The following is a 72,089-nucleotide window of genomic DNA, read 5'->3' as shown; positions in this document are numbered from 1 at the left end:
ATATATTTTTAAAAATTATTTTAAAAAAAGGTAAAAAACGGCTATATTTTTTGGAAACTGAAAATATTTTTTTTTTCTTTTTTTCTGGATTATTTTCGATTTTTTATGAATTGTTTTGAAAAAAATAAATATAACAGAATAAAAACAAGTCAATCAGGAGGCGCCACGTAGGCCTGCTCTTCGGCACGGCACGGCCCTGCTCGATGCATCAAGCACCGATGCAGGTGCTCTGATAGTCAAAATTAGTCATTCTATAAATTTTTTCTCTCTCTATCTTTATTCTATTTTATCAATTTTATATTATTAAAACTCACATCATATATTACCAAAATTATTAAATTTTATCAATTTTATATTATTAAGACTCACATCATATATTACCAAAATTATTAATATTGAATAGATGTAATGTAATATTATTCTAAATAAATATAATTTTACAATTTCATGAAAATAATTTAACTACAGAGATTATAATCTACGAGAACTTAGTTGAGATTACTGATTTTAATGATTATTTAACTTATGAATATAAACAATTAACGAGGTTGCACACTTGCGTGATGAATATTGCATGGAAGCGGTGTTAGATATTATCAAGGACATGCTTAGAGTATAAAACACCATAAAAAAAGTTAAATTACCAACGAAATTAATTATGGTTGTAAATCCCTTGATATATACCGACAGATTACTGATGGAAAACAATGTTACCAACAGATTACCAACCAAATTTCCGTAGTCCGTAGCTAAAAAAATTTACCAACATATAAATTAATGACAGAAAATGTTGGTAACACTATCCACCGACAGAAAAATTAAAATTACCGAAAGAACTTTGTTGTTTTTTTTGTAAATGGGATATATTTTGGAAATTTGGTTATGCATACTTGAAGCTTATTTTGAATATAATTAGGAAATTGTTAAGAGTATTTATACGTTGCTTTGTATTGTAAACACTATTACCATTTTCAGAATATAAAAAGTCATTTCATAACTCTTAGCACTCCTTGAAAAAATTACTAGTTAATTAAAATTGAGTTAGCAACAAACACGATTAATTAATGAACATATAAACTCTTAAACAAAGGAATTAAATTAAATTGATAACGAGTCCAAATTATGTAATCTGAAATTGGATTGTAAAAATCAATATTAATCACGATAGTGATAGTGATACTGATATTAAGGATTTTATTTTAATTGAGCTAATTTAGTCAAACAAAAATCTATCACGTCTCTCTTCTTCGATAAATTATTTGCAATTTATATAGATTTAAACGGAAGTCAATACAATACCAGTATTAGTTTTAATATTGTAAAAAATTAATACTTCTATTTGACTTGGGCATGATGGGTTTTGATGTTCCATATTTTAAATACAAATGGGAATTGGCCAATTGGGCATGAGGCATGCACCAAGTCGCTCGAATTTAATGTTGGTTCATGGATTTCACTCTCTGCATTTATTCTTTCAGTAAATACTTTAATCCAAACTACGATGGTGCGTGAAAATGCTAGTTACTACATGCATCACCTCTGTCATTGTCAATCAAATCTTATTCTATTTTATTTTTAATTGGAAAAAAGGATTGACAATCTCAACTTACAAGTCCATCCTTATAAACAAGGGAAATAATATTAATCTACAAAACTCGGATAATTTTAATTAAATTCTGAAGCGTATTCTCTGTTTACAACTTTGTTTTCATAGTTTGCTATTGATGGCATTTTGTCATATATACTTTGTTATTTTTATTAATTAGTTTTATGTTAGTTATCAACTACTATAATTCTACATTCGTTAATTGATTGTCTAACATAAACATCATTAGAAATAATAAATGTACTAGAAGATGGATCATGGAAGGACATATTGTTTTTTGATATCCCAAAATTTATTTATTTCTAGTTTCAATCATTCAAATTCTAAATTATTGGTTGGCCTATCTTTTCAGCTCGCCTGAACTCATTATCTGCTGACTATCTAGTTAACTGAGCTAGACGAGAATGCTAAATATCTTTATAATTAAAATGCATGTGAAGTTAGTCGCTAAACTAGTGAAAATATGGGGTGTAATAAACATACTCCTTCGCCATTATATATCATAATTTTCCATTTTAGTTCGTCTCATATTAATTATTCCACTTCACATTTACAATTTTTAGTAACGGTCTTCACATTCCTCTAACTCATTTCCCCTCATACTTTATTATAAAACTTATATATAAAAATATGACCCATATGCATTGGCATACACAAGTACGGCTAACAAGAGACTTAAGACCTTAAAATCATTTTTTTTGAGATTTTCTTTTATAAAAATTTTATATTTGTCCAAATTTAATACTCCATAAATTACTATGTAAAGCCCCCATTAATAATATGAAAATATATTTTAAGCATAATGTTGTAAACATAGCCCCTATCAATATGATTTTCTGCATCCGTCATTGCTCATATATCACTAATTTTTTATCCACTTTCTTTTATATTTCTTAAAATTAATGTGGATCAAAATTGGAAACATATTGGAGGATAGAGGGAGCACTACCTAATATTTAATTATTCAAATGTGTTAATATATGGAGAGTGGACCTGCATGTTTGTGGCATGTTTTGTGGAACGTGATTACAAATGTTTAGTCTTTGCAAATCTCGGAGGATTTTTATCGTGAGATGTCAGAGCGATTAATCCAATGAATCTAATCAATTAATGCGTAGATTGATTTCATAATCATATCCAGTCTTTCCCCCCGATTTGTGTAGGTGCAGTCGTACATGAATGTACTAAGTTACTAGTACTATATTTTTGGAGAAAATCGGGTTTATAGGCTACTTTACCTTTAAAATAACGAAAATATACCCATTTTATTATCTCTTCCATAAATAGGAAAAACGTCACCCGCATTGGCGTGTCTATAAGTAAAGACGCCAGCCTAGTTGGCGTTTTATAATGTCGTCGTATTTTACTCGTATTTTCTCCAAATACAGTTAAGTTAAAACACACCAACTTGGTTGGCGTGTATAAGTAAAAAACGTCAACTCTGATGGCGTGTTTAGTAGATATAGACGCCTATGACTTTGGCGTATTTAAGTTAAAAAATGCTAAGGTCATTGGCGTGTTCAACATAAACACGCCAACCTGGTCAGCGTGTTTCTGTTGAAACATATTTCCCTCAGATCTCCCCCAAAATCGCGAACCCTAAACACTTTCCCTCCCCAAAAACGCGAAAACCCTTCCCAAGGCGGAAAAACCTTAAGTAATTGCTCTGGTCGACCCGGTGGTGGATTTAAGCGTGGAGATTTCGATTTTGGCTCATTCTTCCAAATATTAGTCCTCCTAATCGGTTAGTATATCTAATTTTTGACTAATTCTTCCAAACATTAGTCTTCCAATATTTGATGGATTGTTATGATAGTATATATTGTAGTGTATTTAATAGAAATATTTTGACCAATTTTTTGGCTCACTCTACATAATGATGAATGTAAAAATAATACATATTTTATTTGTGTTTTACATTATTGCAGATAGCATGACGTGGTGTGTCAATTTATATTGGGGTGGAATGATAATTCCTGGAGCAGTTTGAATGAAACTATTTCGTACGATGAGCTTGTGGAAAAAATTTGTGAAAGGATGGGGATAAGCATATACGAAAATAAAATTCAAATAATATGGAAACATACTATATGCTTTGGAACCGGAGTCACGTTTATAGGTGCTGTACTAGAAGAAGTATTCATGCAACTAATGTTTAGTGAGAGTATGGTTATCGGAGGTCAAATTGAATTATATGTTGAGTATTTGGCAATTACTCAACAAAATAGTCATCGTGTCATAAGTTATGATACGTCTACGAGAGGCCAAGAACCATGTTTCACTGCAACACAAGATTTTGATGTTGGAGGCGTGCATTTAGGGGACAGTGACAATTGTGATGTGGTTGAGGACATAATAGGTCCTGATAAAGCCGACTTTCTTGATCCACAATCACCTTATGATTCTGAAGATGTCGACCCGGATAGTACAGACTCAGATGGTGATCCGTCGAATGATGAACAATTTGTTGCTTCAAGACCATCCATTCCAGTTAGAGAAACAGCAGTTGAAGAAATAGTGGTTGGAGAAACAACGGTTGGAGGAAGAGCAGTACGAGGAAGAGTAGTTCCACAGTTCCCACAGCCTGGTATGAACTATTTTCGCACCTTACCAGGTCCATGTGATAGTTTTGATCCAAAGAACTTTGAGTCTGCTGATCCCAATGTGCATTATTGGAGTGAAAAAGATTCTAGCAATGTCGGTTTGCATACTAAATTTAGAACGAAGTTGGAATTGAAGGCAGCTGTGACTTTTTGGCATTTGGAAACAATCCGACAATATACAGTTACTGAAAGTAAAGGAAAGAGATGGCATGCAGTTTGTAAGTGGCCACAAGAAAATCCAAAGGATACCTCATTACCGAAATGTTTGTGGGACTGTCAAGCAACATTGAGAAAGCATGATGAACACTGACAAATTAGAGTGTTTAGCACTGCTCATACTTGCATGGGGGATCGTAATTATAATGGGCACGCTAATCTTTCGTCGGGTATGATAGCGTTGAGTGTTCGACATCAGATAGAAAACGATCCTTGCTACAAGGTAAAAGCAATTGTGGCGGATATTGAAAATAGATTTCATGTGAAAGTTAGTTACAAGAAAGGATGGTATGCTCGGAGGACAGCTATTGAGCTTGTATATGGTTCGTGGGAGTGGTCATTCAAAGTTTTACCAGCTTATTTGAATGAGTTGCAAAGACAAAATCCTGGCACAATTGTCGAATGGTTGCATGATGACAGATTAAGCAACGGTATGAACAAGGTTTTCAAGTACGTATTTTGGGCTTTTGGTCTAGCTCTGGAGGCTTTTCAACTATGCAAACCAGTTTTAACGGTTGATGGAACTCATCTACGTGGACGATGTAGAGGTAAAATTCTTATTGCCGTTGGATTTGATGCTAATAAGAAATGTTTGCCTATTGCATATGCCATTGTTGATGAGGAAACCAAAGAAAGTAGGATTTGGTTTATGGAACGTATTAGACTTCATGTAGCCAAGCATGAAATATGTGTAATATCTGATAGGCATGTGGGAATCATAGATGGAATGATTTCTCCCATATGGAAAGAAGAACCCAATGTCGGTCATCACAGATTTTGCTTGGTACATGTTAGAAAGAATGTGCTGCAGAATCACAAATGTATCATGGTCAAAAGACTTGTTTGGAAAATGGGTATTGCTACCAAAAAGCGCAAGTTTAAGAACAAACGTCGTTTACTTCGAGACGTCAACAACGAGGCTTTGCAGTACCTTGATGCCGTGGAGTTAGAAAAATGGAATTTGGCGTATGACAAACACAAAAGATGGGGTGAGGTGACCATTAATATGGTGGAATCTTACAACAAAGTGTTGAGAGGAGCAAGACAACTCATAATTAAAGCTTGCATTGATATGATATTTTGGAGGACAATAGAATGGTTCAATGAGCGGTCAATTGCATCAACACAGTGTGCCACACCACTTACCCCGTGGTCGCATGAAAAGGTGTGCAAAAATGATGTAAAAGGTCAATTACATAATGTGAGAGCATCAAACACAATTGCAGGGCTTTATGTGGTTCGAACAAAACGTCGAATTGGTGGAAAGGGTAGTAATAAGTGGAAGGTAAAGTACTTGGAGTCGAACTGCAAATGTCATAAGTGGCAGATGTGGAGACTTCCATGTTCACATGCAGAGGCAGTTGCGCGGTTTAGAAACGACAACATGTTGTCGCTTGTTAACCCCGTATATCACACAAGTGTTTGGGTACACCAATACTCTACGGTGTTCGATCCACTCAGATACCAAGATTATTGGGATGTGCCTGAATGGACTTTGCAGTGTTCACGAACTCAGTTAATGCCTCGAAGTAGCGGTCGATACCGTACAACTAGGATTCCTAATCAGATGGATGTCCGTGAAGCTAACCAGCCACGAGCCCGACGCCGTTGTAAACATTGCCGTCAACCTGGTCACGACAGGCGCAACTGTCCGACTTCTTGATTGCTTGGACTTATGTATCGATTACTTATTTGGACTTCTGTAGTATTCAATATGTTACTTCTGTGGACTTATGTATTGATTATTGTGTGGATTTGAGTAGTATTCAATATGTTACCTGAAAAAATTGAAAAATTAGAGAATGTTTCTGCATAGAAACGCCAGGCGCATTGGCGTTTTTCTGTAAACACGCCAACCTATATGGTGTTTTTTGTTAAACACGCCAGCCTAAATGGCTTTTTTTCAAAACACGCTAACCAGAAGGGCGAGTCAATACAGAATGAGTGTTTTCCTTGGCTAAAATCTTGAACGGAAACGTCAAGTATAAAACGCCAACCCAGTTGGCTTTTTTCCAAAAACACGCCAATTATGTTGGCGTTTTTCCTTAAAATGCCAACAAGGTTGGCGTTTTAAGAACACGCCAACCAGAATGGCGAGTCAATACAGAATGGGTGTTTTCCTTGGCTAAAATCTCGAACGGAAACGTCAAGTATAAAATGCTAACACAGTTGGCGTTTTTCCAAAAACACGTCAATTTTGTTGACATTTTTCCTTAAAACGTCAACCTTGTTGGCGTTTTAAGAACACGCCAACCAGAAGGGCGAGTCAATACAGAATGGGTGTTTTCCGTGGCTAAAATCCCGAACAGAAACGTCAAGTATAAAACGCCAACCGTGTTGGCGTTTTTACAGAAACACGCCAATTTTGTTGGCGTTTTTGCGTAGAATGTTTGCCATCTTACCCGTTTCTACCCGAGCTTGCTTATTATTATTACAATGATCAACTCAAAAGACAAACAAAAGTTTAAACATAAGAAATGTTCAATTCAATAAACAAGCAAAAATAGTTGTTGAAACGTTACAATGTTCAACTCAATAAACAAGCAAAACTATAAACATTACAACGTTCAACATAATAAATAAACAAAAATAGTTCGTGAAACGTTCACTCATCTCGCCTTTTCCACATAAACAGACCACAGTTCCCTTCCCGATTCTAGAGGTATGGAGTCTAGACGGAGGAGTATCTTGAACTACGGCATTCTCTAAATCAATACCAAAATAGTCCTCTCTCACAGAAGATCGTGGTGGAGATTGGTGGACATCACTGAGACCGATATCTTCACCTGTACCACCAGTGTGGCTGACAGAGTGACGACTCCGAGCAGATCTTGGTGGAGGTGGAGCCATAAAATCGTCATCGGAATCATCAACCAACTGAGTATCCATCCTTGGAGATGACGACTCTCCACCAGCTTTCTTCTTTCCACGCCGCTTCTCTTTTTGCCGCACGGGCATATCAATGTCCAGCTCAGAGCGCTGGGAAGGACGGTAGTCCATCGTCTCAGCTTCCCCAGATATCTAGAGGCCATCTTCAACCATCCTCGAAATGGTGAACAAATCCGGCCGTCCTGTCATGTCTTGCTCCCTAAGAAAGTGTCGTATTTTGTGAAGCGTCTCCACCTACAATTCTCAATGTTAATTACATTTCATCATATGAATTTAAATAATGATTAGTTGTTTCAATTTACCGCATAGTTATGAGAGGCCGCCGTTTCATGGAAGCCCTCCTGAGCATGCACGCCAGGTTTTGTTAGGTACACAACGGTTATCCGGCGAAACCAATCCATGTACTCATCAGTTGCAATAGGCTCCATCCAGTACTCCGAATCAGTCCACACCATGTTGTGCCTATTATCCCAATCCTGTATATGATTGGCGTGCCACTCAACCCAATTCCGGCCAGCTTTGCCACCGGTCGACAAGCGGGATATACGGTTGGACAATCCCAAATTGTCGCAACACTCGCTGTGGCAAGTGTGGCTCAACCATATTCCAGCAAATAAGTGTTGTGATCGACGTCCATATAGGACGACCGGCAACACAAACATCCGGCAGAGTTCGCATGACATACGGCCTCCAAATAAACTAAATATGAAACAAATTTAGTCAAAACAAGTTCAATCAAAACAGCAAACAAACAACAATTTAGGTTACGTAAATTACTTGGTTGGCGTGCATTCTAGAGAATTGATCTCTGAAAGTTTCAATGAAATGTCCGATTGCTTTTACATAAGAGGCCGGACCATTCCATCTACAAAAATTAAATTATATGCTAATAACACGGAAATTAATAAAAATAATGCTTAAAAAAAGTAATTAGTGAACAACTTATGCGAGTGCACATGGTACGTAGTCTATGGGCACGGGATTTAGCATCGTCGGTCTAATAATTGGGATTCTCTCCCAAGCACACAACTGTAACAGAGTAAGAGCTCCCCCGACATCAGTCCTCTTTGCAAGTGCAGCTTCACAAAGATTGTGGTACAAGCAGGCAAGATTCGCACCACCCCAGCTATAGCTAGCACAACATTCTACATCCATGAAAAATTGAAGGTAGAAGAATGGAATTTTATTACCGGAGGCGTTCGGGATTAACAGACCACCAAGTAATAGCAGACAATAAACACGGGCACGTTGAACGTATACGTACTGGTCGTGGTCATCACTCAACTCAACCCTCACTTGTTTTGATAAGCTCGTCTGCTTCCAAACAAGTTCTTTCAGCTCAACAATATCTGGTATAAATCCAAGAAAATCCAGACACGCATGCGTCCAATAGCCGGCATCCTTACTGGGGATATAACCCGTCACAGCTTCCCCGTCAACTTTGAGGCCCCATAAGACCTCCACGTCTTCCAAAGTCACTGTCGCTTCACCGACTGGAAAGTGAAACGTGTGAGTCTTTGGCCTCCATCGTTCAATCAATGCGGTGATAAGATGGTGGTCAATGTCTTTCGGTTGACCACACCTCCACATCCCGCCAAACCTCATCTCGCCAATTACTGTCAAAACACGAGGATGCATGGGAACATCCCAAATGATTCCTTCGTATCTTTTGAAGTGTACATCTTCTGATGGCACTCCTGCCCATATGTTATTAGAGATGTGTTGTCTCTGCAGATATAATACGGAGGGGTCCTCAGGACCACATAAGAGTCTTCGGCGAGCACTTGAAGATGATGTCATAGTTCACCTACACAACATTCACAATTCAAAACATTAACAATTTTAACTACAACAATTTTAACTAAACAATATACATCAATTCACCTACGTCAATTCATCAATTAACTAAACAACATACATCAATTCACCTACGTCAATTCATCAATTTAACTACATCAATTTAACTACAAAACATTAACAATTTTAACTAAACAACATACATCAACCTAAACAATTTCAATAATTTGTCAATATTGAACCCAACATAAAAAAATGTAGCACCTAAACCAAATTATGCAACACCACTTTAAAACCCATATAAACCAAATCAAATTGCCCAAATTTTAAGCTAGAACAACACTAGGGTTTAGGTTTTAAATCAAATTTATACACTAACAAAACACCAACATCTCAACTATTAATCCACAATAATGCTATTCAAACACGCCAATATGCTAAATAATAATTAAACACAATATTTCATCTCAATTCACAACTCATTTCAAACCTTAACTAACTATCCAACAATTTCTCTAATAATGTAAAAGATAAGCATACTAACCAAAAAGTATACGAAAATGGGGAAGAATTACACCGATTGATGGACGGAGGGCGAAATCACGGCGAAGAGGGCGAAATCGCGATGAAGAGGCGCTGCGCTTGGGAGTAAAACGCGAGGTGTGTTGTGTGGTGTGATTTCGCGATTTGGGGGAGGAGAGGCTGAAATATTGGTCTGTGTAAACCCGTCTCTCGGGTTGGCGTTTTTATATAGAAACACGCCAACTACGTTGGCGTTTAAATTTAAAACACGCCAATTCCCTTGGCGTTTCTTCTTTAGTAAACACGCGCACAACATTGGCGTGTTTATATAATATCGTATTTTAAAAAAAAACCCAAATTAAGTCGAAATCGCCATCACGGTTGGCGTGTTTACTAAATGAAACGCCAACTCGATAGGCGTTTTTCCCATATATGGAAGCGATAACAAAGTGGGTACATTTTCGTTATTATAGTTGTAAACTCCCCCAAACCCGATTTTCTCATATTTTTGGAAGTAAGAAAAATAAAAGGAAGAAAATTGAGAATATTCTTCGATTGATTCTTATGTTTAAACTATCACTTTAAAAAATAATAAAAATATCCGAAACCGTTAATTAATTACAATGGGGTTGGTGATCTACTTAAAATTAACAATACTAAGTCTAAAACAAAATTAGGTTGTGGTAATATACATATTACATATGGATATCAATTGGGTCAGCCCATTCAAGTTCAGGCTAATTAGCTCGGATTGTCATGCTATTTGGATGCAAATCATTCGAGTATATTTTTTTCTAAATTCTGAAAGTACTAAAGAACCCAAGTGTGTACATTTGATGAGACGACCACCTACCAAAGTGCATTCTACAATGCATTGGCTTTTCTGTTTTTCTCGAGAAGTCATATTTTTTTGATGGAATTCCTCGCGTACTTCAAGGAGGAAGTACATACTGTCAAGTTTCACTATCAATGTGTTTTCTTCTTCCGGAGATTCTGTATCAATCGTGTCACCTAAGATCTCGTCTGAGGAAGATCAGGAGGCGATGGATGAGATGACTTTTGTGGTGGGATCTGCTCGGTGGAAGTGACAACTAGATATTTTGAGTCTCAAATAGAGGGACTTTAATGTGAATCTTAGGGATTCAAGACACATATGTTTTCCCCGGACTTGCTCTTATAAATATTTCAATAACCCAAACAAACCCAACAAGAAATGAAACAATAAAAATGGTGGAAAAGGGAGAAGGTGAAGATGTTATGATTTAGATAGATGCTTGGAACCTATGGACCTTCTACAAAACAATGAAGACAACCCAAGACAACTTTCACCAAAGCAAGAATCTAATGGCTCCACAAAACTAGCAACACAAAAACTAGAATTGCATACCTTAACATTCAATCTAAGCCCGACAATAGATTAAAATGCAACCAGAAGAGATTTTGACAAATCTTCAAAGATGAAGATGAATGCTCACAATGGAGTCTTTGGTAGGTTTACAAAATGTTCAAAGCTGCCATAGAAAAACACTAACATGGGTATTTATACAAGAGAATAAAAATTGAGCAAATAAAACAATTCTTGGTCAAAAAGACACATCCCGGACAAAACGCTCGACCGGGCGTTTCCCTAGGCTCATTTCGCCCGACCGCGTGAAGTTTCTCGACAAAAATTGATCTTTCGACAAAAAAGCCCGACCGGGCGTTTTGCATGAGGGGAAACGCTCGCCCGCGCGTTTCGTTCTGCATTGCGCGACTTTAGTCAAACGGACATATCTCTCTCATCCGAACTCCGTTTAGGGCGTGTGAGGTACCCACGCAAAGGTATTTCGACGATGAAGACGATGGTGGTCTTGAATCAGCATTTGGACACCGTCTCAGTAGGCATATTGACGTTTGAACAGACCTCCACAATCGGCTTGACTCCTTGTTATGTCTCCACCCTCTTCTCGGACCTCAATCAACCCATGGCCCTCGACATTGTTGTATCTTATGATTGTGAATACATGGATTCAAATCATCGCATTGACAAAACCCAACTTAGATAGTCCTTAGGGATACCTATAGCCCACGAAGACACACTTGGTCGCAGAAGGTGATAGCCTGGTTCTCTCGTGTTTTGGGACGTGGACATATACTGTACGTCCGAAAACTTTGGGTAAAAGATTTAGATGTTCATACCAACTCGACTTGAAACTAACTTGAAACTATAGTATTTTTATCTACTCCGGCTAATAAAGACATTCACATGATAAATGCTTGACACCAACTCACTAATTGTGCATGTTTGTATCAAATTTTCGTATCGACTAAAAAAATTGTCAGCCTAAAATCAACAAACTCGATAAAAAAATGCACCGACTCTAATTCATTTTTGTGCATGTTCGTATCGTATTTTTGTATTGTCTCTAAAATTATAAGCATAGTAAACCATAAGGTTCTTCCTAGTTTCCATAATATTAGAAGTAAACAACTAAATTTCTACATTTTATATAAAATTTATGACAATGGAATGCATCTTCATGAAATAGTAGACTTGGATAATATTTAATATTCCTTTTGTCCCAATAAGATGACATACTTTCTTTATTATTTCATCTCATATAAAACGATACTATATTTCTATTTTTAAAAACTTTTACTCTCGAATTAATATATTCGACCTTTTTTTTCTTTCTCTTGCTAAAATTTAATTCTCTTTTCCTCTCTATTTAATGCTTGTACCAACATTTTCTCTTCAATTAAGTTGACTAATAATTTTTCCCTTTCATTTTATACTTACACCAATTAAATCCATTAATCAAAAACTCCTAAAATCGATAAAAAAAATGTATCTGAAATTGAGGGTAGAAAGAACATAGTGGTGACTGGGACATGCCTTGACATCCCCAACCACATCAACAGTTCAACACCGACCCCGCTGCTCTGGTGTCGAATGCACGCAAAGCATCATCATTCTACAAAATATCCATGCTGCCACTTACACGTGTCATTACCACGTAGTTGACTTTACATTTACAAACAAAAATATATTTTTATATTTTTTTATAACGGTGGCTTTACAATACAATAGGAATTATATTTTTATATTATTACTTTTTATTTTTAATTATTTTTATAAGTTGCTATCATATTACCCTCGATCTATTACTCCCTATATCCCGGTCTCAGTTACATTTGAGCACTCGTTTTGTAAAAATGGTAATAAATAGTTAAAACGGAGAAATGATAAAGTAAGAGAGAGAATAGTGTAAATAAGACTCTTCTCTACACTATTATCTCTATTACTTTACCATTTCTCATCTTTAACTATTTATTATCATTTTTACAAAACGAGTGCTAAAAAACAACTTGGGACTGCCAAAGTGGGATAGAAAGTAAGATTACATAATGTAATCCACACTACTGTATTAAAAAATTGTATCTGATTTATTCAAAATAAAATAAAAAATACTACATATCATGTATAAAAACATTATTGAGATTAAGTATTCCTCTTATTGTTACAACTTACTACAATCTAATCACTATATCTTTATTTTAGAAGCCAGAGCTTATTTATGTAATTATTCTTTATTTAAAATCTATATTAATTGATTATTTTTATGATATTATGTGGAACACATAAAAATTGTACAAACTCATAAAATATTAACATGTGTTTTTTACCAATTGTGTTAACCACGGGAGAAAGGTTGGTAAGAATCAATGTTGAACGGTAACAAATCCTTCAAAATATATCCAAAACTTCCCTAGAAATTTATACTATAAAGAAAAAGAGTCATTATCTAGAAATTTATATAAACAAAAAGAGTCATTATCCAAAAATAAGTAGTATATTATTGAAATCATAAAAATATAATTATGAACATAAATTTATTATGGCATAGAGATATTTTCTCAATAAATCATCATCTTTTTATACCACTATTGTCTTTATTTCAATTAAATAAAATAACATAAATGGCTGCATTAATAAAATTCCAAAACAAAAAACGGTGTATAAATATTCTTCTCCCCTCAATTGGGAGGGAGACCAAAGTAAAAGGCATGCGCAGTGTCTCGTGTCAATGTTTTAGAGAGAGAATCCAAAACGCGCTCCCGCCCTTCTAGAGAGAGAAACATCACGCCAGATTTTCCCACTGCTACAGTCGCTTTTCTTTTCAGAGAAAATATGGAGTGGCCGCCGTATTTAGATGAATATGAAAAGCTTCTCATTCGAATGTCTACGCCGAGGTCAGTTCTCCTTCGTTCTGAAATTTTCTCATTTCTGCAATTTTTACAATTTCAAACTCAATTTGGAGATAGAAACACAAAATTTGGGAGAAAATTTCTTCATGAAGCTGTTAATTTCTCTGTTCTATATGTTTCTTCGGAATGAAACAATAGAAGGAAATCTGGAGAAAACTCTGATACGGAAATATCTCCGCCGAATTCAATTCACTTTTCCTGCTAATTTTGTGCGTGGATCTGAATTAGTGGACGGTTTCACGCATTTATTAGCCCTAAATGAAAATTCAGTTAACTTAATTATCCTCCGATTTCTTTCCTTTCAAGTTACTCCGTCAAATTACACACAGAGCTGAGAAATCACTTGTGAATTTCCAATAATGCCCCTCAACTGACTTCTTCACCGTCGACTTTTTCCAGGGTCATGATCGACAATGCGGGCTGCTCCAACGCGACGCGTCTCACGGTAATGAACCCCTTCCCCGATCGAATTCTCAATTTCTATTAATTTCAATTTGATTAATTTTTTTTTAATTCTCACAGATCGATAGTGCTAGAAAGCACGGGATTCTTCTGGAAGCTATTCAGGTTTTGACGGATTTGAATTTATCGATTAAGAAGGCTTACATTTGCTCCGACGGTCGGTGGTTCATGGACGGTGGGTGAAAGGCTATTTTTGCATTTTTTTTTGGTGCCGTTTCGTTTCATTTGCTAGGCAGACATTGAATTTATTTCCTTTCTAACGCATTGCAGTTTTTCACGTTACCGATCTGAACGGAAACAAATTAACTGATGAAAGCGTTTTGGGCTGCATTGAGGAGGTGACAGTTACTACTAGTATTAATTACTGCTTTTCCTTTCACTTATGAAATTCTTGCTATAATTAATTACGGTTGGTGCAGTCACTTGAGACGGTTCATTATGGTAGATCAAAGAGTATTGATGGCCTAACTGCTTTGGAGCTAACCGGCACGGATCGGGTCGGGCTGCTGTCCGAGGTTTTTGCGGTGCTGTCGAATCTGCATTGCAATGTGGTTGATGCCAAGGTGTGGACGCACAACGGCCGTATTGCGTCGCTGATCTATTTGACGGATGATGATTCAGGCTGCTCGGTTGAGGACTCGGAGAAGCTGGAGAAGATGGAGGGGATGCTGCGGAATGTGTTGAGGGGGGATAATGACATCCGGAGTGCTAGGACCTCGGTGTCTCTGGCTGTTACTCACATGGAGAGACGGCTTCACCAAATGATGTTCGCGGATAGGGACTACGATGGTAACGTTTGTGGCGATGTGCCCTTGGTGTTGGTGCAGAACTACTTGGAGAAGGATTACTCTGTTGTGAGTATTCACTGCAAGGATAGGAACAAGCTTCTGTTCGATGTGGTTTGCACGTTGACGGACATGGGGTACGTCGTTTTCCACGCTACCGTCGACACATCAGGCGACAGAGCATCCTTGGTATAATATTGAGCCATACCTCTGTTTTGTTGAGTTGTTTACCTGTTTACAATGTTTTTTCTTACAAGTTGGGTTATGTTTTTTGATCAGGAATTCTTCATCAGACACATGGACGGCACCCCGATAAACTCGGAGGCCGAAAAGCAGCGCGTTATCCTCTGCATTGTGGCAGCGATTAAAAGGAGAGCATCTCAGGTGCTGTCTTTGTTCCTTTACACAAGTGAAAAAGACTACTTTATTGTGGTGTTTGAACAAATTGTGAAAGGGAATGTTGTCTTGATCAATTCACAGGGTGTAAGGCTTGAGCTCTGCACAGTCGATAAGAAGGGTCTCCTGGCCAACGTGACGCGGACATTCCGCGAGAACGGGCTCAACGTCGTGAGGGCAGAGATCTCGACATCGATGGGGACGGCCAGGAACGTGTTCTACGTGACGGATGCCATGGGAAACGCTGCCGATGAGAAGCTCATCGACTCGGTCCGGCATAAGATTGGGGTGAGTAGCTTGAAAGTTAAGGAGCTGCCGTCGATCTATCACGACAAAGGGGAGAGGGAGGAGGCGCCGGCCATGACTTGGTCAATTGGTAACATGGTGAGGAGGAATCTATACAACTTGGGATTGATCAAATCTTGCTATTGATTATGACACGGGTCGGTTTTGTTTTGTTTGATGGCATATTTACTTGCTTGGATGCTCTGAGGATTGGTTTGGCTGGTCTGGATTTGAGAAATAGCACAACAAACACATACTACTAGGTGGATGACATGGGGCCCACCTCCCCAACGACCTTTTCTTTTTTAATGAGAGAGTGAAATTATGGTTGGAGAATTTAGATGAGCGAGGATAGTTTGGTGGAGTAGTTAGTAGGGGATCTTGGTTTCTTTCTCATAGCCTCATAGGATATGTCTTCTGTAAATAGTTAAGCTTTTCTTTTTTGAATTATATTCTAGTCTATAAATTTGGTGATGGAATGGACAGCTTAACCATACATGTGGATTTCTCATATTTTATGTTGAATTTTGTAATGTTTCTTGGTTAGGCTTCATTGACCAGATTGAAAGCAACATTGGTAGATAGGCTGAGCTGTGTTTATTCTGACTTTTCGGTAAAGCTCTTTAACCGATTTTGAAATAAATAAGCGGCAAAGCCATTCACACACATTAAAAAAACAAAATCTTTATTACTGGAATTCATTTCATCATACGGAATATAATCAAGTATAGAGTTTTTTTAGTAATATGAGTATTTCGTTGTAAATATTGGTACGCAAAAGGAAGGTGAAAAAGAATGATGTTTTCTCTTTGAGATATAAAGTCTAATAAGTGGATGATAAATATATTCCTACAAAAATGGATGTGTGGATAGGGGCCTATACGTGGCCCTCACCAAATTTGCAGAAAAGCTCTTCTTCAATTCCTCACTTATAAATAATAAATATAATGAAATGTCAAATGAAGGAGAGACAAAGTTGTAGCTTGGTCTACTGCGTTAATTTTTAAGATTTTTTTTGTCTCGTCGAATGAGTTGAATTACATGTTCATACTATGGCCAACTAGCTTTTGTATTCATGTTTCAAAATTCTTATTAACGGCTTTTCCTTTGCAATCGTTCGTTTTATTCCTCACAAACTTGGGATTTAACGTTGATTAAGAGTACTAGAATTTCCTTCCTCGGTCTCCACAGAGCATAATTTATTTTATTATTTTAGTCCATCTATACCATTTTTTTTCTCTTTCTGATATTTAATTATTTTTTCATTTTTACTAATTTTATAATATTAAAATTCCTATCATCTATTATAACTCCCTTCATCTAGTTGAGTAGGGCTATTTCATTTTATTTATTTTTTAGCAAAAAATATGATAAAGCATCTCATGATATTTCACTTGCTTTATTTTTTTTAGTCTTTCTACTTTATTTTCTCTTAATTTAATTTGCGGTAACATAATTTCCTTATTTATATTCCTACTAATTTATGTTGAGGATCGGAATATTTTATAATGAACGAGAATAGATAGGTAGACCATTTCCAATGATACACTAAAATCTAAAATAGGGTAGACAATTAGCTCCAATGATACTCTAAAATCAATTCCATTTTCTGTTTTGAGTAAAAAAATTCCTATTTCTAGGTTCACACAAAAACAAAATCAATTTTTTAAAAATATTAGGAATAAAAAATGAATAATATTATGATTTTTTTTTTTTTAAATTTAAATTTAATATAAGTGGTTGAAGTAAAATATATTTAAATTTAATATAAATGGTTGAGCCTATAGAAAATAGAAGTTCGATTGAAATTAGATGGCCACTTGTTTTAGGAATGCTATTGTTATATTGGAAAACACCAACGCTTGAGTCAAGCCGACCAAAAAAAGGATATAAATAAATTAATTAAATCATCGATTCTTCCTCATCGATTCCCCCAAACACCTTTTTTGTCATAAGTTCCTCTGTTTCTTTTGCTTTATTACTTGTTATAATCTATTCAATACGATTTTAAAGTATAAAAATTACATCTCGCATTAAAAGACTCGTGAATATGTAGTACTTTACAATGCCTGTTAATTATTCCCAACTAAATCAAAAATCGATTTCTTTATGGTAATTTTAATTGGTGAATCATCATATTTGTTATTACCCACACCGCAGTATTTTTTTATATAATGGGATATTGCAAAATGTGGGAAGATTTAAATTTTGAGTTCCCGTAGGAAAAAAGCTCCGTAATTCGTTTCATCTTAGGCCCAAAATAATATAGCATGTTTAAATATATTATCGGCCCAAAATAAATTTGATGGGTTTTCTCTTAATCCATATATAGTTTGGCCCAATTATTTTTATGTGGGCTTAATATTGTGATTCTTCATTGTAAAAAATAAAGTTTACTGGCCCAATAATTAAAGTTTGTAATGCCCATCTGTTGTCACCCGAATTTTATATTATATTTGTTAATTTGTTAATTTTGTTATTTATAATATTTTTATTTTCCCATTTCTAGCCGTTAGATCAGGAGTTTTATTTTATTAATACTCATTCTTAGTAAAGACTACAAAAAGTATTCTTTGGAGAGCAACAAAAAGTATTCATCGGTGGGAACAAACGTAGTGATGGGCCTCTTTGTCGACATCTTAAGAGATTATTAACAACTAAAAAAAAAGTTAAAATTTTATAGGAGAAGATCACAGAACACTACAGCAACAAAAAATTATACATGTCATTCCATTAACGAATACACATGATGCATTAACGAAGTGAGGCAATAAAGATTAACGTTTACTAGAAAGAGTTTTTTAAAGACACGTCGAGGATGATCGAGGTCCATGACAAACGCACGAAACCTTTATAAACTAACTTAGATGCAAATTAGGAATTATATGATTATCATAAATTTTTTTAACGTTAAATCAATTTTTTTCCCAATTAATTTGAAAAAATTACCATTTACTACTATTTTATTTTAGATATATCAAAAAAACAAATAAATACGTGTGAAATTAGAGATTGATAAAAATGATGAAGTAACAAAAAAAAGTAAATGATGGGATTAAAAAGAAGTGAATGGTGGGAACATAAGTCTATCTACATTTTGTGTTTTGTGATTGTTGGTGTTTGTACCAAGATTTGAGATGATGCCATGACACGAGACAAATAGAGCTCCCGTTTGATTTTATGCCTAAATTATGGATTGCCTTAGAATAAATCATCAACGTAGAGACACACTATAAAGTATCCATTATCAGTGTTCTTAATGTAGACACATTTGTCACATTCGTTGATTTTAAATTCATTTGATAATATCACACTATCAAATTTCAAGCAACGATGCTCGTTTCAATCCATAGAAGGACTTAACCAGTTTGCAAACCCTTCTCCCTTGTTCAGGTACTACAAAACCTTCATGTTGTTCTATATAGATTTCATCTTAAGTCACCATTTATACTTATCACCTGTTCCAACGACCTTAAACTTGCTTTTAAGGACTCATTTGCATCCTAAAGGTTTAGCACCTTCAGGTAGATCAACCAACACCTAAGTGTGGTTGAGCAAAATTGGATCAATTTCGCTTTGAACAGTTTCTCTTTAATGCAGCCCGTCTGGGCCAGCAAAGGCTACTTTTATCGATGTTAGTTCTTCATTCAACATAAAAGCAATATAGTAAGGACCAACTGTCTTTGGTGTACTGACCCTACTACCACGTCGTAGTATTGTATCGTTTGGATAGGGCCTTGTTCGCTTGGGCGATTCTGGCTCTTCATCCGCTGATTCAGAACTAGTGGCTTCATCCTCAATTCTCATCTCAGAATTGGATGCAACATTTTCCTTGTCTTTGCGAGGAAATATATTTTTCAAGAAATACTACATTTCTTGACTCGATTGTTATTCCTACGGTCACAGTCGGTATTTCAGACTTGTAAACAACAAATCGATAAGCACTCCTATTAAGTGCATACCCAATAAATATGCAATCAACCGTGTTAGGACCGATTGTAACTTCTTTCGGCAGATGAACCATCACCATTTTCAAACACCCCCACACTTTGAGGTATTTGTTGGATGACTTCCTTCTCTTCCATGACTCATAAGGAGTAACATCTTTACTTTTAAGTGGGATTTTGTTTAGGATGTAGTTGGCTGTCAAAACAGTTTCCCCCACATGTTCTGGGGCATCCATAAACTAATCAGTAACACATTTATCATCTCTTTAAGAGTTCAGTTTCTTGCGTTTTGTAGCACCAATAGATTGTGGTGAATATGGTGCAACCGTCTGAAGAATTATACCACTTGTGTTGCATAATTCCTCAAACGAGGCTACGTATTCGCCTCCTCTATCACTTTGAATCATTTTGATTTACAATCCAAGTTGATTCCCGACTTCGTTCTTATAATTTTTGAACACTTCAATTGCTTCATCTTTATTTCTTAAAAAATAAAGATAGCAACATCTTGTGCAATCATCTATGAACGTGATAAAATATTACTTACCACTTCTAGTTTGCACGAATTTTAAATCACATACGCCAATATGAATTTTCAAGGGGTTTCATGTTTCGTTCAATAGAATGAAACGATAATCTAGTCATTTTCGCCTCAAGACAAGTCTCACATTTGTTTTGGGTATTGACTTCTTTTGTCTTTAGTAAATCCAAGTTTACTAAACTTTTATAGCAATATGATTCACATGTCCTAATCTATAATGCCACAAATAGAAGGAAGTATTTGCATTTTCATTATTAGCCAATGGCTTTTCAACGCGGCGAATAGCCGATACACTTAGTTTAAAAAGAACCCTCGGTTACATAACATTTTTCGATGAGTTTTCAAAACTTATACACAAAGAACTTATCAGACTCAAATACAAGTTTAAACCCATATTTACAAGTATTGATCCAGAAACTATGTTCTTGCGTATGTCCGGGACATGTAGCATTTTCTTAGAGTGATTGTCACGTCGGACGTCATCTTGAGGACCACATCTCCAATTTTGACACATTTGGACGAGGCTTGGTTCCCCATGTTGAGCTTCCTTCACTCAACAGTCTTGTAAGTGTAGAACTTACTTCTATCGGCACACACGTGGGCAGTGACGCCTGTGTCGATATACCAACCACTTTGTTCTCGACGTGGTTGACTTCTTCAGTTACCACAACGGCTATGTTGCCTTTGGCATGTTTGATAAATTTGGCTCCACCAAGCTTCTTGGTTGGTGGCTTCATCTTTCTCCCGACATCTGAACGAGAGCCAAATGTCTCCCCATGTCTCCCGACGAGCGGGAGACCGATGGGTGCAAAATTTGCTCCCGACATCTCCTAAGAGACAGACGTGTGCAAAATTTCTCCCGATATCTCACATGGGATGTAAGGATGCAAAACGTCTACTGACATTTCCTAAGGCACGGATGGGAGCCCATGTCTCCCGACGAACAGGAGACCAACAGCATTAACTCTCTCGTTGGACCCGGCCACTCAATCCATTAGAGGATTCCATGGAGCCACTAAAAGTGGAACCCCGGTTCTCGTGTTGGCCCCTAAGGTCCCAACACACGTGTTGATCCCGAAGGCCTCAACACTTGATCCGTTAGATGATCTCAAGGAACCACTAATAGTGGAACCGTCAATTTGCGTGTTGGTCCCGAAGGCCCCAACACTCGTGTTGATCCCAAAGGACTCAACACACGATCCATTGGAGGATCTCGCGGAACCACAAAAAGTGGAACCATCATTCTTCGTGTTGGTCCCGAAGGCCCCAACACCCATGTTGACCTCGAAAGGTCCAACAATATCAAGGATCCCACAGAACCACTTATTGTGGAACCATCGGTGCCACCAAAGGTGAATGCACCAATCAACCCAAATGGGTTAGTAATTTCTCATGGCGTTATGGGTAGTCATAGGTAATGATGTGGACTCACGGTAGTCGTGATCATGGCGGGGACCCGACGAGGACCCAGCGGGGAATAGTTGGCACGTCGGTATTGGAGTCGGGGAAAGTGGCAACGGCAAACGTAGCAACGGGGTCCATCTCCATGCTAAGGTATTAGTTTCGAAAGTTTTAGATCCAATTTAAAGTCCAAACTCCTTCTTCAACGGCAAGTATATCTCGTCTTGCGATTGATGGTTATAGAATGACTGTGATACAAAGATACACTAACCGGGCGTAATACAACCCAATGAAGAATGGAGAAATTAAACGGAAATAAACTGAATTGAAATTACAAAGAAGAATTCGAAACAATAAACCGTAAAGATGTAAGCCGAGTCGAGTAGTCCTCTTTCCGCAAGATGAGATACACTCCGGTAGTGCTCTCGGTTTGGCGTATCGTCCCCAAAGATAAAACGGCTTTGTCTCTAAAGTAGCAGCACCGCTAGCAGCAGAGCTCCGGCGAACAGGAGTAAGGCGGTGGCAGAGCTTCGATGGGAAGATTATGCAGAGAGAGAGAGCGTGTATGCAAGAATGCTTGAGTTTGTTGTCTGTTCAATCGTATGCAATGCATGGAGTGACTGCCTAATTATAGGCCAAGTCCACCCATTGGGCATTGATGGAGTCAACAGTCATTATGTGTGCCATGATGGCTTGACTGTAACCGCTGGGGGTTACTGACTGGTACACACTGCAGGACGGGATACACCATGGACCGTCGGGGTCCGTCGGGGTCCATCGGGGGCCTTTTGTCTCCCGTTATGCGTCGGGGTCCAGCGGGGACATGACGTGGACCAGGACCACCATGAGTCGGGGTCCGTCGGGGATAACGTGGAGTTTGAGGTGGTCTAAAGAGCAGCCCAAAGACCACCCAAAGACCAATTGCCAAGATCCAAGATCCAAGGCACACGATGCACGGGGCACGGGGCATGGGTCACGGTGTGAGGTGCGCGGCTCGCGGGTGGGCGTCGGCGCGCGCCCGTGTGTGCGCCTATGGGCTCTGTCACCCATCTTATTACACGACAATTATTACACATAATAATTCATCTTATTAAATACATCATCAAAGAAGTTTATCATCCCTGATGTGAGATAATTAACACTTAGTTAATTAATCCCTTAGTTTTTCTTATAGCTCATTTCTAGTTTTATTGTGATCAACTTTAATATATTATTTATCACTCACCGGAAATCGGATTTGAGAAAATGAATATACTACGGTCATCTACTCGGAACGTAGATCGACGCTATTGCATTTAATTTCACAAAATTAAATGTGTTATTAGTCAAAGTAGTTTTACCAAGCACGATTCTAACAAACACCACCCCCAACGGCAGCCCTATCACATAGAACCCACACACATTTGCATACATCGCCACCCACGGCCTCGTCGTTCCCCTCACCACCCCCCCCCCCCACACACCGCCAACGGAAAATTCACCACCTCCACCGCCGCCATCACCACCATCATCCTCCCCACCCCCCTCACCATCCCCCTCTCCCCGCTAAACAGCCTCCCCCCGCCCCGGACACCCCCGCCCCCGCGCACAGGCGGCGGCCCGCCCCCAGCTCAGCAAGTAGTCGAAATTTAGCACTATGGCTAAAACGGCGTCCCGCGAGGAGGACCACAATCTCGTAGCACCACCACTCGAGGGAGGTGGTTAAGCAGCAGGGCCCACTGAGTTTCAGCAGCCTTAACCACACTGCCCCACTCTGCTCCAACCACCCCCCTTCCCTCCAATTCCCCTCTTTTCGCCTTTCCCACAAAATAAGGTATATCATGAGTAAAGTCGTTATCACCAGATCGCTGATCCACACTGCCATTGCGATCCCCTCCAGCCCCCTCGTCCGGGCCAAGACCAGGGTGGCCGGGATGTGGATCCCGGCCGCGATGGCAGAGCTCAGCATGAGCGGGACGGTCACGTTCCGAGTGCTGAGGTAGGCCTTGAGGGGGCAGAGGAAGGAGAGGACGGCCAAATCAGGGATGAGGAAAAAGAGGTAGCGGCCGGAGATAACTGCGAGGTCTCTCTGCTGACCGAAATTGATCAGGACGCGGTCGACTTGGAGCCAGAGGAAGGCGACGGAGAGGAGGAGGGTGGGTCTTGTGGAGGAGGCGGGAGTTGCGGGCGCCGAAGGCTTGGCCGTAGATGGGCTCCATGGCGCCGTAGAGGCCGTTGAGGAGGGAGAAGCCGGTGACGTTGCCGAAGGTGAAGCCGAGGGTGGCGCCGGCGAGGGGGAGCTCGCCGAGGCGCCCGAGGAAGGCGGTGGTGATGGCGGTTTTGGCGAACCATGTGAAGTTCATCGCCGCCAAGGGGATGGTGATCCGCCATTGCGTTCGCAGCTCCTTCTCCAGATTGGGGGTTCCGGCGAGAGCTGTTTTTGCTCCACCATTGATCGATTAGGAGAGTGATTATGGTGGGGTTTCTCTCACTAATGTATTTTAACTTGCGATGTTTTCTTAATTGGGAAGTGCCAACCTCCTACTATGATTTAGAGAGGGGGTTTTTTTTTCAAAACATAATTAATAATGGTTCGGTACAATAAAAACATTTGCTGCAATAAAAAGATGTAAGGACAATTTTAATGCTATTTAGGACGCATAATTTGTGTCTCCACTCTTTAATTATCCACTAACGTTTCATAAAGAGTTCTTATTGTTGGTATATCAAAATAAGTTTATGTCTCAATTTTTGTGTCTTTAGAAAATTAAGTTTTTTGTAATTTAGTATATCAAAATTTTGGTAAACTGAATATGACAGTAAGATAAATGTATGATTTTATACTAATATCAATTTTTCATCACTAAGATATACAGTATGACGGCTTTGATAACATATACCATATCAAATCCATCCATATTCATCTCCTTTATAATATTGATAAAGGAACTGTATTTGATGTTGATACTAAATATTATTGATATAAGATAAAATGAATTATATATGTGAAAGTTTTTTTTTAGTTCGACAGTCAATAAATGTCATATTTCACTTTACTATATTTAGTAAGTGGACTCCACAGTCTACTAAATCTTTGCACTCACATTTTATTATAAATCAATATAAAAATATAACTCACAATTCATTAATTTTTTTTATCATTTTCTCTTATAAACTTAACAATTTCTTAAAATTTGAGCTGTTAAAAAATGAGACATTTATTCATTAAGAGATGGAAGTAATACATAAATCAATTTGGTATATGCTTGATTGCGTTGAGTCATGCATACGGTATGTTAAGTCGTTATGCATGTTTTCGTATATTAAGACACCACATAAAACGCAATATAGAGTGAAAATGAAAACGGTTAGTTGAGATGTGGAGTATTTAGCGTGAGGATAAGCGATGAACACATAAATAGTGTAACAAAACATAGCTGACGTGGAAAAAGGGATTCCTGTCTTCATTTCTATAGGCCACACTTCCACTATACAAGATTCCCCCTTTTATTTTTACAAATATTTTTATATTTTCTTTTTTAATCACGTAGTTTAGTTAACGATACACATACCTGGTATCTCCGGTGCTAGTAATTTTGAACATAATATACTGATAAAATAGAAATACAAAATAATTCAAGTTAAAAATGGGAAGAGAATAAATCTTTTAAAATTCCAATATCTGTTGATCATGATTGGTGGGACACGAAAAAAGGGGTAGTGAATGAAGAAATTAATTATTAGTAAAATGATTTCCTACTAAAAGCTAACTAGAAAAAACAATATGAAAAGAATTGGTGGATACATATCCGATCTTTAATTCAATATTCTTATAGATAATCCTCGTTTGCAATATAAAAGAGGGTGTGGTCTAGCAAATGAATCTTATTGATAATACTCGTTTGCAATTTTATCCCATATAATTTTGTAGTTAGTTACCAATTTAATTCAATAGTTTTAGCTAATTTTTGCATTAATTTCCCTAAGAGATTATTTGATTTGGTACAACATCGCTATTGAAATTGGATATATAGTGGTGCCAGTATTGCATTAAATCATGTCTTAACAAAAACCGGATTGATAATATCCCGAAGAGATTATTTGAGAAAAGTATATTGATGCATCTGAATTTTGTGAGAACACATAAAGCATATATGCTCATAACTCATGAGATTTAAATCGGTATTTGGAATAAGATTTGTAAGTTTATATCTCAAAGATTTGTAAATTTATACGTTTATATATAATGAAAATTGGTATTTGGAATAAGATTCAAATGTTAGGTTGGTATGCATGAATATGAACCAGCGTCGGAATAATCTTACCCTGATCATAAGTTTGTTATCCGTCATTGTTTTTACCAGAAAAAACTAAGCATATACTATATGCATACTCAAATATATCGAGTAGTAGTATAGTAATTTCTTTGTTAAGATATTTTTTTGGACATCCGATTTGAAAAAAAAAACTGATTTTCTAATGATTAAAGTGAATAGAGAATAAAATTTTCTGGTAAATAGAGTATAAAATAAGTGAGATAATAAAGTTTTTTATCAAATAAATACTCGCTCTATTTTAGAATGATCTAAAAAGAAATAGGACTCAATTACGTTAGGACAGGTAAAATAGTAGATTATAAGTAAATAAGCACTTTCTTGAATAAATTTATGGTTTAAGATTCGAATAATAATTTTCTTTAATCCTATACTAACTCACTAAATATTTAATAGTTAGTCCGAAAAATAAAACAAGTTGCACATATAGAAAGCTAATAATTCACTGTCCTTTAGGATTTGGCATTCCACTTGTTAATGTCCCCCCCCCCCCCCATTTAAAATGCAGATGTATTCTTTCTCTTTTTTTTGCATATATTTCCAATTTTAAAAAGTATCCCCAACTAATATTTGAAAAAAAAAAAATCTTCGGCTCAAAAGAAAAAAAGAGTTATTTATGAAAATTAGAATGTGATTAGGTGAAAGTTTTATGAAAGATTTCTATGAAAATAACATTGTTTATTGGATGATGTGTCTTATTTGTACTTGGAGTAAACTATTTAAACCTATAAAATGACACATCATTTTACCATCGAACTATGTTACTATTGGAGTAAATCATACTAGTCCAAAATTGAGAATCTTTGGACACAAAAGATGATTAACTCTTATGTATTCTATACCTTATCTACTACACATGACTTGTTTCCACTATATCTAATTTGATATTTTAGACTTCTTATGATATTCCTTTTTTTGCGAAAAGTTTTCAACTTTCAAAAAACATCAATATAAATCAAGTGATTGTTGTATTATTATTTGCACTATAAACTTATATATCTACATTAATTTTATTTTTCTCTTTTATTAGTCGTTACTGATAACAAGTGATTGAGAATAAAATATGCTTAAAGGTGCCAACTAGATATCTTCAGCTTATTAAATTGTTCATTATTTGATAGGACAAGGAATAGATTTTGAGGGGTCGGATATCTAGATAATGGAATGTAAATCAAGTTTAACAAAGATAAAAAAAATCAATTTTTGGAGAAGATATGATGAACATTCTCCGGAATTTATCAAGAATAATATTAGGTTGAAGGAGAATATAAATACCACTTTGTGAATTTTTGAGGTTCTTTGATTCAAATATCATATGGAAAACAAGGAATCTACAGAGGAAGCACGTGGAGATTATATTTAGTTCTTTCATGAAAAAGTGTTCCCTTGAACTGTGTTAGATGAATTTATGCGAAATATTTAAAAATATATCAAAGTGCATATAAATATTCCTAGTATGTTGATTGAACTAAGGTGAATTTAATTTAAGAAAGCATCATGTTCTACAACTAGCCAAAATTAGCTAATTAGTAAAGGACGTCTATAACTCGTACCCCAATTCATACCACACATCTACCACGTTGTTCCCTAAATTATTGTATCAGACTAAATCGATCAACTCCATACATCTCTTCTTACCTCAACTCCAATAATATCAATATTAATTGTTTTAATATCATCTGTTATAAGTCTCAAGATTGGCTTGATCAAGCCATCGATCAAGTGTGTTGAATGAGATGGCGACCACGAAGGAGATGGCTTGATCAAGCCATCATCAAGTGTGTTGAACGAGATGGCTTGATCACGCCATCGATCAAGCGTGTTGATCGTGGTCGTAATGGCGGCCAACTTGATCAAGCCATGAATCATGGTCGTAATGGCCAAGTTGATCAAGCTGTGGACCGAGGTGCCAAGCCATTGGACCTCACTGTATGTTGCATCGATGCGAATGCGACAAAGAAGATTGAAGCACGTGCTGTGCAAGGAGAGCCACGAGCTGAAGCGAAGGACAAACCAAGAAAGACAGCTAAGATGGAGGACCACACTTGTACTTGGAGAGACGGGTTGATACGTGGATTAAAGAAGAAGGAATTGTTGCAGAGTTAGTTTTGATTAACAGAGTTAGTTTTGATTAACGTTGTTATGGAGATTAAGGAGAGATTCTAGATCTTTCCAATATGTAGTATGTGTAATAGGATCTGGCTGCAAGTTAATCAATCAAAAAAAATAATAGCTCGAGCTTCCGATATGCAGCAATGTTTAATCTTGCTTTTTCCATTGTGTGTTCTTGTTGTTCTTTTCATCATCCACTCACAAAATTAAATAATACAATAAAAAATAAATTACTCTATTAAAAATCATAAAAATTATAATGTGAATACTTGGTATTTGTAGAGTGAAAAAATTACAAATATCAAAAAGTGCATGATTAAAGTTTCCTAAAAATTGGTACATTAATTCTAGAAAAAATTTATTAAAAATCATTTTCAGTTAAAAATGAATTAAAATAAATAATTTAAGGTACAATTGTGTTTCAATTATTATTTACCCCATCCGTTCCTTAGTAATAAAGACATTTCTTTCCGACACGGAAATTAAGAAAATGATGTGTAATGTAGTAAATAAAAAGATAATCAAGTAAGAGAGAGGCAAAAGTAAGTGAAAAGAAATGGGTAAACTTTTACTAAAAAGGGAAATGATTCAACTACTATAGAACGTATCAAAATGACAAAAATGGAACAGAGAGTGTATAATATTGGATAGGAAATAAGGATGGAATTTATTTCTTCAAAAAGTATTAATTTGTAAATGTTTGTCACATAGTAGTCTATCAATGTATAACTAGTAAGTTATCTAGAAATAGATTATGTTACTCATGTCTAAGAGAATGATTATCTAATCAAAATCATGGCAATCAATAGTTTAGTACTACTAATAATAAAGAAAAATATAATAGATATCACCATGCTGGAAAAGCTCAGTTGGTTAGAGCGTGTGGCAGTTAACCACAAGGTCGGGAGGTTCAAGCCCTCCTTACCGTGATATTTTAATTACTATATTTTTATAAATAGTGTGATTTTCGTTCATAGCTTGCAATAATGTGTAACATTGAGATTTAAATTATTTATTCCCTCCGCCCCACCGAAGATAATCTACTTTTTTTTTTATTTGTTCCAATCAAGATGACTCATTCCTAAAATTGAAAACACATTTAAATCTACTTTATTCTCTTTCCCTTACTCTCCACTTAACAAACAAAATAAAGCTACATAAAATCTCATACTGTTCGAGGAAGGAGTCATCTTCCTTGGAACGAAGGAAGTGATTTTTTACCTTTTCATTATGTAATTTTAGAATTTTAGTCTATTTAATTTATTTGTTTTAATTAAGTATTTGCATTTTATACGTATGAAATAAAATAGAAATATAAATAATAAGAAACGAAAAATTTAAGATAATGACATAAGACTTGGGCTCTACTGTGGATGACTCAAATCCAAATAAAGGGGCCCAATTCTGAAAGAAAGGGCCGCACAAGTTGGGCACAGCACATGAGAAATAAGTTTACATTTGAACTATATTACATTTTTAAAATTAAACCAAATTAGAGATTGAAACTGAAAAGAGTTATAAATATTGCTCGAATTATAAAACACAAGCAAATACGTATAACAAATCGATGGCGCTTTGGTTCAATCCATCCAAACAGAATGTTGCAGGAGCAGCTGAGTGCCGGTGCCGGTGCCAGTGCTGTTTAAGAAGTACAAACAGAAACACTAAATCGAATGCCCGTCGTCTTCCAGTGCGTTGTAAATCATCCTACATCATATAAATTCGGTTTAAGAAGTTAATCTTTTAAAAATCGGATAATACTGGGGGAGGAGACAGTTGCAGAGTTCGGTTACCAGAACAAACACATGAAGAGAAGAAGTATGATATAACCAAGCTTGAAAAGTCTCTCCTTCTTTTCCCAGTTTAACAGGTTGAAGATTTCAGTTACATCTACAAGGTGCTGTCTTTGATTGTACCTGTTTAAAAATTTTCATAAACAAACAATAGCTTCAGTTGAAGGTCGGATTGACCTACAACAAACTTTCATGACCTATATGAAATGGTGCACGAGCGGAAAAAGGGTGCAAGAATTATTTTTTGATAATAAAAACTCCATATAATCAATAAATATCGACAAAATATTGGCAAAGTACTATGAAAGCTATAATAAAGACAATAATCACTTGGAGCACACAAGTAATTAATCCCCCCAATCAACCACCAATGTTGTACTCCCCCCAGTCCCACACGCCATTCCCTCCTTCCCGAAAACGAGAAAACATAAACTAATTAATTTTTGTGGTCCTTGATAGATGAACATGTTCAGTTTCAGTTTAGGGTCTTGGTCACATAAAAAGCAACTCTATGAGTTCAAGTTACTTTGTTAATGACGAACGACATGGACACAGTTAGTTGCTAGATATTATCATGACTCATGGCTATGCTCTACTGTTTTCTCCAATCAACCAAGACAAAATCCTTCACTATCACTCCAATTTAATTTAACCTCTGAAAAATATACAAACATGTTTGAGAAAATAAGTGCATGTAAATCTGATTAAGTTCTTAAAACCTACTAAGATGGGACCATATGGCACCCCAAGTGTGTCAACTGCATTTTTATTTCTGAAGCCTAACAGTTCACACAGTAAACCAAGCTGATAGTGTCAGCTTGATGTGGCTCTTGGATGTTTTAACCTTCTTTTTTATCAGATGCCATCCTTTATTCATATGTATCTTCTGAGCTAGTAGTAGCGTTGAGGATCCTTTAGGAGATATGCTTGGATAGTCGTGAGGGATTAGGATAGGATAGTTGTTCAACTTGTTCTTGTAGACCAGCTGAGTAAAAACATAGTTTCAAAAGGGAGTTGCTCCAAATAATGCTTTTCAATTCCATTTGAGGAATAATATTATCACCTTTTTTTTTCTGGTTTTCTAATCTCTCGTCCACAACTTTCCAGATGATTGGGGCCTTAAAAACAACCAGGAAGGAGATAAAAATTGCAGCCATTGCCAATAAAATATTACTGATTTTCCTTTTATGAATTTATAGAGGTAGAGTAAATATTAAAGGAAGTTGAAAGAATTCATGTCTCATGGAATATCAAAATACTGATGCTGATCACCTAATTTTGCAATTTCAGAATGAAGCAGAAGCATAAGAACCTTACAGTTTCACGTTGTAGTACAGGTATGGGACACAGAGAAGTGACATAAACCAATGTCCGGTGACAAGGAAGAGGAAGCAGAGAACTCCTTGTGTGATGAACTCCGGTAAAACTACTTTGTTTATTCGAGACGCAGAATCATACGGATTGATATAATCAAATTCTAAATCCGCCAAACACATAAGCTGCATTAAATGTGGAATAGGGTTAAAGATACTGTATACCATGCAGTTTTACGAAATAAGACAGTGCACAAACTTCAGAAAGAAGCCCAAGAACAACACACTCTATAATATTAAAAGATAAACATTAGATGATAAATTATCCCCTGTGAAGCTACACTACAAGATCAAAGTGGTGCTCATATTCTCTTCAGTTTCTCAAACTGTATATAGTACTAGTAGCTAGTGGTTGCAATTAATATTTGTCGTTGTTGATGTTTCTGGATTCAAAATTGGGCATCAACCCTTGGTCATTCGAATATACAAATGTGAGCAATACCACTAGCTACAATCAAAAGAGAGAGACTCATATGCAAGATCATAAATTAACCAACTTGAACCGAATCTGACACGAATATGTAAGATATACACTCTTCAGATTCAAGACCTTTATAAGTACCTTAGTCGTTACTAGTTTATTAATTAGATCCTGAATCCAAAGGTTAACTAACACAGACGAAATTAAGATTGTTTTTACAAATTCTACTACTAATTAAGGATAACTTAGCAGGTTGTGTAAAACTCAATTTTTGTAGGATTAAATAGTCCTAATAGGCTTAACATGAAGCTCCTCAGTCCTCATTCCTCAGCACAGAAAGCTCTCAAATTTCAACAGAAATTATCAAATTTCAAATAAATTAACACTCCAATCCTAGATTGCGGAACAAAATGACCAAGCAAATATCCCCAAAACCACGAATATTTACACAACATTATGCGTCATTGAAGAAAAATCCAAAAATATGTAAATAGAGAAATGAGGTATTGATGGATGATAACCTGGAAAACGATCATAACGAGGAGAGCAATGAGTATGAAGAAGAAGAGCAACCATGCCAACACCTCGTTCATATCCTCTTCTTTTTTTATCTCTTCCTATTTCCCTAAAATTAAACGCAGTGGTTTAGAGATAGAAAGGAGTCGAGCGCCAGGTGCGCAGTGCACCGTGGAGCTTTCACAAGAAACGAATCTCCGCCGGCGAAATGAATGACCGAAATCGAAACCTATCGGCGGAGGAAAAACGACAAAGTCAACCAAGTAGAATTTTCAGGTACCTACTTCGGATGTTACTTTAGTTTTATAAGTCAGATAAGAATTCATTTTATTATAGATTTATAATTAGGGGATGGGCCCATACTATATACTATATGTTACCGAAATCACCATAACGAATATCTTATCAAAAATTTGGTATCTGATAAAAACCATATCTTTACCTTGCTAAACTTTATTGCCTACTTAATTTTTGATATGACGAATTTAAATACTGATATCGTGCCTCATTTCTTGTATGTTGTATAGAATTTCGGTGTACCGTGTTCAAGATCAATGACAAAATAATACTTAAGTTTTTAGAATATTATTTATAGATTTTATAATTATAAAAATATATTGAATATATTTTATAGTATATAATTATATTTATATTTCATGTTAGATTATATAATTAAAAATATTAAATACTAGTATTTTATATTAGTATATTTTTATAATTATAAAGCATATATTTACCTTACCAAACTTTGCGGTATATCGTACTTCGGGCATATCGAATTTTCAGTCTGGCGAATATCAATACCGATATGGTACCTCATTTTCGGTATGTTGTACCGAAATTCAGTATACCAAAATTTCAAGATCAATGACAAAATTATAATTAAGTTTTTTAGAATATTATTCATAGATTTTATAATTTTAAAAATATACTCCCTCTGTCCCCCAAATTTTGTCACAGTTTGATCGAACACGGGTTTTAAGAAATGTAATAGATAGTATGTTGAAAAAGTGGGTAGGATATGGGTCCTACTTTTAAAGTATTAGTTTTATAATAAAATGTGAGTGAGAATAAGTTAGTGGAATGTGGGGTCCACTACAAAAAATGATAAAATGTGAAATGTGACAAATTTGGTGGGACAGATGGAAATGGAAAAATGTGAAAAAATTTCAGGGACATAGGGAGTAATAAATATATTTTATATATAATTTTATTTATATTTCATAGTATTATATTATATAATTAAAAATATATTAAATATATTTTATATATAATTATGTTTATATTTTATAGTATATACTGAATTTCGGTATGTCCCGATATACCAGAGTATTTGAAAATTCATACTACCAAAGTATCATGCGATATCGAAAAATCACAGTACACCGAAAATTCGATATTTATTTTTTTGATACGATAAGGCTGGTATTTCAATATTTTTTTCCCACCCTTATTTATAATTCGGTGAACTCACCTACTAAAATTCGTTAGTTTATGAAGCTTAAGTTTGAGAGGCACTAAAATATTTTTTATGTACTATTAAAACTTTATAAATACATCAAAATACCAAGTATAGAATATGAGCTATAACACTCAATATTTATACAATTCATACTCATAACGCGTTAAATATAATTATTAAAAACATAAAACATTCGTGTTTATCCCCCAAACTTTATTCTTTGATTATTCTCAATTACAACAAAAGAAAAACTAAAAGAAACACGGACTCACAGCTCTCATTATCATTGCCTCAAGAAATAAGAATAGATTAAAGTACTCCATGACAAATTTTATCAAATAAAACCAATGCACTTTCGTTACTAGCTCGTTGATCACTTTGAAATCACGTATCTTACAAATGTATATTATATATTATCAAGTTCTCTCACTGATCAAGTGTATGGATAGGTGTATACGATTATATCATACACTATTTAGTATTCATATCTGGTTATTCAATCTTCATAGTCCGCCCCATAGCCCAAACATATACAAATTTATAGTCCTTCATATCAGCATTTTATAGTCCTATTCATTTACCTGTAATGGAGCGGACTATAGCGTGTCCTATCTTTTTTAACAACTACTACTATTTTGTAGTATTCATTTTTAATTTTTATGTTTTCAAACAAGGGCTAGATGTTGGGGAAGAATGAATAATGGGGTGTGCTATAGCCCACACTTTCATTTTTATAGTCCTACCCATATACCTGCGGGGCCGGACTATAGCCCGCACTTTCATTTACTTTCAAAGTATTGTCAATGCTATAAATGTTTTTGTTTTGTTGAGATGCCTATTTGATTGGCTATACCAAAACACATGAATGAATTGATTACGAAATCCAATAAGACTGAAAATCCTATTCGAGTTGTGTGCACAAAAGAGTGGACCATGTGCCATTGAGAGGGTTGGCCGGTCAAAATGTCGTGGAAGATGACCACCTTACCGTCACTAAAGGAATGTACATATATGACATGTTGGTATAAAGAACTTAGACTGCATTCAAACTTTAAGTTAACTGACAATAAATCTTTTATGTATATGTGTATATTTGGCAAAGTGGTCACTGAGTATTCTCGTACCCAACCCTGTATGTATTTCTAATATGCAGGTTGAGCCGTGGTGATGCACTATTTATTAGCACTAAAAATATCTGTAAGCATACGTGGTAGATCTAGTATAGCTAAAGGTCAGTACCGGGATATCGAACACAGGGAATAAGATTGCAACTGACTACCATATACTAAGCGTCATATGCTATCTAGAAACACGGGATTTTTGGGTTTGATTTATAAAGCTAGACTGAAATAAATAAACAAATAACAGAAAGCATAAAAACATATGATACAAAACAGGCGAATGAATGTAGAATTTTAGGATCCAAAACACAATCGACTTCCTTGAATTACGGTCTCTAGAGTTATTAAGTCGGTCACTTAACTAGATTAAACCCATCCCGAGGTGAGGAATCCGTAGATTAGGTGTTGAAATCAAAGTCCTCTTTAAATCTCTAACATCTAACTCCCAAAATATCGTTAAGACCAATGACCTCACGTGTAACCTCAACTCTCCCGAGTTCTATTGAATTAAAGTGTGAATTATCCATTTTCTAAGTCAACTATTTCATCTCCCGAGTACTCTAATCAACTCTAGCATGTATTCAAGAGGTAGCTAATCAATTGAACATAGAAAACACAAGGATAAATCAAATAACTGCAAGAGCTAACATGGAAAATCAATCAGATATCTTCACAAAAAATTCTACAAATGATGTTTTACTCATACACAAGTAAAAACAATAAATAAAAGTACGAGACATGAAAGAAATTGATAAAACCCAAGGTTGAATCTTCAATCTCCAATCTTCAGTCTTCTCTTGCCTGGATCTGCAGAGCTCCGCTCCAATGGAAGATGGATGAATTATGTGTGGATTGTAGGATGGAAGAATGCGTAGAGGTCAAGAAGGATTGGAGGCTTTGAGATGAAGATTATGAATTAGGTTAGAGGTATTTATAGGTTGGAAAAAGGTTTATTTTTGATAATTTTCGTGGCCTTCAAGGAATGGGAGAGATTTGGGAAATTATTTTCTTCCCTGAATTTCCACCTAAATTTCTGCCAACTTTGACTGCACTGCGCAATGTTCGTAGAATGTCATAACTTTCTCCACAGAACTCCGATTGAGACGTGCAAGATGTCCATGCGAAGCTCTTTCGAAGACGAAGAGAATAATATGCAATAATCACTGATTGAACTTCAATACTGCTGGGACACTCGGCTTGAACTGAGGTTGCTACACCTTGGCCTTTTTGCACCCTTTTTCTGTCTTTTTCTATCATTTATCAACAAACACGTCAAAAATACCAAATGTATAATATATGCAATGTTAGAACATAATTTGCATGATTGACATTTAAAACAAGTCAAATCTAGTCCTTAAAAACATGCAAAATCCGTGTTTGTCACGTGGATGAAGTGGTGTTGAGTGAGATTGGTGATTTTCGTATTTTGTAGGCTCTCAAAGGCATATGTCTCCATACATATTGTCGCGTTTAAACCTTCTTCCGCTGTACATTTTATCTGTGTCTTGTGATAGACTTATTGATGAGAACTATACTAGGAATATGAAGTACTACAAACTTATGAACTCTTTTTCGAGTATGTATGAACATGTAAATCCCTGGTGAATCCTAATATCTTTTGTAATAAAATGGATGTTTGGTTGATGATTGGTTTCCCTTTTTTTATTCCCATTTTATTCCCCACTCATAGTTATGACTTCTGAGCTTTGTTAACCTTAGTAAAGTGCGGTTGTGACGCTTGGCTCCACTGAAGTGGTTGTTCGGATCGAAGTTGAACTCCATCGAACCCGGTGTATCGAATGGTCGGAAATCGTCAGTTTCATGACCCGGCCATCGGGCACCACCGCCGTTGACATCGACATTTTGTCGGGGCTATTCAGGTTTGGAAAACCTCCGGGATTCCAGGGCCGTCCCGAAAAAATCAGAGGCCCTGTGCAAAAATCTAAAATGAGGCTTACCACTATAGAAAAAAAGACAATGCATTTTTAAAGCTATATGATAATTAAAGAAAAAAAGACAATGCATTTTAAAGAAATATACTATAGAAAAAAAGATAAATTGATGCGTTTGCGCTGCTCCCAATCGCAATGGCCGACGATGGCAGGCGCTGCAGAAGCGATCAACGATGGCTCTGGTGAGCTGGTCCCTGTTGCGGCGTTTGTCGATGAGGAACACCGTACACGAACAGGCGGCTCCCAGGTCTACGATCGGGAAAAGAAACCGACCAGAATTGGAGTCACGGTGCTAGAAAAAGGCCTGGGCGTTGCTATACAAGAGAAATAGCTTTGTTGGGCTGAAAAAATAGGAATACATGTATATGGGCTGAAATATTTCAGAGGCCCCTGAAAATTGGGGGCCCTGTGCGGTCGCACAGGCCGCACGGGCCAAGGGACGGGCCTGCGGGATTCATCTTCGAATTAATAGTGAGAGAGAAAATGAGATGGGAGAAGGGATTAGAGTGAAAGGTGTGAGAATGAAGGTAAAAATTGGAATATAGATGTTTGGTAGACATGTTAAATTAGCACAAGATAACTAATTAATATGAGCTTTAAGATAAGAATTGAGATTAAATCCAAGATAATTAATTTAGTCATCTTGTTTGGTAATATATACAAAAATCAAGATAAAAACCTAAAATGACTAATCTAACCCTATAAAATTAATATTATTCCAGATCTATCCCTCTTACACATACGTTCAATTTCTTTCCCATTTCTCACAAACCCAAAAAATTAAGGCTCTCGCCGATCCAGCGATCCAGCGCCAGGGCTCTCTCCGATCCAGCGCCTCTTCCCCCACCCATTTCTCTTGTTGAAACGTCCCTTCCCCACTCATTCCTCTGCATCTCTTCCCCTCAATCAAGCAAGGTAGTTTCCGTCGATTACTTTTCTGAATTACTTTTGGTTTCGAAAAAGATTACTGACAGAAATCGCAAGTGAATATACTACAGGAGTTAACGTTACTATACAGACAGCACGAATGCCACTACAGACACATGGATTAACAAGTAGAGAAAATATTACTAGTAAGGAAGACAATTGGTCTCACAGCAAAGGGAAAGATATCATAAGAAATGAGCAATAACACAACCAAAACACAAAATTGTGAAGCCATTTGATGTTGAAATAGTGAATAGAAAGTCTTTGTAACCATAATTTTCTTTTCCCTCTATTCTAACACCGAATACAAGTGCTCCATCAAAAGCAATAACACAAAATAGATATGCAGCTTCACGAAAATAAGCCTTCTCATGCACAAAATTAGAAAAATCAGAGAAAATAGGAGCTTTCAATAGGGATTTGTGATCTCTTCCTTCCTCAAAATCAGAGCAGAAACTAGATAAGCATCAATAGGAGCTTTCCCTAAGTAGGCATAAAAACCATAACTAAATGCAGACATGAAGATACAATGTCAATTCTAGCCAATCCATGCTCACAAGTAACTTCAAAATCTCAATGAAAACAAAAGGAGTGAGCTCACGACCCTTCTTATATGCATAAAGCATAAGTTTAGAGCTATATCATAGTACTTTTTAAATTGAGAATAGCCCTAAAATCATTGCAACCAACGAAACAACATTTCTCTCTGGTATTTCGTCGAACACTATAAGACCATAGTTGTAAATCGAATAAAATGCAAGAGAAATAAGGGAGACCTGAAGAACTGACGAATTTAGGACTCCATAGTTTGGCCAACAACAATTTTGAGGAAGGAAGAGATCACAAATCGCCTAATTTCTGGAACTGAAGATGCTTGCTCACCCTAATTTCTGGAACTAGAGACGATTGATCACAATTCTCGTTAAATTCAAATTGAAAATTGTTGGAGAAAGGAGCCCTAATTTTTAGAATTGAGAGATTGACTCAAATTCAATTGGAAGAGCATGGTATTTTAGTCATTTCATATCATATATGGCTCGTGGATATCTATCTCACCCTTAGGGCTGATAAATAATCAATACTTTTGATCTAATTTACTTCGGGTCTCAGCGGGTCGAGATAGGCTTTGATGACTTAGCATAGACCTTATTTTATCTATCAAATAACCAATATAACTCATATATCTTGGCATTATCTAGGCTACCAAACACACCATAGAGTATAAAAAATCAGATAAGCATAGTCAGCCCTTAAGTTCGTGGACTAAGTGCGTGGACGCCCTTAAGTTCGTGGTCCGCGGCATGGTGGGCAGAAGTGGGCGGATGATATTATTTTTGTTTATTTATTTATAGATAATTTAAAATAAAAACAATTAAATAAACAAAATGACAGTACAAATGTCTCTCCTGGGCATAATATACCATACACCAACTGAAATCCGCCAGCTTGTTGGCATCGCCGTCGCCAATGTTGCCTTACGCCACCATCCACGAGGCCGAGGCCGCCCTCGGAAGATCCCTCTCTACCGCCGAGACCCTCTGGTTTAATTACTCCGCCACCAAGTCCGACTACATCCTCTACTGCCACAACATCATCTTCCTCTTCCTCATCTTTTCTCTCTTCCCCTTCTACTACCTCTTCCTCGAATTCTTCTTCACCAATTCCGTCGCCCCTTTTAAAATTCAGCCCAAAGTCAACCTCTCCTTCTCCGACACTCTCCGCTGCTACAAATCAGTCATGCGCATGTTCTTCCTCGTCGTCGGCCCGCTCCAACTCGTCTCCTATCCCTCCATTCTGGTAATTTTACCTTTTTCCTCAATTCGATGCCTAAAATTGTCACCTTGCACAATGAGAGTTGAATTCAGTGTTATTGTAATATGAATAGTTAGTATTGAATATAGTGTGATGTGATCATTAATTAAAGGTGGAATCTTTACATTCACAAGTGAAGATATGTAGAAAGCTAACATAGTGTGATGTGATCTTTAATCTTTAATTAAAGGTGGAATCTTTACATTCAAGAATAAAGATATGTTTTTCTATTGCATTACAAGTGTTTAGCCTCGAATCATGCTTGGTTTCTGTTGGATCATATTTCTGATTGTTATTTGAATGAAGATGATAGGAATAAGAACCGGATTGCCACTGCCTTCATTGTGGGAAATTGCATTGCAATTGGGGGTTTATTTCCTTGTGGAGGACTACACAAACTATTGGGTCCATAGGTTTCTGCATTGCAAGTGGGGGTATGAGAAAATCCACAAGGTGCATCATGAATACACTGCTCCGATTGGATTTGCTGCGCCGTATGCTCACTGGGCCGAGATATTGATCCTCGGGATCCCGTCTTTTCTGGGGCCCGCAATGGTCCCCGGGCATATGATTACATTCTGGTTATGGATTGCTTTGAGGCAGATTGAGGCTATTGAGACTCACAGTGGGTAAGGCACTTTGCATGCCTAAATCTCATGCTTTCATTTGATGCAATTTAGTGACAAGTCTCCAGCTCTTGATTGATTCAAGTGTCATTCTATGCTTTTCATAATTTGACCCAATGATGGCTTAACAGTGATAGTCATTCAATTCCTTTTACTGTTTGCTTTTGATATTTGTATTGATCTGCTGGAAAGTAAATGCATTAGCGCTGTTAGGTCAATAATAGTGGACATACTTTTGTGCACGAGGAGAAAGATTAGAACTCCTCTCTCTCTCTCTCTCCTCTTGGTGTGCCTCTTAATTTATTCTATTTGCTGATCTCTTTTCACCTTGGTTCTTTTAAGGGGATCTTTTTCATATCTAATTTAGAATCTGAGTAGCTACTTCATTGGACGCGTTATCTTCTTTTATAGTGTGTTACGCGTGCTTTGGATAAAAAGACAAGTTATCACCCTCCGAGTTTTCTAAATTTGATGGTAATATGTCAGGTGTGACCTGTGAGCTTCTTATATCTTCCGTTTGCTTATAGACCCTTTCTCTTTTGGTATTAAATCTTTAGTTTCCAGATCTATTTGACTGAATTTGCATCAGCATAACTTTCATGTTTTACACTATAGACTCATATACTAATTGTGATTAAGGTATAATGTGGCTATGGTTTCCTTGTCTGCAATGACTGTCCATGTCAATCATTTCTATAGGAAATAATTGCTTTTCACTTCCGCTTAGGACTTTCTGCATGTGTTAGCATCATTGTAAATCAGATGAAGCTCATAACCAGTTCATTCAATTGTAGAGGTGAAGCAGTTTCATTTAAATTTCTTGAATAAAGTGGTTGTGTCAAAACGGAAAAAGAATGGAAAGATGCAGTGGGCTTATTGTACGAGTGTTGGCTTGGTAAGAAAAGTGGCTAACTGAATCCAATAATAAGTTATAGTTTTTAATACTAGAGTAAGGGAAATCTTTCTGTAGAATGTAGGGAATGAGTTGGTCCAAGAATATTTACTAGTTAAATCAACTCAAGATTCTGCATTACGTTAGTTCATACTTCATACTGAACAGGGAAAACGTTGCATTGCCATCTTTATTTAAGATTAAGTTGTTTAATTTTTATAATTTACTTATCCTATCGAAGATTGTTCCAAATGCATGTAGCAATCAGAAAATGGGTGATGGATGCAGGGAACCATTTATGAGAGGGTGATGTAAAAAGACGTCACTCTTTGTTTCTAGTGTTTATATCCTTGTTCTTAAAAACTGTGAATGAAATCTATCTCGAAATGATTGTTAAACTTGGTTTGCCATGCTAGAGATTCTCTATTTTCAGAGTTCAGAGTTACGTTTAGACTCGGATACCACAAAGACATTTTACTTTGCGTGAAATGAGAACTGGAGGTCATGATCAACTGAGAGTGTAAAAAAGTTTAGTGTCTTTGTTACCTAAACTTATTTTATTATCTACTTACCTGTTGATTAGTTTCAGAAAGTATATCTTGTTGAGGTATTTTCCTTAACCTGAATGGATAATAGTGTTGCTGAGTACTTATACATGATATTCAACGTATTTTTAATCTAGTAATTTTGAGAATATATGTTTGTGTTGGAACGGAAAGAGGTTTATGTTTTAGAGTCCGTATCAAGTATCAACTTAGTGTTCTGTGAATTTGACGCCAATAAAACGAAACTCTCAAGAATTGATTTATTCTCCGTAAAACTAATCTGATATTCACTTTGCAATTTATACTTTTCTTTATCATCTCTTAGATTTTTTCATCTGCTTGTGAAGACAAAGTTGGAATTGGTTGCTGCAGGTATGACTTCCCTTGGACTCCGACAAAGTATATTCCATTTTACGGTGGCCCAGATTACCATGATTACCATCACTACGTTGGTGGGCAGAGCCAAAGTAACTTTGCATCAGTATTCACCTATTGCGATTATATCTATGGCACTGATAAGGTGATTACCGGAATGAATTATATCTTCCATTACAATCGTATAGTGGCTTCAAATTATTGCATTCTTATTATTTCTCCACCCCAAAATTTTCAGGGATATCGCTACCAAAAGAAAGTTCTTCTACAGGTATGTAATCACGATTAATATGTAGCAACGCATGCCTAAGTTATCTGCAAAAATGCTGAAATCTGACAACTGAGAATGAGTTTCTTTGCTTAGATGAGATAATGCTTGAAAAGGCTTTCGCCAAATGATGCCATTTCAAAACCAATTGATTTTTTTCTCAACTGAAGTTTGCTTACGTAACAATATAAACTGCCATCTTTTCCAGCTACGTGAGGGGGTTAAAACAAAGAACGGGCAGAATGGACTTTTGCACGACCAATATGCACAAAGCCATAAAGAGGACTAGCTTCTGGATAAATTATTTTGGTCCAACGGCATATCTAAGTCTTCTTCTTTGCATCCACATCTTGTCGTTCTTATCATTCAGAACGGCTTTGCTTGGTGCTCAGCCGGTAGGTTTCCGAGCTTTTATCCTTGTGTAGTTTAGGAAAAGACATAACGTTATGGTTTGTGGTTTATACTTTGCTATCTATGTAATTTTGGTATAAATTGCTTGCTTGTTTTTTTATATTTTGTAGTGTTAATTAGGTTTATATGGAAGGAGGCTTTGGATTTATCTTGTTTTAGTATGCTAATTATAGAGGATACATAGTTTCAAATTTCTGTATATGCATATATTAATCAGGTTGAATCAGCTTGTTTGATAGTACTTTATTCTAGGTTTTGATTTTTTTGATTCAATGTCTATATATTTATTTATTTATATGCATATATTAGTGTTATAGAGCCACTACAGATATATATTTATAAGGTAGTGTTAAAAAAATAAGAAAATCATAGTCAAATAACTAAACATGGAGGTTATATGTATGTAGATATCACTTAGAATGAAATTTTTAATTTTAAAAAATTCAAACAACATGCTACCATAAACAGCATGCTACCATAATTGAATAATTTTATTCAATTATGGCTGCCAATACAAGTCTTTTTTGCTAAATAAGATACTAAAAATTACTACTTCCTCCGTCCCCAATAATTTGTCACCAACCTGGCACTAGTTTTAAGAAATGTGATAGAAAATGAGTTGAAAAAGTTAGTGGCATGTGTGTCCTACTTTTATATATTCTCTCTGTCCCATAAAAATATGGCAGTGCGTATAGCACGAGAATTAGGACTAACTGTTCCGTTAGTTTTTAATGGTCAACGAGTTTAATCTTGATTTTGACCAAATTAAACTATTAATTATGATTTTTTACTCCCTAATTATATCCTTAATTATTTACAGTATTAATTTTAAAAAGAAAAGAAGTCGCTCCTTTTCAAATTGGCGATGGAGACGCTGCTCCGATGGCGGTGGCCAATTCCATCGACTGGTCACTCGGCGCTACCATCACCAGAAAATCCGTCCAATTTTCACACCACTCCACCACAAAAACCAAAATCGGCTTCCGTTTCGGTTCTTTCCATCTTTGTAAATATTCTCCATCAATGGCAGCAACATCTTCTTCTTTTCCTCTCTTGTTCTTCATGTTTCATCTATGATTTTCACCGTGATCAACATTTGACATGGTATCAGAGCAAAATCTTCCGCATATCACTCTGCTTCTCGATCTATCTCTGTTTTTCCTTTCAATTGTGAATCGGTTGAGTTCTCTTTCTCTCTTCGGTGTTGGATTTCAACCGATCTACATTTTTTTTTCAAATCTCAATCACCGATTGAATTCGGTTTTCTCAATTCTCACAGATTGAAATAGAATTCTATGAATCTGAAATATCAATTATGTTTCTGGTTTCACCGATCTGTTTCCTTTCATGTTAAACCGGTTTTCTCTTTAATTCCGATGTTTGTATCGGAAATCTCAGTTCTCAGATTCGACGTTTGAGTCGTTTTTTTTCTATGAATCCCAAATCACCGATAAAAATCAGTTTCTCTTCTTTTTCTCAATTCCTCTATTCTTCACCATTTTGGTGTTACCAGAGCTCTTTTTCTCTCCTTTTTAGATAGGCTCCTGTATTTTTCTCAAGTGTTTGGAGTTATCAGTTTGTTGGTGATGATAGGCGGTTAGTCGGTTCAATCTTTCTCTCTTCGGCTTTGAGTTTCTGCCGAAATCTAATCTCTGAATCTATCTTTGTTTTCCTCCGATTGTATCGGTGAATCTGTTTCTGTTTTTTGTTAGCTGGATTTGTATGATCCTAGCTCATTACTTTCTATGAAGATATGTTTCTCCACTTGTTTTCGGTTTTGTGAGAAAGAGCAGCCTGCAACAAGTGCAGATTTCTGGTTGCAAAGAGTATGTGCAGCAGCTCGTCTTCTTCCTGCAGCAAGTGTGCAGCACGCAGCAGATCAGAAAGTTTTTTGGAGCAACGCTGTTTCAGAAGGAGTCATCAGATATGTTTTTGTCAAGATGTTCGCATTTGATATGCTTCCATCTTGAGGGGGGCTATTAGAGAGGCATGCAGCTCGAAGTATGACGTGGACTAGCCGTTATGAATTAGTTAGGAAGGCGGTTAGTCGGTTAGTTGATTAGCTATATATAGGCATTCCATGGTTCATTGTAAAAACAACTTGACAAAATGTAGTACATAGTGAAGTTTCGATTCTTTCCATCTCTGTAAATATTCTCCATCAATGGCAGCAACATCTTCTTTTCCTCTCTTGTTCTTCATGTTTCATCTCTGATTTTCACCGTGATCAAAATTTGACAATCTTCAAGAGCAGCAAAACAGATTCATCGGCGGTTCTAGAAGATGACGCGGTGGTCGGCGACGCTCCGGTGATCGAGCTGGCGCTGAAGCTCGAAGAGTTCCAGCATCTCCCAGAAAACGACGCCGACTGCAAGGAACTGAATTCCATAATCTGCAACTTGTTCAAGGATCCCCAAACCGAGCATCTCGCCTACGATTACTACTGCAAGGCGAAGACGAAGCCGGGATTCAAACCGCTGAAATGCACGATGAAGCTCGCCGTCAGGTACTTGATTCGTACCAAAAATTGGACTCTGTTGCTCTCCTTCTGTCAAGATGTCAGAGAATTCAAAGTTTTGCCTGATAAATCCTCTAGCTCTAGATTGATTACGGCATGCGTCAAAGCTAGGAAATTTAATATTCTTAATCATCTTCTCCAGCTCTACATGGATAGTAATGCAGAGACGGCCGTGTTAGCCTTCGATTCCGCCATGAAAGGCTACAATCAGCTGCATATGTACAGCAGCACCGTTGCTTTGTATCAGACCATGAAATCCGCCGCCCTCAATCTCGATGCCGCATGTTACTGTCGAGTGATGGAGGCCTACTTGAAATTGGGGAACTATAAGAAATCAGTATGGACCTTCCAAGAGTTGGAGGAGATGAAATTGAACGTCACCGAGTCGTCTTTATTAAAAATTATTCTGCGCCAACGTGATTAAATTATATAATTAGGGAGTAAAAAACATACTTAACCTTTTAATTTGGTCAAAATTGGGATTAAACCCGTTGACCGTTAAAAACTAACGGAACAGTTAGTGTAGGACCAATTGTGATGCGAGTTGAAATGTTCTGGATACAAAATTTCTAAAGATAAAGTGTATGACCAAAATCGTAAAATGAACATATGTTCAGAATCAGTTTTGGCCTTGACTCTTATTAAATTGATAGAATGTGAGTAAAAATGAGTTAATAGAATGTGAGGTCTACTATGATAAAAAGTGAAAAATGACAAATTTTTAGGGACAGACGGAAATAAAAATAAGTGACAAATTTTTAGGGGGTGAGGGAGTATTAATATTTTGTAAGTAAATCTCACGAAATTTCGTTATGCCGAGTTTAATCTTTACAACATGAAAATAAACGACAATAAAGATTTATCGTTATAACCTGAAAATAAACGGCGATAGAGATTTTGTTGGAGAGGTATGACGTAGTGAAAACATAAACAACAACAATTAATCCAAGATAATTATCATCTCTCCTAGTGCACCCAACTCGGACCAATCAAGTAGAGAAATACCCGAAAAGCAACAAAAGAAAATGACACCAAGATTTATATGGAAAAATCATGGGACTAACTCCGAACAACTTGCACTATAACAAAGATAATAGAGATACAATTTTTTCCCTGTCCACCAAAGCTAGGAGATACAACAATTATCAACAAAACTTCAAGAATGGGATGTTCTTGATATAGTAGCACATAAGAGAATATAATTAGACAAACTTTGACCAAAATAGTGGCTGAAATTATAGAAAATATATCTGACAATCTTACCGTCCAATCTTTAATCCGATAGTCCAAAACTTAGATACATATGCACGGAAAACTCACTGCAAAATTTCAACCCGATCGGAGAAGATATGATTGTGTCTTGATCGCAGACTGGACATGGTGAAAAACTTGCTAGCAGATTTATGTTCTGTTAAACGAAATTTGCACTCTATGATATACTATTTCTCTATTTTCTTGTTGTGTCTTCTTTGCATTCAACCCCCCAAGTATGTATAGATGAGTTGGGGATTATTGAACCTTCCACAGTTAATACACTCTAACCATCTCGAGAGGCTTGGAACATGAACCATCAAATGGGAACTCCAATTCATTATGGGAACTCTATCTTCTTTTTTTTTTTGATTCAATATATTAAATTTTAAAAACGAAGAAAGTTGGGGGGATGTTACATGAGGGCCGATCCCTCTATGGAACACTAACACACGCACATTGAAGCATGAATGCTTGGTGCGGGATAGCCATGGACAAGCCCATGGTCAGCTAAGCTACGCCCCAACTTCTACCTTAAGCAAAACCATACATCTCGGTACAGATAGTTTCTAATCTACTCCGATGATGGCTTGCGGGTGGTACTCCAACAGGGGCTCCAAATCTTGGGCCTTAACTTCCGCTGCGGCGTGTGCAGGGAAGAATTTTGTCGACCTCAGGCTAAGGTGTCGTCTAACACGTGACCCCGTTCACATGACCGTGTATACACCGAGGGAGATTGTTGTTTCCTCAAGGCGTCCTCGGACCCTTGACCTAGTGTTACATCACCGGATCTTGATTTGTTTGTTTATCATATAAACCATCCCAATTACCATCGGGTCGGAAAACAGGGGGCATTTTTAGTATAACAGATCCTAAATGTGGGCCTTAACTTCCACTCGGCGCATGAAAAATGGCGAGGGAGATGTTGGTTGCTAGGGTTTGGAGCCCCTTGCACAGCGGAAGACATGCATAAACAAATAAATCAGATCTACAGATCTAATTGACCGATTATGGGATTAATTGATTCACATGTTAAACAATCAATTGCATGCTAGAACGCACATTAATTCATGCTTAAGGAATTTAACCCTAGTTTATGAATTCCTACGGTTTAGAATTACCGATCTGATTCTCCAAATAATCGACGATTGCTTGCACCTTCTCCACGTGATGTTCTTCATACTCAACCACGAACCTTCTAATCTGTATCCCGAACTCAGAATCTGACCTTTGGGTGGGCAAAGCTTGTAAGAATTGAAAGGACTCAACTAGGCAGAAGACTGAACTTCAGTTCCGTGAAACTGAAAAATTTCGTCCACTCCCTGGAGAGAGGGATCACGAATTTTTAATCATTAAAATCAATCAAAATAGTCTTCTATCTAGTCTCCTTTATATAAAGTTATGATGGGCCAGATTAGGGATCCATGGAGGTTGGACTTGTGCCAAACCTGTTGGACTTTTACTAATTAAATTGAGCCCCAATTTAATACAAGTCCAATAGAATATTATTATCATCCACTATAGTATAATAATATTGACTGCCCGTCCAATCCTAAATTACGAGTAATCCGAGAGTTGTCTATTAATTAATTTAAGTCTGCTATTTTACTTTAATTAATTAATATCTTTTTCCAAGAGTTGTCTAGTTCAAAATCTTTATTTATTATTCTGGAATAAATTCCAACCGGCCGGGTTTATGAATAATAAAACCTTTTCGAACACCTCTTGAGGATATTATCAAACTGGACTCACCCAGCACATGATTCATTGCAATAACAATACTAGCACCTCTAGACATTGATCACCACTACCCAAGATACCAGGATTCTTGGATTGCGAAAAATCCCCACCATTTGATAAATCAAAGTAGTGCATAATCAATATCGTATGCTCAATGTTATGTCAACAATGATTAAGAAATAACAATCACCGAGACCTCGTCTTTCAGTAAATAGCAAGAAAGACTTATCTCAACTGTTAGATCATTCAGTGCTATACCACACCAGTGTCGTTTATTTCCTAAGGTAAGGAAACATGCGGACTGACACTGCAACCTCTCACGATAGGTAGCCAAAGCCTATCTAGGTTGTGAAATTCTATTTCTCTTCTACAAAGGACCGACTGTGTCACCTTCTGTGAACGTCGTTCACGACCAGTCTACTATGCAGAGGAATTAGACTTATTTGCTTCTTATACATTTAAATGTTTGAGAAATATCTTATAAATGCATAAGCAAACACCAATGCGATAAAATTACTTCTTCTCGCCTTGGGTTAAAAGTGGATTGTAGAGTTTATTGTATACAAGCAATTCTATCCGTGCAACATGTTCGAAATATGCTTTTCAGTATACCAATCCTAATAATCTCCCACTTATACTCAAAATCATGCTTTCGAGTATACCCACTGCCAAAACTCCCCCACTTATACTCTAAGCAGGTCTCGGGCCATGATACATCGAACTACCATACTTTTCACCTCATGTGTAAAACATGTTGCCATATAGGCATTTTGTAAAAAGAATTCTGCCTGGTTGTTCTCTGATGATATCTTGGTACCCATAATGTCTCGCTGTGCATTTTTCCTTAATTAATTTCATACTTCCGCTATATGTGATTGTTTAGCTTCATCAGCTTGTGATTCCCTTGAGTTAGACATATGACTAGAGTAATTATAACAAAATATAATACTCATACACATACTCGGAATCACGGTCAAAGCTATTAGGAAGTTACTGAGATTAACAACTACCTTAGTAGTTTCTGATAAAATCACACTTGTAATTTTCATGATAGAGTCTGCGATGTAATCACACTCCTTCATGACTCAGTTTTCAACTCCTAACGTTAACACATAGTCAGAGGATAACTCGATCATCAATCAATTATAAAATCGAGTCGATGTAACCTAAAGGACATAACATGGATGTCTGGTAAACTAGAGCACACCGTTTAGTCTTCTTCAAATACTATAGTATATTCTTTACCCAATCCAATGTCCTTGGCCATGGTTAAAATGATATCATGCTTCTATGCCAACGGCAAAGCTAATATATAACTTAATACACATCATAGCATATATGAGACTTCCAATTATGGAACTTGTCTCATTCTTCTTGATCTCATTCAATGTCGAAAAACACTTGACTAGAGACAAAATAATTCCATCTAGAAAAAGAAAAACATTTTCTTGGAATTTTCAATGCTAAAGTGTCTAAGTATTGTGTGGATGTAGGATTCTTTAAGAAGACATACATTCTTTTTCTAGTAATCTAATGACACAGATGCTTAGAATGTAACTAGATTATCTTAAATCCATCATCCTTAAACTAGGTAGATGACCAGTTTCCTACGCTAGATAACCCTCTTAGTTGTTTATCAACTTTTATAGATGTCATCATCGTAAAGTACCAAGAATACCAAATATAGTGCATGTAACATCCCAAATTTTTGTGACTCTTTTTATATGTTTATTTGAAATTTTCAATTATGAAACTTTTGTTTCTATGAGATTAAGTGAATTGCGTGAAATAATTGTCGTGAGTGATGTGGAATGAAGTGCTTGATTTTTTATATTTTCCAATGTGGGGAAAATAATTAGTAGGATCATGCATTTATATTTTTCGAGCCAATTCATGGGAATTTTCGGCCCTTCCTAATTATTGAAATAGTATTTCATTTCTTGGATTTAATTAATTATTTTGGGATATTTATCCAAATTAAATCCAAACCAAATGATCCCTAAATGGTACTACATGAAATTCGAACTCTAGCTTATTATCCTTGGGAGTTTCGAAAATCTCCTATTTAAAATAGGACGATGAATTATTTTCTTTGATTTAATTGGTGCTTTGTTGACTCCTTTCTTTTGAATTAAATCCAATTAAATCATGCCACCTATTATTTCTTCACCCAAAATAAATAGAGAGTTGAAATATTTCCTTGGCTATTTAAGCCTAATAATTTTCGGCCCCTTCACTAATTTTTGGAGGATAATTTATTTGTTTCCTATTTTGTGGGATCCCTTTTTATTCAATTAAATACCATACTAATACCTATGCCAAATTAATTGGGGATGTGAACATTTCCTTAGGTTGTATCCTTCATGTCACACGCCCTACACTAGTATTTTCCTTGTGGGAATATAATTATTTGTTACCTATTTTATGGGAGCCTTTTTCCCATAAAGAAATTACCAAATTTAAATCCTATTCTATTTAATTGAGGATTTAAATAATTCCCTTGTGCAATTCCCCTTAAATTTTCGGCCCTTACTTCATTTTTCCTACTTGGAGATTTAATTTATTTTGTTCCCTTGATTATGGAATACTCATTGTTTTATTTCCTAAATTGTGGATTTATTTCTTTCCAAGTAAAAATAAAAAAAAATTCCTTGTTTAATTGCAGCCCTAATTTTCGAAAATTAGGCTTCTTATAATTGTGGAATTTTTATTTTAGCCTATATTTTAATTCTCCACAATTTATTTATTTAATTTACTCATGGACTTAAACCTAGAATATAAATACCACTTAAACAAACCCTAGCCCCCACTCTCCCTCACCAAAATCGTCCACCCCTCTCCCTCTCTTTCCCTCACACGTTTGTCCCTCCTCTCCCACTCTTTCTCTCCAAAAATCCTCCAATCAAGCCTTGTTCTTGCAACCATTGAAGTTATTTTCAAGAGTCTCCGACGAATCGCATCGTTCATTGTTTCTACCGATTCATTTTTGTCAAAGAAGGTATATTTGCTCACTTTTCCTCATTCCTTTCGTTTGAACCATGTTCTTGAATCCTACATGCATGTAGTGGGTGTAGGAATCATAGATCGCAAAGTTAATCGGTGGGAAAGTGAGTTTGCTTGAGAACTTTGATAGTTATGTGATTTTTGATTGAATTGTGTGAAGTTTGATTTGAATCTTTGGTGAATGATCTAAGTTTATGTGCAAACATGTTTAAGAGAGTCTTATCAAGCATGATGGTGTGTTATAAGCATGAGAATTTGTGTTTGGATGATTGGAAAAGAAACCCTAATTTCGAAATTGTGAGTCCGGAATCTATGACGTTCGAACAGTATTTCCTGATGTGTGATTGACATAACAAACGATCGAATTTTGGTATGAAAAATTTTACTGAGTGAATTTCGAGTTGTGCTCTGTGTCTCGTATAAATTTCAGCCCTATTTGTCGAAAAATGAATTTTTGAAAAATGTTTGAAGTCGACTGCGCAATTCTGTCAGTAACGTGTGTTCTCGATTAGAAAGTTTCGAAATCTGTTTGACCGACTAAATGACCTCTGATTGATGTGATTCTTGAACTATGTGAAATTTTGAAGTGTCTTCTGAGTCTTGTAAAAATTTCAGCCTTATTGGACATCGTATGAATTTATAATGAATTTGTCAAATGAACTGTGCAATGCTACCAGAATTTTTATATTCCGACCAGAGAGTTGTATTAATGTTTTGACTGATCAAATGACATGATTTGAGTGTGAACATTTACCTGAATGAACTTGAATGTGTCTACTGTGTTGTGACAAAATTTTAGCGTAATATGAGGTCGGATGAATTTTTGGTGATTTTTACAAACCAACCGCACAATTCTGCCAGTTTTGCTGATATGTGAAAATATAACTTATTGCTAAGTTTTGATGAATTACTTGGTGCATGTATGATTTGAGAAGGTATCCTATGATGTGATTATGTGTGACGTGTTGAGAAAATTTATGACATGTCCTCTTTGTGTTGGTGAATGATGGGATGGGTAAGAGAACGATAAAAAGGAACAATAGGACATGCATGATAATATAAACTTATGGAAGGCTGCTTGTGTTGTCGTTGACATGGGTGATTGTGTATACGTGAGCTCGAGGAACGAGAGTTGCCATAAGTTGGAATTTGATTTGTTAAGCGAACGAGGTGGGCATTCTTTTACAAATTTTTTTATTTTCCGAAAATATGATGTGGTGTTATAAGGGTGGTTTAACTTGTTATGTCATGCCATAGATTGTTTTGATTGAGATTGTGTGCCTGATGCCTAGTTCGTCTGAGTTTACTCCGTTAGGCTATATGGCTGTGTTGTGAAACGAATTCGGGTCTGAGTAGGGCCGCAAACCCTATCAGGCTGTGTACACTGGTGAGATCGGGAGCCGTCCTTGCTAGTCGGTCGGTCTCGTGGGGGAATAGTGTGGCCACACTTTCGTCGCACTGTGGATTGATGATTGTGATTGATGGATTGTTGAGAAAATGGGGAGATTATTTGACTGGCCAGTCTATGAAACGTTTTTGTGCTCTCGATGATATTTCTTTACTACGTATAAAAATCGAGATCACTGGTATTGATGACATAACTGTATAAATGTTTTCGGCATGAGCCCATTGAGTACAACAAGTACTCAGCCCTGCATATGTTTTTCCCTATGTGCAGGTTGAGCGGGATGTTGCGGTGGATGTTGAGTTGGCCTAGGAACTTTGGATGCGTTGTGTCTTCATACATAGACGTCATCCTTGACTCTCTTTAAACCTTATTTCCGCTGCTATATTTTTGAACTATGCCTCAAGACTTTATTCTGTTTCGTACTGTGTTTGAGCATGTTTGATTGTGTTAGGCGTTAATCTGATGTTTACCCTGTTACTCTGAAATGGTTTTTCGTGAACTAACCCAAATGTTTTCTTTTGGAAGTTAATTGGATTTTAATATTTATTTTCTCCGCTGCTTCTTTTGAAAAATTCTTTGCCATAAGTCGTTGCTAATTAATAATAAATTTATAACATTAAGTTTCTTTAAACTAAAAATTTGTTGTCTAAACTTTTAATGAACTAAAATATTATTCCTTTAAGCTAATTAAGTTTTCGTATAAAATGTTATCCTTAAATATTGTCTTTAATGTTATCCCGTGGTCACGATAGTACCCCTCGTTTGGGCGGTCGTGACAGTGCACTTTCAACTTTCTTGCCCTGTATTACATAACGATTAAGATGTTCCATGCAAATGATCTCCTCAAGACTTCTACTTAAAGAAAACTGTCTTGACAATCATAGTACATACATTCTAATTTATGTAGGCTACAATAGACAATATACAGATCGACTTAGGCAAAAATGGCAGGCGAGAATATAATTCTCTCTGGGTATAACCCTTTGCCATTATTCTAGCCTTTTGAGATCCATGCTTACACTTACAGGTCCACTAGCTCCCACTGACTGAAATAGTCTATGGGTAGTATCGCAAGTCTTGCAAACATTCTTGTCTATTTAAGATTGTTATTCAGAATCTATCATCTTATCAAGAATAATTATCTGAATAAGTCATTGAGTCCTTGTAGTTACATGGATTATGTTCAAGTTGATCTAAGACTGAGTCTTAAGACTCTTTTAGACCCATGAACTTATTATGTTCGCAAAGAACGCTCCCACTACGACACGACTCTTACAATCTTAGGTACAAACATTGATTTTCTTAGTGCATAAGTTTCTAATGGTATGACTTCTTGGTTAAGATGGAAAATAGATATTCTCATTATCTTGAGAATTATCATGTTTGTTAGTCTTGTAGTTCTCCTCATAATCTTCATCAAAGAATCTAGTATTCGTGTAAACAAACACATATCTTGCCGTGAAGATTATAGAACCTGTACCTTTTCTATCATTTGGGACAACCTTAAAACATACCTCAGTACACAATTCCAATTACTTGGATACCTTTTCCAAAACATGTGTTGGAATAACTCCACACCTAGAGATGTGCTGGACTAAACTTGCCTCTAGTCCACAACTCGTGTGTTGTAGAAGGTACTGATGTTATGATAGTTTTTTTAAGGTATAACTCGTTGTTTCCAACGTATATCTCATCAATGATAAGGTGTTATTGAGTAAAACTGTTCACTTATCGAACTTGTCTTCGAGAGACTTCGATATCTTCTTATATGACTATCCCATTCTTTAGAAGAATGCTTGGAGTAGTCAACTAGGATTTAACTCCCAATATTGATCTTAACTCATTTGCTCGTCTTCTATGGTGTAAACCGTTGAGACTTACTAGTCTTTCTATGTTGCATCTCTATAAATATTCTGAATCCCTTGAACCACCAAAGGATTCTAACTTATAGTGCATCAACCAGACTTACTTGACCTTTAAGCTATTTAACAAACAAGTTGTTAAAATCTTGATAGTCACTTGAGTTAAACAAAATTAGTTTGAACAATTACTAAGTATTTTCTTAGCCTTATGTTTAAGTACCATAAATATTTTAACATTCATTGTTTAAGAAGTTGAACTGTCGTGTTAAACTCAATCTTTTTGCAATTATATTGTTTAGATACTATGATGTATAATTTGTTTTTCTATGGTACTATGATAGATATCCGATCCACATTTCTCAATAATGCAAGCATTATCAAATGACATCGAACATCATTTAATCATTAACAAGTTTAGAAACTGAAACTGAATTCTTTCCAAACTAAACTGTACCAATAAAACAATCTTATACATCAAAACAAAACAATAAAGTGAGCATAAAAAATAGCTCCCACTGCAACAACTGCCCAACTAGATCTAGATCTCTCTTTTAGAAATTGCATTGTTATCTAAGTCATTGTCCTTCGTAGAAGAGGTCAATCCGACTCACAATGCATCTTCTCTTTTGCCTTTTCACCTAATTTTCGTGCCTTTATAGCTTTCATTGATGACAATTCAGCTCTTCCCTCTTTCCATTGCTAGTCTTCTGTTCGATTGAACTAAGACACAGGAAAGATGCAACCTTAATGAATTCGTCAACTATCATGTTATCTTCCTCCAATAGTAATAAAGTGAATATAATGCCAAAGGTTTCCAACTTTTCAGTAACAACCTTCATATAATCACTTCTTATTACATTTGGCGATGAACTGAGTGTAGAAACTATTTGAGTAACTGAATCAAAAGATTCATCAGAACTTTCTATCTCTTTTGGATGTTCCAATAGAATCTGGACAACGTCCTCATTGGATATTCCTTTATCATCGGTATAAACCAAGACTTGTCTCACTACTTAAAAGAAAGTAGTTTGACCTTCTTCCTCAAAGAACTTATCGAGTACATGCATAAAATGCATTCTCAAACTTTCTTTGTAGAATTTTATCGAGGAAATGGATGACATGAATTAGTGAGTACACACTTTAAGTTTTCAGCAATGAGAATCTTATCTATTTAATATTTCCAGTCTACATAATTTTGGCCTTCGAGTTTGATTTCTTTAAGGTTCGCAGACATTATTAAGAATTTGGCTAAGAAGAAATAAAACTATTTATCACATACTATGCTTGATACATAATTGCAAACAACCACAAAACAATTTATGTATCTCGCAACTGCCAAAACCAAAATAAGTATGCCTCTAGGGAGGTCATACAAATTCGGATTCCAACAATTTCCTGGTCACAATATCGACGAATAGTCCAGAGACCACTAAGGTGGCATGGCCGCCAAATATTGCCTAAGCTTTATCCATAAATATTAGCATCTAGGAATTTCGTTTCTGTTTTGATACTCCTTCTAGGGAAGGTCGCACGCCACTAACAAAAATCCATAGCTATCTTATAAATATGTTTAAACACATGAACTTGCAATTTCGTAGGATTATGGCTCCCACTAGGGTGGGTCGCGATAATATTAGAAACATGCTTCCAATTTAAACAATTTACCTTTAAGAAGTCTAATCTTATGAACTTGCTATTTCGTAGGATTATTGCTCCCACTAAGGTGGGTCGTGATAATATTAGAAACTGCTTCATATATAGACCAATTTATGGAGACCATATACACCGCACTGTTGTAATTATCGCTTAGTCATTTTAAACATGGTTTTTGCATAATTATCACATAAGTAGATGAGGCAGACAATCCACTTAAAACAGATAATCACCAAATAAACAGATAATCACCAAATAAACAGATAAATCCATTTAATAATATGATAATTAATCTTACTGGATAATTATTGAAATGATTTAATAAATCTAGGGAGATTTAATTAAATAATTAATTCCTTATCTTATCTAAAATAGGAATTTCGGATTTGATACGATTTATTTGGATAATGACTATCCAAATTAATTTAGGATTTATCTAGATAGAATGAAATCTATCTAAATCTTCTTAGGATTAGTCTAGATTTTACAGGGATAAAATCAAATCCTAAAATTCAAGATAAAACTGACCTTGGATTATCATTATCTAAATCTTACCAGGATATTTCAGGATAAAAATAAATTTCTCCAAATCCATAAGACGAAGATAAAATCCAATCATTCTAAGATTTAAACAATCTTAGATTATTTAGAATAAGAAACTAAAATATATCATATCTATTAGGATTTATTCTAGATAAAATTAACTTTATCAAAATCCAATTAGATTGGGATTATCTTGTATTATCTTTATCCAAATTTATCTAGGATATTTTCTAAATAGAAATAAATCTATTATATCCATAAAATTAGGATAAACTAGAATTAATATTAATTAATTCAACTAGGATTTAACTAGATAGAACTAAATCTATCTTAAATCCAAAAGATAATTACAATACTAGATTAACAATTATCTAAATCTTCTAAGATATATTCTAGATAGATATAAATCTATCAATATCTATAAGATAAAGATACATTTAATTATCTAAATCTACTAGGATATTTTCTAAATAGAATTAATTCTATAAATATCCACAAGATAAAGATAAACATGGATTTTAATTATCCAAATCTACTAAGATATATTCTAGATAGATATAGATCTATCAATATCTACAAGATATGGATAAACTTAATTAATATTTATCTTACTCAATCAAGGATTCAACAAGATAGAATAAAATCTATCTAAATCCATATGACAAAAATAAATTTAATTATTCATCCAAATTTCTCTAGGATTTCTCTAGATATAATTAAATATATCTAAATCCATAAAATAAGGATAAAATCCAATGTAATTAATTATTTATCTAGTCTAGCTAGGATTTATTCACATAGAATTAAATCTAAATAAATCCATAAGACAAAATAAGATTAATTATTATCCTAATTTATCTAGAATTTGTTTAGATAGAATTTAATCTATCCAAATTCATAAAATAAGGATAAATTTCAGCTAACCCATAATTTAATTAAAATTAAATTTTAGATAATCCATTTAAAATATGTCAAATCTTATTTTAAATTATATCTTGAAAAATATTCAAAATTAATTCCTAGGGTTTGGGAAACCCTAACTAATTTTGAAATTGACGTCGCCAAGCCTGGGAATTGCCGCAGCACAACTCCCACTCGGATCGCCACAGCTGTTAGACGTCTCCGTCAGCGCCGCTGGACGTCAAAGGCAGGCAGCCTGCTCGTCGTCCCCATGGCTGTTGTTATCCGACGTCATCTCAGATGCACCTACAGCTGCTTCATCGCAGCTGCTGCTGCCCTTGATCTCCATATTCACGCCACCATCTTGGTCAAACAACCCAGCCCGATAGCTAAGGGCAGTTAGCGTCTTTCTCTCGTCACATCCGGAATGGACGACGCAATCCGCCATGACGCTCAAACAAATTGATTCTCGTATTTGATGTTATCAACAATAATAATATTGTAATTCAATTCATACATCAAATAATCAATATGTAATCATTACGATATAAAAAAAATCAACTTTGATTACATATTTGAGAATTAATTCTCCCAAATAACCGAACGTGTACACCACGGCGAATTGCAACTCTTCGTCATTCATTGTTCATTCAATTGTTCATTCAATCAAAATAATTACAACAAACACACCACGAAAGAAAATTATGCATTCAACCAATTCATAACATGAAATTAATCCACCTAATCAGAGCAAAAAATTGGCTCTGATACCAATTGCTGGGGTTTGGAGCCCCTTGCACAACGGAAGACATGCATAAACAAATAAATCAGATCTACAGATCTATTTGACCGATTATGGGATTAATTGATTCACATGTTAAACAATCAATTGCATGCTAGAACGCACATTAATTCATGCTTAAGGAATTTAACCCTAGTTTATGAATTCCTACGGTTTAGAATTACCGATCTGATTCTCCAAACAATCGACGATTGCTTGCGCCTTCTCCACGTGATGTTCTTCATACTCAACCACGAACCTTCTAATCTGTATCCCGGACTCAGAATCTGACCTTTGGGTGGGCAAAGCTTGTCAGAATTGAAAGGACTTAACTAGGTAGAAGACTGAACTTCAGTTCAGTTAAACTGAAAATTTCGTCCACTCCCTGGAGAGAGGGAGCACGAATTTTTAATCATTAAAATCAATCAAAATAGTCTTCTATCTAGTCTCCTTTATATAGAGTTATGATGGGCCAGATTAGGGATCCATGGAGGTTGGACTTGGGCTAAACCTGTTGGACTTTTACTAATTAAATTGAGCCCCAATTTAATACAAGTCCAATAGAATATTATTATCATCCACTATAGTATAATAATATTGACTGCCCGTCCAATCCTAAATTACGAGTAATCCGGGCTTTACCTCTTTAATTTATTATTTCTCGTGTTTAAGATATAAATATCCATATTAATTTAAGTCTGCTATTTGAATAATAAAACCTTTTTCGAACACCTCTTGAGGATATTATCAAACTGGACTCACCCAGCACATGATTCATTGCAATAACAATACTAGCACCTCTATACATTAATCACCACTACCCTAGATACCAGGATTCTTGGATTGCGCAAAATCCGCACCATTTGATAAATCAAAGTAGTGCATAATCAATATCGTATGCTCAATGTTATGTCAACAATAATTAAGAAATAACAATCACCGAGACCTCGTCTTTCAGTAAATAGCAAGAAAGACTTATCTCAACTGTTAGATCCTTCAGTGCTATACCACACCAGTGTCGTTTATTTTCTAAGGTAAGGAAACATGCGGACTGACACTGCAACCTTTCACGATAGGTAGCCAAAGCCTATCTAGGTTGTGAAATTCTATTTCTCTTCTACAAAGGACCGACTGCGTCACCTTCTGTGAACGTCGTTCACGACCAGTCTACTATGCAGAAGAATTAGACTTATTTGCTTCTTATACATTTAAATGTTTGAGAAACATCTTATAAATGCATAAGCAAACACCAATGCGATAAAATTACTTCTTCTCGCCTTGGGTTAAAAGTGGATTGTAGAGTTTATTGTATACAAGAAATTCTATCCGTGCAACATGTTCGAAATATGCTTTTCAGTATACCAATCCTAACATTGGTGTCTTCGAGACGTCTTCGGACCCTCCTCTTGGTGGTACATTGACCGGACCTAAAACGCGTGACTCACATGGCGCTCAACGCACTTCAAAAAGTACATGGTTCCCAATCATTTTGGCATCATCAAGGCCAGTGTGGCTAAGGATGGACATAAGGCCTGCCACGCCCCTCTGAGTCATCTTGGCGCGTGGAGAGTGTAGCGGGGGGACTTTTGTCTCTTTCCTGCGAGTTGTCCCCATCGGGTGAGGTCCCCAATACAGGCCTGTGACTAGTTTAATGCAGGTTAGGTGATTGAGTGTAGGGTTGGAACGGCACAGTATACCGCGCCGAAATGGCCATAGCGCATACCATACCGTACCATGCGGTATGACCAAAAACCATACCTTTACCGTACCGTTTTTGCCGATATACCGCAATTGCGGTATACCGAAAAGTCGGTATACCAAAATTTAGATATCGTTACCGTACCGCTTTTGTCGGTATACCGTACCGTGATTTTGGTATACCGCATATTTGCGGTATACCGCGGTATACCGTGATTTCTGGTATATACCGCAATTGCGGTATATACCGTATTTGCAGTATACCGTGTTATTTGCGGTACCAAAATTGCGGTATGATGCGGTATAACGCGGTATACCGCGGTATATACAAAATGCATACCTTTACCGTACCTAAAACTGTCGGTATGGTATGATACCGTACCGAAAAGTACGGTATACCAAAAATTTGATATTTTTGGTACTTTTTCGGTACGGTAAGTACGGTATTTCGGTATATTTTCCCAGCCCTAATTGCGTGCACACAACATCCCTCAGTTGACTTGGCGCGTGGAGAGGGGCTGGGGATTTATCTCTTTCCTGCGAGATTCCCTTGTCAGTTGTGTTCTCCACTAGGATGCACTTCCCCAAACCTGTGACCACTGTGTTGTCCCTATCTTGCGCTGGCATTGACCGTCATCGCCCAGCAGATCTTTGCCGCACCAGACCTCGACAGAAGAGATCGGTCAGCATTGCAGTTTGGCGTGCTGCGGCTGGGAGCGATGGTTGGCTGGACTCGCCAACGGTCATCTGCGGCGATGTGCATTATGATTCCAGCGTGACTAAGATTGGACCCTCTCCGACCAAGGCCTTGCCATGGATGACTGAAGAGAGGGATTTGATGATCAGATGTGTGTTTTAAGAGCTCTTTCTTTAAAGCAAATTCTTAGGTCCAGAGGATTCGCTAGAGCAAAGGGTCTAGGAGATCGTGAACTTTCAGAATGCAGTCGTTGTCACAACAAATCCCGCTTCAAAACCTCAATCCTCTACACTATTGGTTAGTATAGGGAAGTCGAGATCGAATCCACGAGGATGGAAGCGTTAGAATGCATTGAGAGAACTTTTGGATGGTTGGCTGCTGCCACGCAACACGAGGATTGAGTTTTAACTACTAGGCATGGGAATTGAAATCTAGTCTATTCTAACTACCAGATCTGGAGAACTGAAAGTACGTAAAACATAAATGCATGCATGATTCGTATCCAAAAGCAACTCGAGAGTATTTACCAAATTCCTGGGTCAAGTAAAAGAGTTTCCTAAAACAGTTAGACACACAACACGCAAAGTAAACGACAAGATCAGATTTCTCTATTTGGCTACTAACAGAAAGCGGCAGTTAACAAACTAAAGCGTCTCGACTGTAACTACCGATCGACTTCATCTTCTCCAACAAGTAAGCACGAAAATAAACAGAACAGAACATGAAAACAGAGCATACTTCAGATTGAACGATTAACACTTCAATTAAACTACCAGCTAGCAGATCTAATCTACTTGGCTAAGTAAATAAGAAGCAACAGAGTTTTCCATGCAGATCCAAACACACGTACTTCAGATTCGAACAATTAACAGAAATCTAAGCTAGATCTACCACAATCATAACCAAACAAACCAGATCCACAACGTTCAACATCATTCCAACTCCGCTTCAATCTCAATTCAATGATCAACTCCGATCAACACCGATCTCAACTCCGATCAACAAACCAATTGCGAAAAGCATCCAACACAGTAAATCAGAGCAGTAAACATCAGATCAAACAAGATTTGAAAATGAAACTGGATTAACCATAAACTATAAACGAGTCACAAACAATCGCTAAATTTTCGGCAAAGAAATCGGCGAGATAAGAGTACGTGCAGAAAATAAATTATTTCTTCACTCCTTCTCGGAGTGGTATTACACCTTCCTAATGATCAAAACAAAACACCAACTAACTACCCCAGATCTCCCATTGAACCAAGTGCGTGAGCTAAGTGAGTGAATTTTGAGAGCGAGCCGAAATAACTGAGGAAATTTTCTAACTAAGTGCCTCTCTTTTTACGCAATCTTCCTATTATTTATAGGCGTGACTCGGATCCCTTGGGCAATGTTCTTCTTGATTTTACGATTGTGCCCTTGAGGATTTCGCTCCTTTTTCTTTAGTTTTTCTCTCTATTCCTCTGCCCTGGTAACTGTTCTTCGTTCTTGAGTCTGGAAGATAATTCACGCACCTGGACTTATAAATGTATGTTAGCACCGTAGAAAACACAGAATTAATATATAAAATAGATGCATTAAACGAGCCTTATCAAACTGCTCACACTTAAACCATACTTGCCCTCAAGTATGAAAGACAAGAAAAAAAAAGGCAAGTTTCAATGCATCCTCCCCTTGGAACCATCCTAAAAAAATGAAAACTCTTAGACCTAGACACAAACACACAGAAGTCACAAAACAAAGAAAAGAAAACACATAAGCACATAAACTGATATTTTTTCCTAGCAACCCACAAGTTTAAGGTCAATACAAGCATTTACAGCCTCAGATTCTTCCCCCTCAATTCTTCTATCCAGTCAAGCTGTCAGTTCGTCAAGATAGCCTAATATTTTGCCTCTGTTAGATTCACACGATCACTCATTCCTCACCAGGGACGTAAGGATCATTCGTTCTTTAATCTGCCATACCATTGATGCCTTAAGATCGATGCCACAGAATAGTTCCTTAAGGTTTTTCATTGGGTTATAATGGGGCTAGGGGATTACAGTGTATATTGGTGAGAATCCTAAGGGGCCTAAGTTCCAAAAGTTTAGTAAAAATGTGATGCAGACATGTGAACTTAGGGACAAAACTTGGTAACAACCTCCCCGTGTATGATTTCATCTTTCCCAACATTTTGGAGATGTTCCCTGGCTAATTGGCCTTATTTTCCCTACTTTATTTTCTCTGGGCCATATAATTTTTCTGTCTTTCTCTTTTTTTTCTTTTTTTTTATATCTTTATTTTTTCTTGGGTCAGGTAACAACTGTTCCTGTCCATTTTTTGCATTTCTAATTTTTTTCTTTTTCTTGGGCCTGATAACATGTATACATTTTTTCTGCCCATATTCTAACCATTTTTCTCGGGTCAAGTTACAACTTTCCTTGCCCGTTTATTATTTCTAACTTTTTCTCATTTTCCCCTTGTTTCTCAATCTCTCTTATACCCCTACCATCGAGCTACTCCATCCTTGCCCCTCTGTTCACATGGCATGAAGGCTAAAGGTTCCAACAAATGGATTTAGTTTAGTACAGGCCCAAAGAGTTCACTAGGGGGTGCCTTTCCAATGAGGCAGGTTCAGTAGATTCGAAAGAATTAAGCTCAAAATGGTTATCCCTATTGCCTTTAGTCCTTACTATCTGCGTCATTTTTTCCTTTAGCATCAATGGCAGCCACTCTCTTTTCTTTTCTTAAGTGTTTAGTAGAAAGTGTTCTACTCTAGGATTATAACTCACCTTTAAGAGGGCTTCACAGTAAGCTTAAATTCAGGCATTTTCTATCGTTCTTACTTCTTCCAACTGACTTATATTTATTAAGGAAAACGTGATTCACAAATTAGCATGCATCATCTCTTCAATTACTCTCCCTAAGGGGCTTTTGCTATTTATTATACCAGTTATGCAAACACAGAACCTAATCTACTAACTCTTAGACCTAACAGAATATGTACAAGACACTAGACACTAACTGCACTAACTGCTTCCCCCCTCCCACTTCATTTATGCTTGTCCCCAAGCAATCCTCATGAAGTGGAAAGCAGGGCGGTTAGTGGCGACATAAACAGAAAAGGCACAAAAAAAACACAAAGCACAACCTTCTCATACTTAGACCAAGCATTGGGCTAAGTGTAAGAAGGCAAAAACACAACAAAGCATGTACAAAACAAACTTCTCACACTTAGGCCAAAGCATGGGCTAAGTGTGAGAAAAAATACAAGAAACACAGAAAACAACACATGCTAGGCACACAAACTTCTCACACTTAGGCCAAGCCATGGCCTAAGTGGAAGAAAGCATATAAAAAACGAACATCTTAGTATGCATACTAAAAAAACTAAAGCTAAAAAGAACTAAAAGCTAAAAACAGAAATTAAAATTACTTGGTTACTCGGGGGGTGTTGATTCAATTCTGTCCCTGGCCCCTGCGGGGACCAGGTTTCTGAGGTGCTCCTCTGGGTGGTGTTGGTGTTGCTGAATCATTCCTTCTACTCTATTTTGGTGGACCGACTGGTTGAACTAGCACGTGCTGAACAGGGGTAGCAATGGGCGACTGCGCTGAGGGAATTCAGTGTTCGACCACATCTATCATTTTTAGCATGACCTCAATGGCTTGGGTCATCTTCCTCATCTGATCCTCATTAATTCGCCTCTGTGAGTCTGCAGCCTCGCCCAGCTTGATCAGCATTGCTTCTATCCATTTTTTGCAGTCGTCCTCACTTTCCTTCGACGTTGATGCCTCTTCCTCTTGGTCATGCTGCACAGTCACCATTTCTTGGCCTCCATCTCCGTAGAATTTGACTTCACCATCCTTAAGCGGGGCGAGTTCCTTGTTAAAAAAGAAAGGGAGATCGAAACTCCTTGATGTGTCACACATGGGCAGATCGGTGACTGTGTCAGCAATTCTCATCACTATGTTTCTCTTGAGGAATGCCACTAGCAGGTTACATGTGAAGAGGTGACGATCAGGATGAGTCCAGACCATATGGCAAGCATGACATATCCAATAGCCCAAATGCACCTTGACTCCCTGGACCATGCACCACATAAAATGGAGCTCTGGTGTGGTGAGAGTGGCCCTAACTTGCCCCAGAAGATTGTACCCAATGTAAACATGGGCTAATCGGAGGGTGGGGTCGGCGATGTGCGCTCCTTTCGAGTGGCTGGTCTTAAACTTCTCCCCTCTTCCCTGGGCCACTATCTTCCAGGCTTCATCGACATTGAATCCCTTTGTCTTCTTCGATGGGCCGATAGCTCTCTCATTTCATACACCTTTTTCATCCTCATCTGACGTGAAGAGGCCCAACTGAAGGGAAAACTCCCTAATACTCACTAAAAATTCTTGGTTGAATAGCCGGAAGGAGATAGAGTCTGCATCTGGATCTTCAGTGGGTTTGAATGTAAAGGTTGTAAAGAATTCTCGAGCCAGAGTCACCGGTTTCTCTTCAGTAAAGTCGCTCAGGAGCCACTGAAATCCAATTTGCGCAAAGTGATCGGTGAACTTTTCATCCACACCGAGATCTTTTAGGTCTTCAATACACAGCTTCCTTCCTGACTTAGCCATCTTCCTGCCAGACTGCCGCCCTTTGTACGGTACACTCTGCTTAGGATCCTCGAATCTGGACATATCATACAGTAATTTCTTTGTCACCAGGATCTCTAACTTTCGAATGCCCCCTCCTCTTCTTGGGGGTTATCCATCTCTATTTCTTCCTCATCTTCTGTCCACGACACCTCTGATTCAGATAGTAGGTCGAAAGGGACCATGAGCGCTTCCGGACCAGCCGCTTGGACTTCCAAACTAATAGGTGTTTGGGGGGGCTTCTTGGGAGTGGGTTCAGCCACCTGCTTCCCTTTTCGTTTCCTCTCTGAAGCGTAATGTTCATCCAAATCCCCCTGTCTCTGCAGTCGTTTCTTCCACACGCTTGAGATTTCTCTGCCACCTTCTGACCAGTCTTTCATCCATTGAGATTTCCTCTTCGTCGGACGTCGTATCGTCAAGAACAATGATATCGGCTTCTACCATCGTCTCTGTTTTCTCTCTCTCTCTGTAGGATTAGCCCCACCCAGACCAGTTAACGACTCTGCGTCCTCTGGGTTTCACAACATCCTTTCTAACAAGACCTGTAGTTCATCGACTTCACCTCTTCTTCTTCGTTCAGCCTGTTCTTCCCCGACACACCTGCCTCCTCTGGCTCTTTATCGCCTCTACCCGTTAACTCCCTACCAGATGTACCTTCTACCCTGACTCCCACACCTTCTACTCCCAACACATTAGGGGTATTTTGAAGTGAGTTCAGCGCTCGGGCTGTGGAAGTCTCGACTAAAGTTTGGGGTCTTGGAGGAATTGTTAAGGGGGTTAGGGTTTCGGTTTCCTCCTCTTCCTGACAAGCCGCGGCCATACTGCAAAGAGTTCACTTGCGTTTACGCCCTGGCCGAATCTGTCAAGAAATTCCCTCATAATCTCCTCTGAACTGAGTTTATCGGTCGTCGCAGCCGCAATAGGGGTGGTTGGAGAAGTGGCCCGGCCTGAATTTTGAGTTGCCACGGCTTTCGATTCCTCTTGAATCCTTCTGACCGCCGCTCCTGACGGTTCCCCTGTTGTTTCCCTCTGTGATCTGGTGCGCTTCTGGCGGGGTTGGGTAGGGATATTTTGATTCTTCATCGCGATTAGGTGTAGTGCGGCGAGGGTTTCCTTCGTTTCCTGCCAAGATGATTTGTAGCGTATGAGAGAGATTTTTTTTGGGGTTATGGGAGAAAGTTAACAAAATGAAATGAGTTTATTTTGGGTAAATATTGAAGGAAAACGGAAGGTTGCACGATGACATCAGCGACCGTTCGGTTTCCTCTTTCTCTTTTGAATTTTAAATTTCAAACACCCAAACTCCCGCCTTTTTCCTCTGCTGTCCCCTATCTTTAACTGCCGCGTTCCTGCACGTCCTTTTATCCGCACAACAAAAAACATTAAACAAAAGAAAGAAACACTGAACTCCCAAGTCAAGAAAATAAGATAGAAAACATTTCAAAGTTCAACTGACCTCCTCGGGTTGCTCGATATTTCAAAAATATTTTTGGGGTTAAAAGATTTTCCTCTTTGTTTGGGTTTTCTTAAGAGAAAAGAAAAAGGAATATTCACAATATGTACAAAAACTGTTAAAGTATTTTTGGGAATTTGGTTTTGCCTTGAAAATTTTTAAATTTTATGTCATTTCTTTGACCAAATAATTCCCGAAGAATACTTAACCTTTCAACCAACTAGGCGATAGTGGGGAGCATGCGCAGTGGAACTTCTTCCACCACACACAGCCCCTATGGGTACAAGTACGTTAATATTATCTTATATTATCAAATACTGAATTCCCATCCTTGAATTCCTTGCATTCATTTAGGATAATTCTGAATCACCGATCAAAATTCATTTAGGATAATTCATTTAGAGAAAGAATCGAATTAGAGAAGAGAGTTTTGAACTAAAATTCAATTCCTTGCATTCATCTTGGTATTGAACTAAAATTCAATACCAAGAAAGGAATTCAAGGCTGGGAATTCAAGTACGTTAATATTATCAAATATTATCTGCTAACAAATAATATTTTAATATTATCAATATTTTTAATAGGTTTAACAGTTATCAGGTCGTGTTGTTATCAAGTCGTTATCGTGTCATCTCATGTACGTGTTGTTATCATGTCACGTTGACCCGAAGTGGTTTGTGTCGTTAATGGGTTTCTGTCGTGTTCGTGTCGTGTTCATGTCTGAGGGTAGCGGGTCGTGTTCGTGTTCGTGTTTGAGGTTTTCTTAACGGGTCGTGTTCGTGTTTGTTGTTAACGTGTTTGTGTCGTTATCGTGTCGACACGATAACGACCTGACACGCACAATTTGCCACCCCTATTCTATCCTAACCGGAAGATGAAACATTTTGCCAAACACGAGTCTGTATGGTGACATGCCAATGGGGGTCTTGAACGCAGTTCGATAGGCCCAAAGCGCATCGTCTAGCCTGTTGCTCCAATCCTTTCGAGACAGGTTAACGGTCTTTTCCAAAATCCCTTTGATCTCTCTGTTGGAAATTTCTGCTTGACCGTTGCTTTGCGGATGATACGGGGTGGAGAGTCTGTGATGTACCCCGTATTTCTTCATGAGCGCTTCCATCGTTCGATTGCAGAAATACGTTCCTTGGTCTGAAATGACCGCCCTTGGCACCCCATATCTACTGAAAATATTCGCCTTGAGGAACTTCGTGACCTCCTTCGCCTCACATGTGGAAGTTTCCTTGGCTTCTATCCATTTCGATACGTAATCTACTGCCACCAATATATAAGAGTTACCGTAGGAAAATGGGAACGAACCCATGAAGTCCACCCTGCAAACATCGAACACTTCGCAGACGATTACTGGAATCTGAGGCATCTCGTCTCGAGTGGAAATTCCCTCGATCTGCTGGCATCGGTTACAACTCTGGTAGTACTCATATGCATCTTTGTTCAATGTCGGCCAATAGAATCCACTATCTAGAACCTTCCTATCAGTCTTTCTTGGAACGAAATGTCCATTGCATGCCAATGCATGGCAGTGGTCTAGTACGTTTCTTTGCTCCCATCCTGGAATGCATCTCCTAATTACTTGGTTAGATCCCATTCTCCATAGGTACAGATCATCCCAAAAATAGTACTTGGCCTCGCTTCTATTTTTCATCCTCTGGGCCCGGAAAATCTCTGGAGCACTGGGCAGTTCCCCCGTGACTAAGTAGTTTGCTAGGTCAGCGAACCATGGTTCCACATTCAGCGGGTACTTGCCTTTGTCAGAAATTCCGGTCCAGTTGCGGCCATCACCTTATCCCAACGGATGATGCTTGAAGGTTCCCCTGTGAAGTATAAATGTTCCTCTGGGAATGCATCTGATATAGCTTCTTCAGTTTCCCTTTGGAAAATTCTGCTGAGGTGGTCAGCTACCCTGTTCTCGGTGCCCTTCTTGTCTTTCACTTCCCAGTCAAACTCTTGAAGTAATAACACCCATCGGATCAGTCGTGGTTTGGACTCCTTCTTCGCCAGTAAATACTTTATCGTTGCATGGTCGTTGAACACGATTACCCTCCACTCCAGCAAGTATGGTCGGAACATCTCAAAGGAGTAGACGATAGCTAGTATTTCCTTTTCCGTGGTTTCATAATTTTTCTGGGCTTGATTTAGTTAAGGCCGGCAAATCGTGCGGATTGGGTCGTTATCGGGTCAACCTGATAATGACCCAACCCAATAAGGCCTAACCTGAACCCGACCTGTTAAGGAAACTGTAAATCCGAACACGAACCCGACCTGCTACCTTCAAATCCGAACACGACCCACACCCGACACGAACCCGTTATCGACACGATATAATATGGGTTGACACGACACGATAACAACCCGAACCTGATATTACACGATTAAAACCTAATATTACACGATTAAACCTTAATTTTTAACCTAATTTACACAATTAAAATTCGTTTTATACTATTTAAACCTAATTTATAAGAAATTAAAAAATTAAAGTAATATATATATTTTTTAAATAATAATAAAAATAATAATATTATTTTTTAATGGGTTACCCGTATCCGACCCGAACCCAACCCGAAATTATCGGGTTCTTAATGGGTCAACCCGATAAGGACACGGATCCAATAAGACTTGACCCCAACCCAATAATTTCGTGTGGATTCGTGTCGGATTATCGTGTTATGTCGAAAATTGCCAGCCCTAGATTCAGGGTCTTCGATGCTTCGAAAATCACGTAGTTCTTCCCTTCAATTCTTTGACCTAGGACTGTTCCAATAGCAAAGTCACTGGAGTCACACATTACCTCAAAAGGATAATTCCAGTCTGGAGCTCTGATAATAGGGGCTGGTACAAGCCTTTCTTTCAGAAGTTGGAAGGCACCTTGACATGCCTCGTCAAAGTTGAAGTCTACGTCATTCTGCAGGAGGCGGGTAAGTGGTTGTGCGATTTTTGCAAAGTCTTTAATGAACCTCCGGTAGAATCTAGCATGGCCCAAAAATCCCCTAATCTCCTTCTGATTTGTAGGGTATGGAAGCCTTGAGATCTCGTCCACCTTCGCCTTATCCACCCGAATACCCTTTTCCGAGACAACATGTCCCAGAACAATCCCCTCCTGCACCATAAAGTGGCATTTTTCAAAATTCAGCACCAGATTTCTCTCTCTGCATCTTTGTAGCACCAGATCCAAGTTGGCGAGGCAGGCTTCAAAAGAATTCCCGTAGACCGTGAAGTCATCCATAAAGATTTCGATACATTCCTCCAACAGGTCTGAGAAAATACTCATCATGCACCTCTGAAAAGTGCCTGGCGCATTGCACAGTCCAAAGGGCATCCTTCTATATGCGTATGTCCCAAACGGGCATGTGAAAGTCATTTTTTCCTGATCTTCTGGATTAACGTAAATCTGAAAGTATCCACTATATCCGTCCAGAAAACAGAAAAACTTCTTGCCTGCCAATCTTTCCAACATTTGATCTATGAACGGTAACGGAAAATGGTCCTTCCACGTGGTCTCATTCAATTTCCGGTAATCTATGCACATCCGCCAACCGGTTACCAATCTTGTGGGTACCAACTCATTTCTCTCGTTTGTCACCACTTGGATTCCTGACTTCTTTGGTACCATATGGACTGGGCTTACCCATTTACTATCGGGAATTGAGTATATGATTCCCAACGACAGCAGCTTGAGCACTTCCTTCAGGACTTCTTCTCTCATATTCGGGTTCAACTTCCTCTGCGGGTCTCGGTAGGGTTTTGCTCCTTCCTCCAAGCGAATGTGATGCATGCAGAGGTCAGAGCTTATTCCCACCAGGTCGGATATAGTCCATCCTATGGCTGTCTTATTCTTTCTGAGCACTTCCAGTAGTTCCTCTTCCTGCTCCCTGGTCAGATTGCTGTTGACGATCACCGGGAACGTTTCGTTCTCTTCCAAATAAGCAAATATGAGGCCTGGGGGATGTGTCTTCAATTCCTTCTTCACCGAGCTTATCTCCTGAGGTAATGGATTCTTCTTTCCCTCCTTGGCAATTAATCCTTCAGATTCAAGCAAATTATCCACCTTAGCTACACAAGCTGATCCCTTAGACCTGGCAGATTCAGGATCTTTACAGAATTCCAGAATTGCTTCGGCTAACTCTTTATCTGTCATTCCAAGTGTATTGACTGCCTCACACCAATTGGCTACTTCCTTGTCGATGGAATGACTCAATTCTGAATTTTTCACTTGTTCCTGCATTAATTCTGTCTCAAGAAATTCTTGGACAAGGGGGTTAATCACATCTATAGCATGCATATTTTCTATATCCAGTGGTTTCTTCATAGCCTCATCAATGTTAAAAGTAAACTTCTCTCCATGATAATCTAGACAAATGGTTCCATCAAACACATCAATGATTGTCTTAGCGGTGGGCAAAAATGGTCTTCCTAAAAGCACTCCGCTTGACTCAGCCGACTGGTACTCACTCATTTTAATAACATGGAAATCAGCAGGGTACAGAAAATCATGCACTTTAACTATCACATTTTCCAACACGCCCTCAGGACTGATGCATGACCTATCAGCTAATTGAATTACCGCATTCGTATCAACCATCCATACTCCTTCCAGTTTCTTATAAACCGAAAGCGGTAAAACATTTATTGATGCACCTAGATCGCACATGGCATGCTCGACCTTAATGTTCCCATTTGAAATGGGGAGAGTGAACATACCTGGATCGGTACGCTTAGAAGGCATTCTTCTTTTCTGAATCACTGGCGATACGGTTTCCCCAATCACAATTTTACCGCTGGGTTTGGTCTTCCCGACGATGAACTCTTTGATAAACTTACTGAAGATGGGCAGCTTTAAAGCTTGGAGAAATGACAGATTTATTTTCAGCTTCCCAAAAATTTCCATGAAGTCCGCTGGATCCTCCTTTTTCTTCCTAGGTTCACCTCTGTGGGGAAAGGGTTTCACTTGCCTTTCATTGTTGCTAACGTTTCCCTTGGAAAATTCTTCCATTTCTCTCCTGATTTCTTCCATCTCCGCCTCAACTCCTGGACCTGAGAAATGTTGGTCAGCTGCTTGGGGTATTGGTTTATCAACTTTACCGCTCTGGTCATCGTCCTCTGTTCTGACCTCCCATGTTTCAGCTTTCCCTGTTCCGGTTTCCTCTGTTTCGGTTTCCTTCTGCAATGGAGTTGGAATGGGCTCTACTCCTTTATTCACAGTTGGACCGTCATATTCTCACCCCGATCTTAGGGTTATCTGGTTGATGTTTGCCATGTCTGGTGGGTTAACCGAGGCAGGAATCCTTCCTTCGTTCTCGTGCATCTCACTAAAAAAAGTCGCGATCTGAGAG

The 72,089-nt window shown here is 37.2% G+C and overlaps 3 protein-coding genes and 1 pseudogene across 3 annotated transcripts; 2 read left to right on the top strand and 2 right to left on the bottom strand.

Annotated features, from left to right (window-relative positions):
• Positions 1–13,673: 13,673 nt before the first annotated feature.
• LOC121744912 (ACT domain-containing protein ACR8-like) lies at positions 13,674–16,355 on the top strand. The gene is made up of 7 exons (XM_042138618.1): positions 13,674–13,866; positions 14,281–14,326; positions 14,404–14,518; positions 14,614–14,681; positions 14,763–15,317; positions 15,408–15,512; positions 15,609–16,355. The coding sequence occupies exons 1-7, from the start codon at positions 13,805–13,807 to the stop codon at positions 15,954–15,956; spliced, it is 1,299 nt and encodes a 432-aa protein (XP_041994552.1). The 5' UTR covers positions 13,674–13,804; the 3' UTR covers positions 15,957–16,355.
• Positions 16,356–22,921: 6,566 nt separating this feature from the next.
• LOC121745983 lies at positions 22,922–24,133 on the bottom strand (annotated as a pseudogene).
• Positions 24,134–29,459: 5,326 nt separating this feature from the next.
• Positions 29,460–32,516, bottom strand: LOC121744943 (protein cornichon homolog 4-like). Its single transcript, XM_042138656.1, has 4 exons — positions 32,232–32,516; positions 31,234–31,415; positions 29,917–30,039; positions 29,460–29,830 (listed from the first exon to the last, which is right to left on the bottom strand). Exons 1-4 carry the CDS (start codon positions 32,301–32,303, stop codon positions 29,788–29,790), a joined length of 420 nt encoding a protein of 139 aa, XP_041994590.1. The 5' UTR covers positions 32,304–32,516; the 3' UTR covers positions 29,460–29,787.
• Positions 32,517–39,100: 6,584 nt separating this feature from the next.
• LOC121744924 (methylsterol monooxygenase 1-1-like) lies at positions 39,101–42,863 on the top strand. The gene is made up of 5 exons (XM_042138635.1): positions 39,101–39,485; positions 39,807–40,129; positions 41,936–42,083; positions 42,177–42,209; positions 42,415–42,863. Exons 1-5 carry the CDS (start codon positions 39,156–39,158, stop codon positions 42,493–42,495), a joined length of 915 nt encoding a protein of 304 aa, XP_041994569.1. The 5' UTR covers positions 39,101–39,155; the 3' UTR covers positions 42,496–42,863.
• Positions 42,864–72,089: the final 29,226 nt, after the last annotated feature.

This window comes from Salvia splendens, chromosome 8, assembly GCF_004379255.2.
Source record: "Salvia splendens isolate huo1 chromosome 8, SspV2, whole genome shotgun sequence".
Taxonomy (NCBI): Eukaryota; Viridiplantae; Streptophyta; class Magnoliopsida; order Lamiales; family Lamiaceae; genus Salvia; species Salvia splendens.
Note: the sequence above shows the minus strand (reverse complement) of the source record. Positions and strands in the feature narration are given on the sequence as shown.

Excerpts from the sequence above, each read along its gene's own strand:
- LOC121744912 (XM_042138618.1), top strand. The coding sequence starts at position 13,805 with ATGGAGTGGCCGCCGTATTTAGATGAATATGAAAAGCTTCTCATTCGA. Across the intron at positions 14,327-14,403 it reads CCAACGCGACGCGTCTCACG|ATCGATAGTGCTAGAAAGCA; the intron begins GTAATGAACCCC and ends TAATTCTCACAG. Across the intron at positions 14,519-14,613 it reads CGGTCGGTGGTTCATGGACG|TTTTTCACGTTACCGATCTG; the intron begins GTGGGTGAAAGG and ends AACGCATTGCAG.
- LOC121744943 (XM_042138656.1), bottom strand. The coding sequence starts at position 32,303 with ATGAACGAGGTGTTGGCATGGTTGCTCTTCTTCTTCATACTCATTGCT. Across the intron at positions 31,416-32,231 it reads TCGTTATGATCGTTTTCCAG|CTTATGTGTTTGGCGGATTT; the intron begins GTTATCATCCAT and ends CATTTAATGCAG. Across the intron at positions 30,040-31,233 it reads CTGTACTACAACGTGAAACT|GTACAATCAAAGACAGCACC; the intron begins GTAAGGTTCTTA and ends ATTTTTAAACAG.
- LOC121744924 (XM_042138635.1), top strand. The coding sequence starts at position 39,156 with ATGTTGCCTTACGCCACCATCCACGAGGCCGAGGCCGCCCTCGGAAGA. Across the intron at positions 42,084-42,176 it reads ATATCTATGGCACTGATAAG|GGATATCGCTACCAAAAGAA; the intron begins GTGATTACCGGA and ends CAAAATTTTCAG. Across the intron at positions 42,210-42,414 it reads AAAAGAAAGTTCTTCTACAG|CTACGTGAGGGGGTTAAAAC; the intron begins GTATGTAATCAC and ends CATCTTTTCCAG.